The sequence below is a fragment of the Oryctolagus cuniculus genome, chromosome 1 (assembly GCF_964237555.1).
Source record: "Oryctolagus cuniculus chromosome 1, mOryCun1.1, whole genome shotgun sequence".
In the NCBI taxonomy this organism is placed as follows: Eukaryota; Metazoa; Chordata; class Mammalia; order Lagomorpha; family Leporidae; genus Oryctolagus; species Oryctolagus cuniculus.
In genome coordinates this window covers 21,077,543-21,146,512 of record NC_091432.1, presented here as the reverse complement: position 1 = coordinate 21,146,512, position 68,970 = coordinate 21,077,543, and the positions used below count along the sequence as shown (strand labels likewise).

The window sequence follows — 68,970 nt, the reverse complement described above, 5'->3', positions numbered from 1 at the left end:
CGGCCACTAGGGGGCAGGGGCTCCGTCACCATCTGCAGCCACCCGGGGGTCAGCGTTTCAACACGCTGACTGACTTCAGTGGGACACAAAAACTCTGTGATCATCGAACCCGCCCCCAAACCCCAACCAGCTTCCCCCAAAGCCATGGAAACGCAGGTGCCCCTCCACCAGCACCCCCTGCCTGCTGCTGCGACCCCAGTGTGGTCCTTGGGAGGGTCACCTTGCTGGCTGGGCCCTCGCAGTGTGGACTGCACGCCCTGGCGGACGGTGGCTGTGGATGCACCGCGCCATCTGTGTCTCTGGGACTCTCAGGACTTCCACGCGGGGCTCGGGAAATGGGCCGATGGAGGCTCACGTACGGCCAAAGGCCAGCCTCACTTGTGTGTTTCTCTCGTGGTATAACTTTCCTACAAGTGAGTCCATGTTCTGGTTCACCCGGTCCTCCTACCTCCTGCACAAGCGGTCTCTCTGCCTTCCGTGGAGAACGGTCAGGCACAGCCGTCGGGGGCAGCTGAGCATGGCCGTGCACCTGCATAGACGCTGGGTGTGGTGGGAGCCAGGCTGCTGCCTGGCATCTTCTCACTGGAGCATTTTCCCACTTAGGGAGCACATGTCTCCATCAGGGTCTCCCACATGGGTGGCAGGGGCCCAAGCACTTGGGCTATCTTCCATGTCTTTTCCAGGCCATTAGCAAGGGGCTGGATCGGAAGTGGAGCAGCCAACAGTTGAACCAATGCTTATACGGGATGCCAGCATTGCAAGTGGTAGCTTTACCCACTGCACCACAGCGCCGGCCTCAAATGCATTTTTGACAGGTGATATTTGCATCGTGAAATAGGTTCTTGCAGTGCGGAATTTCTCCCCGCCAGGGTTTGTGCCCAGTCATTGGAGCTGGCTTTCTGTCACTAGGCAGAGGGTGCCCTTTGGGTAAACTGTTTTTCAAGTCATGGACACACACTCACAGATGCCCTTCAACTTACAAGGTGCTTGTGGTCCCTTCCTCGCCCCGCCCCTGCAGCTCTCCTTTCCTCTAACTTGCCCCTCCCCCCTCTAGTCCAGCCTCAGGACCTTTGCACAGGCAGCCCCTGTGCCTGGGGCGCTTTTCCTCCAGACAGCCTCAAGCTCTCTCTCCCAAGGCATCTCCTGAGCCAGCTTTCTCTGCTCCACTACACAGAGCAGCTTCCCTCTTCCCAGCCCATCAGAGGCAACCTGCCATTTGGCCCACCTCAGTCTGCCCCATGCATTCCCCCAGCCACCACACTGTCAGCCATCGGCTCTCCCTCCCGGGAAGGCCGGCTCCGAGAGGGCCTTGATGGCTGTTTACTGCCGGGTCTCCGGGGCTGGCACACGGTGCAGTCCACTGCAGACACTCAGTCCGTATCTGTGGGAAGACTGGCATTAGACACACGGGTTGGCATAAAGCATGCACAGATACATTCAGCAGCTTGGTCACTGGGACACAGGGTGGCTCTACTCCCCGGAGCTCAGCGTCCAGAGCTGGGCGCTCTGCTGAGCCCTCCAGCTCTCCCAATGGCTGTGACTCCCTTCCCGTGCGCACAGGAGGGTGAGGCAGTCCAGCCTGCTGTCACGTGACTGCGGCGCCGCCCTCTGCTGCGTGACTTGCCGAGGGGCTGTCCCATGAGAAGAGCCGCCCCAAATACAGCTGACTGTTCCACCTGCGGTCACAGAATGGCACAGGCACGTCCTTGGCTGCCTTCCGTGGTCCTTTGCTGGCAGTGAGAAAGAATCGGCGCCTTTGTGAGGTTTGGGGGATTGGAGCAGCCTCGCAGAAGCTGGGGCATCCTGGGAGAGGGGCTCCCCAGTGACAGAGCAGAGCTGGGGGGCGCCTCTTGGAGCCCCGCTGACCCCTTGTTTCAGACTTCCTGGCTCATCTCAGTGATGGGGCAGGAGCTGTGGGCAGGGCACCTTGGGGAGGCACTAGAGCACGCTTCTCACCCCGCACGTGCAGTACGCAGCCTGGGGTTGGGGTTCTGGGGCTGGGCCATCCTGGTTTGTCCCCCGCATGGCCGCACTCAATCAGATGGTTTCAACCCACTGCGCCTCAGTTGCCTTCTCTGTGAAATGGGCCTGCTCGTCATCCCCACTCCAGAAGGTGGGCCAGTGTGTGGACCTGAGACACAGGTCAGCCCCTCCCTGCCTCAGCAGTGGCTGCGGTGACATCCGTCAGAGCCGGAGCTGCCCCACGCCATTCCAGTCAGCTTGCCCAGAAATAGGCATTGAACTCCGACCCCTGCCTCCCATGACGTCAGCCCACAGACACATGGCCTGGGCTCCTCCGAGTGTTCACACCCACCCCAGGAGGGCTGGGCTTCCCAGGCTGTGAGGGGAGCCCTGGGAAGAAGCAGGCTCGGCCCCAGGGGTCCCCTGCTTTGCGGGTGTGGCCAAGGCAGCCCCCTGGTGGTAGATTCCCAGGGCGCTGACTTCCGGGAACAATGGTGACTGGTGCCTCGCCACACGAGGGCTGCAGGGTGGTTTGAGGTCGTATTTCTGCGAACAGCTGGAGTCTGACTGTTCCACCAACTCCACACTCCTCGCTCAGCAATCCAGGGGCTTCCCAAGAGCCTTCTGATACATTTTGCTGCGTGAACTGGATCCTGTCGTGGAAATAAGCTTACTATGCTTTTGTCACCATTATTAAATGACGAACAATCAGGTCCTCTGGGCCCCCAGGGCATCTGGACCTGCTAGCCACGGCCTGTCCCTGCCGCGTCTCAAGTTCCTTGTCTGAGCTGCCTGCGGGGTTGGGTCTGGAAAACTAGTCCCCTGTCTGCGCTCCTCTGGCCTTCTGCCCAGGGGCACTAACCTGGGACCCTAAGGGGCGGGGACGACGCTTCCTCTCAGATCTTTTGTCTGAGTTCCATCCTGGCCAGTCTTGACTGGCTGCATTGAGCACTGTGGACACCAGGGGGCAGTAAATGCTCACTTTGGAGAGATGCGAGCTTTCTCTGCAACTCTGCATTGCTCCTGGTATCTAACGCATGATGTGTCAGGTAAACAGTTTTTTATGCTGTTTTTTTGGGAAGTAATGACAAGAATGTAAAGTCTGTACATGTTCAGTACAGGCCTAACCATTGTTGGCCTCACCACACAGGGCGCATCAGCCACAATGTAGCGTTTCTTAAATATTTTCCATCTGCCCCGGATGCTCCCACCTGCCGTGGGCCAGAGCTGCACAAAGTCAGCGGGACATTCTGCCTGACTCAGGTTCAAGGTGAGAAAGAGCACTCCCGTTGGGGCAGGCATTGTGGCGCAGCGGGTTAAGCCACCACCTGCCGCACTGGTGTCGCATCTGAGCAGCAGTTCAAGTCCTGGCTGATCTGTGTCCCATCCAGCTCCCTGCTAATGCGCCTGGAAAAGCAGCAAGAGATGGCCCAAGTGCTTGGGCCCCTGCCACCCACCTGGGAGACCCAGATGGTGCTCCAGGCTCTTGGCTTTGGCCTGGCTCAGCCCCGGCTCTTGTAGCTATTTGGGGCGTGAACCGGCAGAAGGAAAATGTGTGTGTGTGTATGTGTGTGTGTGTCTGTCTGTCTCCCTCTCTGTGCAACTCTGCCTTTCAAATAAATAAATCAAAAAAAAAAAAAAAAAAAAAACCTCGTGTGGCCAAGAAGCCATTGTATAATTAAGAGTGCCGTAAAAAAGTTGAGTTGGCAATGTTTTGAATCAGTTGCCAGCACTGAAAAATGGGGGATTTTCACAACACCATTCATTCAGCTGTGTAGCCCCCCCCCCCACCACCGGAGGAATGGGAGCGGAGGTGTTGACACAGCGCCAGCTGGCTGACCTGAGTCACCGTGGCCCCCTGCAGACGCAGTACAAGCCCTGCAGTTGGCCACAGGCCCCACTGCTCCCTATTGCTCACCCAGCCCTGCTTCCCTCATTTCTGAGTGGCGCCTGTCTTCTGCGGGCAGCTGAGTTTGCCAGGCTCAACAGCTGCAGGCAGAATCGACACTCAGGCCACTGGTGTCCAGAGCGGCCACAGGGCACGGCTGTCTCTTCTTCCCCTCCTCCCATGCCCCCACCATGAAAGCCACAGTGTTGTGTGTGTGCAGGGCTCTGCTCTGGGAGGCACGGCTTAGGCTAAAGGCCCTCTCTGTTTTTTTCAGCTGTGTGACTTTGGACATGACCCTTCACCTATGGACGTGACCCTTCACCTTTGGGTGTGACCTTTCACCTTTGGATGTGACCCTTCACCTGTCTGGGTTTGTTTCATCACCGTAAGCTGTGGGCATTTCACACCCAGTGTTTCCTACTTGGGGGCTATCATATGGGGTCAGCACTGTGTTCATGCAGTGTCTTTTACCAGCAGAAAGGAGAGCAAGAGCCAGAGCGAGCGAGAGAGAGCGAGAGCGAGCGAGAGAGAGCAAGAGCGAGCGAGCGAGAGAGAGAGAGAGACCTTCTATTGTTGATTTACTCTCCAAATGGCCGCAATGGCCAGGGCTGGGCTAGGCCAAAGCCAGGAGCCTGGAACTCCTCTGGGACTCCCATGGGTTGCAGGCTCCTGAGTACTTGGGCAGTCCTTCGCTGCATGTGGGATCCAGGCAATGCTGGTCCCTTAAGTGTTTATTGAATCATTTTTATTTATTCGAAAGGCAGAGTGACAGAGAGAAACAGAAGTCTCCTGTCTGCTTAATTACTCTCCAAATGCCTGCAACAGCCAGGGCTGGGCCAGGTCAAAGCCAGGAGCCAGGGAGCTGCCTGGAACGCCGGCATCCCGTACGAGCACTGGTTTCTGTCCTGGCTGCTCCACTTCTGATTTAGCTCCCAGCTAATGGCCTGGGAAAAGCAGCAGAAGATGGCCCAAATGCTTGGGACCCTGCACCCATGGGGGAGACTCGGATGAAACTCCTGGCTCCTGGCTCCTGGCTCTTGGCTCCTGGTTCCCAGCCCCTGGCTTCAGACCAGCCTAGCCCTGGCTGTTGGCTACTGTCTAGGGAATGAAACAGAGGATGGAAGATCTCTCTCTCTCTCTCTTTTTCTCTCTCTCTTTCCCTCTGTAACTTTGACTTTCAAATGAATAAATAAATCTAAAAAAGAAATCAAAAACTGACCTTAAAAAAAAAAGCCAGGAGCCAGGAACTCCATCCAGGTCTCCCATGTGGGTAGCAGGATTTTAAGTACTTGAACAAACATCTGCTTCTTCCCAGAGGCACCAGCAGGAAACTGGATCAGAAGCGGAGTAGACAGGACTCAAACCAGCACTCCAATATGGAATGTGGACATTCTAACCCACTGTGCCACAGTGTCCATCCCGATACTAAATGTTTTTTTAAAATATTTATTTATTGGCCGGCGCCGCGGCTCACTAGGCTAATCCTCCGCCTAGCGGCGCCGGCACACCGGGTTCTAGTCCCGGTCGGGGCGCCGGATTCTGTCCCGGTTGCCCCTCTTCCAGGCCAGCTCTCTGCTGTGGCCAGGGAGTGCAGTGGAGGATGGCCCAGGTGCTTGGGCCCTGCACCCCATGGGAGACCAGGAAAAGCACCTGGCTCCTGGCTCCTGCCATCGGATCAGCGCGGTGCGCCGGCTGCAGCGCGGCGGCCATTGGAGGGTGAACCAATGGCAAAGGAAGACCTTTCTCTCTGTCTCTCTCTCTCACTGTCCACTCTGCCTGTCAAAAAATAATAATAATTAAAAAAGAAAAAATATTTATTTACTTATTTATTTGAAAGGCAGAATGACAGATAGCGAGAGAGAGAAAAAGTTCTTCCATTTGCTGGTTCACTCTGCAAATGGCCACAGCAGCCAGGGCTGGGTCAGGCTGAGGCCGAGAGCCTGGAACTCCATCCAGGTCTCCCACATGGGTGCCAGGGGCTCAAGCACTCACGCCGTCCGCCACTGCTGGCTCAGGTGCATTAGCAGGGAGCTGGATTGGAAGTGGAGAATCCAGGACTTGAACCAGAGCCCATATGGGATGCCAGTGTCTCAGGCGGCGGCCCCCCGTGCAGCGCCACAATGCCAGCCCCTTGAATATTTGTGACAATCCTTTTAATCTTCATCTTTTCAAAGCTAGTTTTTGTTTATTGTTCGTAATGTGCAAGATAACTAGTAAAACAGAACATGACTATCAATTATAAATAAATTAACTTACATACATGCGGGGTGCAGGCTCAGGACCGACCGTTTGGGGTGTCCCGCCTCTTCCACAGTGTGGGATGTGGGACAGAACAGGTGTAAGAGGGTGTCGGGTTTCAGATACCCACATGCTACTGTGGAAATAAAGAAGCTGCTAATTTATGAAGAGCTGCACAAGTAGCAGTCATCAAATTAGTTACATACGGTGCAACCAGGCACCGCGAGACAGCTGGGCTTGCTCCGGAATCATGGCTGCTATCGTGCCTCTTTTCATTGTTGTTTATTTGCTTTTTGTTTGTTTGTTTGTTTGTTTAACTTTGATTTGTAAGGCAGAGAGGTGGAGGGTGGGGTGGGGGGGAGACAGAGTGGGAGACAAAGAGAGAAGAGATCTTCCATTTGCTGGCTCACTCCCCAAATGCCCTTAACACAGGTAGGGCTGGGCCATGCCCAAGCCAGGAGTCGGATTCAGCAGGGCTGGCAGGGAAGGAATGACTTAAGCCATCACCTGTTGCTTCCTGAGGTGCACACTAGCAGGCAGCTGAGTGGGAAAGCAGAGCCTGACCTTGAACTCACGACTCCGGTAAGAGACTCCAGCATCCCTAGCCGCAACTTGAGACCAGTGCCAACCCCCTACCCCTGTTGGCACTGCCATGCAGGTGCCCCCTGGGAGAGAAAGCAGGGGGCAGATCGGGTCTGGGCAGGGGTCCAGCTGCTCTCGGTTGAGATTGGTCTTGGGAATCTGGGCCCTGCTGGGGCCGCACCCAGCTCTAAGGAGCTTAGAGTGCAGCTCCCATTAAGTCCTATAGAGAAGAAAATAACAGGTCAGGGGCCCCACTGAGCCCATTCAAATGCGAGAATTACCTTGCTAAGGAATGAGCCTGCTTGAGAAACTACCATTAACCATTGCCTGGCCTGGTGAGAGGGGACAGGCTGGGGGCTGCGTGCTGCCGCCGTCTTTGTGCCACTCCAGCAGGAAGAGGGACCCTTCGGGGCTCAGCTCCGTGACCCACGTGAGCTTGGAGGTGGCCCACGGGGTGCTCAGACCCGAGGACCGCCCAGCTTGGACCCTTCCCTGTGGTCCAGTTCCCACAACTGCAGGATGAGCTTGCTCCGAAAGCTCCTTTTTCGTTTCTCTGCCGCATTAGCCAGCGACTTTGGGCAAGTTCTGAACTTCTCGGTGCCTCCACTTGCACGTCTGAGAAATGGGCAGCATGGCAGGGTGTAGCTTGTTGGCTGGGCCATCCCTAGGGGGATGAAGCGAGCACCATCTAAGTTTATAACTTGAAGGAACTAGCACAGTGCGAAGTCTATTCTGAGGACTTGGTCCACCACTACCACCTCCAATAAACTTAGCTATGAATTCCATTTCTCCTTGAGTTTTCTTTATATTTCATTCTTTTTTTTTTTTTTTTTTTTTTTTTTTTTTTTTTTGAGAAGCAGAGAGACAGAGACAGGTGGGAGAAGTCTTCTATCTGCTGATTCAGTCCCCAGGTGACTGCACCAGCCAGCACTGGGTCAGGCCAGAGTCAGGAGCTGGGACCTCGCTCTGGGTCTCTGACCTGGGTGGCTGGGACCCAGGTCCTTAGACCATCACCTGCTGCCCGCCTCCCACAGTGCACCTGTTCAGAATCACATCTGGGTCCTCATGAGTGTAGTCTGTAGGTGTCCCAAGCAGCAACCTAACTGCTATGCCGAACGCCCACCCTTATTCTGAAAACTGTCTTAAAAAGGTTTTCAGGGGCCAGCACTGTGGTGTAGTGGGCTAAGCCTCTGCCTGTGGTGCCAGCATCCCATTTGGTCACCGGTTCGAGTCCCAGCTGCTCCTCTTCTGATCCAGTTCCCTGCAAATGTGCTTGGGAAAGCAATAGAAGATGGACCAAGTGGTTGGGCCCCTGCTTTGTGGCCATCTGGGGAGTGAACCAGCAGGTGGAAGATCTCTGTCTCTCCCTCTCTCTGTCTGTAACTCTGCCTCTCAAATAAATAAATATTTTTTTTAAAGTTTTCAATAACCCAAGCACTCAAAACTAACTGTTGGGGCCGGCGCCGTGGCTCACTAGGCTAATCTTCCGCCTTGCGGAGCCGGCACACCGGGTTCTAGTCCAGGTCGGGGCGCCGGATTCTGTCCCGGTTGCCCCTCTTCCAGGCCAGCTCTCTGCTGTGGCCAGGGAGTGCAGTGGAGGATGGCCCAAGTACTTGGGCCCTGCACCCCAGGGGAGACCAGGATAAGTACCTAGCTCCTGCCATCGGATCAGCACGGTGCGCCGGCTTCAGCGCGCTGGCCGCGGCGGCCATTGGAGGGTGAACCAATGGCAAAAGGAAGACCTTTCTCTCTCTCTCTCTCTCTCTCTCACTGTCCACTCTGCCTGTCAAAAATTTAAAAAAAAAAAAACTGTTGCTGAACTTCTTATCCATCTGAGCAGAAATGCCTGTGAGAGGAATATGATATGCCTTTTGCTTTAAGTGGATTCGATTCGGACATTACTCCCCCGCCATCCTGAGGACCCCCGGGGGCAGCCTGTACTGTGCAGAGACCCCTGCCAGGGTGGCTCCTGTCCGCCAGGCTCACTCAGAGCTTTCCCAGCCCTGCAACAAGATTGGAGCCCATGTCAGCTCCTTTGGTGACGGCTGAGACCGCCTCCCCTACCAGGCTGCCAAGGAAGTGATATGTGTTGACTGTGAAGCCCAGGTCATGAAGTGCTCCGTACCTCTACCTTGGTCCCCGATGGCCCCGCAAACCCGGCAGCATGGCAGGGAGGCCCAGGCAACCGGTGGAGAGGCCTCATGGAGAACAGAGCTCACAGCCAACGTCTGGCACCAGCTCACTCATTGTGTGTGTGTGTGTGTGTGTGTGTGCACGCGTGCCATCTTCAGAAAGGATCTTCTGAAACCTGATTGAGGCGGGATAAGCCTCGCTGTGGAGCCCACCCCCACAGCCGGCTTAGGGGCTACATGATTTGGGGGAGGTGTTAAGGAGCCCCGCACACACACACACACACCCCAGAATTATGCACCTTGCCCTAGGTCCAGGCACCAACAAGAATCCGACACCCGCGTTCTTGCCAATAAAGACCTTCAGGTCTCCTGCTCCGCTGCCCTGGTGGGGCGGGGAATCCCATGGCCATCCTCCTCCTAGATCCACCCACACCACCATCACTCTACCTGCAGGCTGCCCTGTTTGCTGTCTTCTCCTAAGGCTTCTGAGAGCGTCTTGTGGCTTCTCCATCCTCACTTCACCTCTGGAATTAATTTCACAAAAGACTCATCTCTCAAGCCTTAGGCACTGTCTCTGCTCTGCCTGGCAAAATGTCCCCGGCCAGGTCCTGGCAAAGCCTAGCTCCAGCTGGAGCAGAGCAGGGAAATGAGACTGATGGCAGCGCCCTCCATGGACCTGGATGGCAGTGGTACCTGTGTCCACCAAGAACCCAACACCCCACCTCAGTCAGGTTTCAGGGATCCAGAAACCTGGAAATCTCTGCCTAACTGGCCCAAGCCCAGTTTCAAGGCTGCGACAAGGGTCCTGCCCAGATTCCTCGCCCAGAGGGTGCATCCTGTCCGTGGCAGGTGCATGCCTTGGGGGAGGGGGACCAAGCAGTGACTGTAAGCAGGCTGTGTGTGCAGAGTCTGAACACGTATGACCTGAGAGGTTCACATGCTTGAGCCCCAGGCCACTTGTGACACGGGACAGAGATAGGGATAGGAAGAGAAGCAGGGAGGGTACACGGAGAGTGCTGGGAGCAGGGACTGTTCCAGCCCTACTGCCATAGTCCCACAGGGAACCCCACAGAGTCCCAGCATTCTGTATTCGAACTCGGTCTTAGTCATTATAAAGCATATTGGCCAGGTAGCAGGAAAGAGAAGTGTTTGATACAACTGCACAGCTTGGGTGTCCTAAGTTAGAGCGGGGCCTGCACCAAAGGCCCGGTGCCCCAGGCCAGGAGCTGCTGCAGCAGGCTGCAGAGGATGGTGCCCGCAAAGGCAGAGACGCTGGGAGCTGCCTGCGGGCTGTCTTCCACGACAGAGCTGCCTTCCTCTCCACCCTGGAGTGGCAGAGACAGGAGTGGGTAGCAGGTGGGACTGATGGGAGGCAGTGTTTGTCTGGGGTCGGGGGTTGGGGGGTCAGAGTGGGGGTGGGGGAAATGGGGCAAACACCTGCACCTGCAGCTGGAGGGCAGGAGACAGGAGCAGAGGCATGGAGAGAGGTATTTTATGCTTTTGGTGTGTGTCTTGGGTAGGGATGGGAGTTGGAATTAGCCCGAGACAGACCGCACAGTGGTTCTCAAAAGTGTGGTTCCTGGGTCAGGGGCATCCCAAATCACCTAGGATCTTGCAGGACAGACAACGTCCCTTCGTGCTGGGCTTCCAGCTTTTCCCTGGCCTGGTGTGGAAATTCTAGACAAAAGACTTTACTGAAGGGAGAGCACCTGTGGACAGGGCTAGCGTCCACGCAGCGGGCCAAAGCCTCCGTGAATGCCACCACATGTCACCTTCCACAGCCGCCTGCAGGACCACTGCTGCTGCTTTTCCCATGTTAGGGACTCAGAATCCCAGGGGAGTCAAGGGCCCTGCCTAAAATCCCCAGGTCACAAAGCTCCCAGGAGCCGCCCAGGTCTCGGGGAGTCTCGGACCACCCCACTTCTCCACCATGTGCTCTGATTCTGAATCTCCCAGAGACCTTGTTGGAACAAATTGTTCCTGAGTTTTTATTCCACAGGTTGGGGAAGAGGGGACAGCCCCCCCCGCCCCCGAAAACACATTCCTAAGGAGTTCCCAGGCCGCGCGGATGCCGGTCCCAGCACCAGGCTCTGAGAACATGCGCTGGGCTGGGGTCCAGCTCCGCTCCCTGCTCCACCCAGGCAAACCTCGGCACAATGGCGTTGTTGTGAGATGCCAGTGAGATAATGGGCATGAGAACGCTGTGTCAGCGGCCTAGGTGGACGGCCTGGTCATTAGCTGGGGAACCTGCCTGAGGCTGGCTCCTTGGAGTGGGGCAGCGCGGACGGTGGGATGCGGGGAGGCAGGTGGATGGGCGGGGGGCACCATAGCTCACTGGAGCCCTCATGCAGCCCACCTTAATTCCAACCACGTCTCAAGGCAGAAAGCCAGCACTGAGGTGCTCGGGCCCAAGGCGCCCCCTCCCCCGCCACCCCCAGCAGCAGTCGGCTCCCCAGCAGCCGGCCACCCTGGGCTACGTCCCCAGGGACGCGTCTGGGCAGGCTGGGGCAGAGTCAGACTTGTGGTTCAGGGCCTGGGGCTGAAAGCCGCTCACCACCGCCTCCAGTGAGAGACTCAGAGCTGGGCGCTTCCCCTCTCTAAGCCTCAGCTTGCCCATCAGCAAAGTGGGTGCAACAGGAGCACCCCATAGGTTGTGGGCATTCCCAGCGCTTGGCACGGGGCCCGGCCCCTGGCAAGAGGTCAATCAGTGGCAGCTGTCAGTATTCTCAGAGAGCGCCTGGCCGCCTCCTGATAGAGGCCTCGACTTGGAACACGAACCGCTCCCACGCCGCTTCCCGGTTGCACCCGGATGCACCGCCCTAGCATGCCAACGTGGGGGCCTAGGCCCGCCCGTCCCGAGCTGGGGCCGCGGGGCCCGAACAGGGCTGGGAAGGCGCCGAGATCCGGGCCAGGAGAGTGTGCGGGGCGGTTCCCACCCGCGAGGGTCAGAGGCGGGCGGGCGCAGCCGGCTAGACTGGCAGGTGGGAGGGGTCGGGGAGGACGAGCGGGGCCGGGGAGGGGCGGGCCGTGGGGTGGGGGGCTCCGAGTGGGCAGAGCTCGGGGACGGGCCGGCAGGGGTGCTGGGCACTGGGCCGAGGAGGCGGGCCCGGGGGCGGGCCTCGGCCGCAGCGCGACCTGGACGGCGTCGACGAGGAGGCTGAGGCCGAGCGGGAAGGGGGCATGGCCTCCCCGCCAGCGGGGCCCCGGGGCGGGACTGGCCCGGGTAGAGTCCACGGTAGGCGGAGCCGGGCCCGGCCGGGGGGGCGGGGCTGGCGGGCTCGCGTAGGGAGGCCGCCGAGGGGGCGTGTCCGGGGCGGGGCCTCTGGGGGCGGGGCCTGGCGAGGCCGTTGAGTTCCCCGACCGCTGCCGGGAGAGGGGGGACCGCAGAGTCGCCGAGCCCAGCGCTGCGCAGTCGGCGGCTGACTGGGGCGCGAGCGGGTTCTCCGGGCTTGCAGCGGGGCAGGAGAAAACAGAGCCAGCAGGTGAGCAAGGGGCCGCGGGAGACCGGCGGGACGAGCAGCGGCAGCCAAGTTTGGTTTTGGCCGCACTTCCCCAGCCGGCTCGGGCAGCTCTCCGGGAACAAGTGACAGGTCGGGGCAGCTGGGGGTGGGGGGTGAGAGGGAGCTTTGCCTCGGCGTGCTGAGAACCTCTGGGGGCTCCGGCTGCGTGGCCCCGGCGCCGCACCTCTCCGGTTCCAGCAGGAGGAAGTTGGAGCAGGTGAGCTCCGCGCTCCGGTCGCACTTGCTCACCGGAGCCTGGAGAGACAGGAGCTGGCAGGTGAGGGCGCGCTGCAGGTCAGCCGCAGGTGCGCGCTCGCGCTGCCCCGGTGCAGCTTCTCCTTGCGAAATGGGACTCAGCCGAGCCAGTGCTTTTAAAGGTCAAACGGATTCGCCGGATAGGGTTCGAACGCGCGAGCCCTGGGGAGGCACAGCCCAAAGCAGGAGCGTTTCGGCTCTCCCCTAGTCTCCCTTAACCGAGAGTTCAACTAGCCAGGCTCCCCCAGCCTCCAGCCAGAAACCCAGTGAACAAGCCGGGAGGAGTGGAAGGAACAGGTCTTATCTAGGTGAGCAGGGGAGAAAAGCGAAAACTCCACCAGATCTTGGGCCAGAGTCAAGCCCAGAGCCCCAGGGCTCTTGCGACATGCCCTGGGTTAGTTTCTTGGGCTGGAAGATTCAGTCTATAGGGGTGGCGGGGGCCTTGCACTGGGCCACGGAGCTGGGCAGCCTAGATCGGTGGTCGGGGGCTTGGGTTTGGGACCAAGCTGACTTAGGATGCCAGTTCCCTCTCCAAGCTCCAGATTCTTCATCTGTGAAATGGGGACAGTGACAGAACCCGACAGCAGGAGTGAGAACTGAAGAGAGCAAGGCCATACAGTGCTTGGCAAGGCACCAGGCACCTAGTGAGGCCTCACTCCGGGGCAGTTCCTCTGCTGTGAGTGAGCTGCATTGACTGGCTTCAGGCTGCAGAGGGAGAGCACCCCCCCCCCCTTTTTGAGGGCTAGAGGCTCCTCCTGACCTGTGAGAGCCAGACACTGCCATGTGCCACCAACGTGATTCTGTAGGGAGGTCGGGGAGTGTGTCTCCAGGCCAAAAGAACCGCTGAGTTTTCTCTGATGTTGTTGAGGCCACAGCCTCAACAGTCAGCAACAAGTTTACTAAGCACCTACTGTATGCTGGATGGAGTGTGCAGAGGTGAGTGAGCCAGGCCTGGCTCTGCCTTCCTCCAAGCTGCCAACAGCAAGGGCTCCCAGCCCCTCCGCGTTCCTGCTGGGGAGGGCCTCTCCCGGCCAGGGGCCAGCTGGGATTTTTGCGTGTCTATATTGACCTGGTGGTTGGAATCCAGCTAGCCCACTGCACCCTGGGCTTGGGGTGGAGGCCCCCACATGGGGCCGTGAGGGCACCTGCTGTCCGAGCAGGACCGGGCACTGGAGGACATTGAGGGCGCTGCGTGTTGGCTCCTGCATCTTCCAGGGAGATGAGCCATGCATTGTGGAAGCAGCCGCGGAGTTCTGTGGGGGCAGAGTCTGCTTGAGGGCTAGGCTAGGAGGAGGAGACTGTGTGTGTGTGTGTGTGCGTGCGTGCGGGCGTGCGTGTGTGTAGGGCTAGGGCAGGTGTTCAGAAGAAGTGAGATTCTTGAGAAACCAGGGCAGGAGGTGAGGGGGCGGGGCTGGGAAAGAACTCTCGCCTGCTGATGTAGGGCCACAGACGCTCTGTGTCCAGGCACAGAAGTGGCTTCGGGGAGCGTGCACATGCGCAAGGTGGCGGCTCTGGTGGTGCCAGTGTGCATCCACAGCAACGTGCCCGACCCCCTCCTAAGCGGCGAGTGTGGCCAGGACACAGGGCTCGCCCGCGTGCACTGGCCCGGATGAGGGCACCTTCAGCGCCTTCAGGACTGGAGAGTTTCGGCAGCCGGGACAGAGGTGGTGTCTCGGACAGGGGAGGTGCCCAGGCAGTCCTCACACACCAGGCAGGGAGGCTGGCTTGCCCAGGGAATTCCCTGGAGTCTGGGGATGCCGCGTGGGAATGGGAGGCGGCATCCACTCATGCAGGCTCTGGGCTGCTGCGGTGAGAACTTTGGGTATGATCTGTACGAAGTGGGAGGCCCTGAGGGTTCTGAGCTGGGGGTGCTGTCATCAAGTGATGTTCTAGGAAAAGCCGTCTGTGCCAGGTGTGCCGGGGTGCTGGACCCAGCGGCCAAGGGATAAAGGCTTTGGGGAATGTCTGACCACGGGGCAAGCAGGGGGATTTGGGTCTCCTGGGGCTCCTCTGGAGTTTCTGCCCTGCAGGGGAAGCCCCTCTGTCTCTGGAGGCCTCAGACTGCCTGGAAGCTCCCTCTGGGGACCCCAGCCCAAGTCCCTGAGGGCCAGGCACCCCTTTCCTGCACACAGGCTGGGCACACCCAAGCCCATCTGGTGCCAGCTGGCTACCCCTCCTCCCCCACGCCTCGGTTTGGCTTTGGCCTTGGCCTCTGCTCCAAACCGTTAGACCCACTTCCTCCGCCCCACGGGAAGCTCAGGGGGTGGTTATGATTTAATCAGGAGCATCAAACAGCCAGAAGTTGGCTCCGTGAGAGGCGGGAAGGGCCAGGCCGCCTTGGCCGGCTTGGCTGGGGCCCCTCTGTGGGACAGGACGGGCCAGGGGCGGGGGGGCCCTGTTTCATCTCAGCAGGAACTGCCCTGCCCACCTGCTTCCCCTGCTCTGAGCCTTAGCTGAGGGCCAGGAGGGGAAGCCCAGTGGTAAACATGGACAGAGAGGGCTGGGATGGGACTGAGAGGGACAGAGAGTGCTGAGTTCCCGCCACATGGAGGTCACCAGACTCAGGCCTCGGTGACAGGCCCGGTTGGTGTCCCCTGGGGGCTGGCTTGCCCCTGACTCACCCGTGGGGTTCCCCCTGGGTGGCGGCTTTCTGCCAGGCCTGATTCACTCCGTGCTGACATGGAGAAGAAGCTGAGGGGAGGAACGAGGCCGGGTCAGTTCCAGCTCTGCTGTTCGCATGCTGTGTGACCTTAGAAAAGTGTCTTCTCCTCTCTGGGCTCACTCCCCTGCCTACTCATGGCCCATTCCTTGCTTGGCTCTCGGGAGGTGCTGAGACCTTGGGTGTGCCCTTTACAAAGTAGAGCGCATGTGTGAACACTTCCCTGTACACCCACAGACACCCCATAGTCTCACCACAGCGTGAAACTGGACAGCCCCCAGCCCAAAGGCACCAGGTCCCACCTCCTCTTCTTACCTCGATCCCCCACGCCCTGACCCCTCTTCTGTCTATCCACTGATTAGCGAGATGGGAGAGCGTGGTGGGGGATCTCGACCCTGCCAGGCTCCCGCCGTCTCTCTCACCCAAGCCTCGGTTTCTGAATCTGTAAGTTGGGGACAGCAATGGCAGCTTTCTCACAGGGCATCACAGGGATGACACAGTGCATGTGGAACACCTGGCACTTCTGTACCTGGTGCACAGTGAATGCTCGGGACGCTAGAGCTGTTGTCATGTTCCGTGCCTGGCCCGTCCCTTCTAGCCTGAGATAGGTGTCTCAGGACATCCCCTGGAGCGCCTGAGACAGGTGTGTGCCCAGATGGACACCCCTGGACACCTGCGTGTTGTGTGCGCCAGCTGTGCCTCTCTAACATGTGTGCGTCCGTGCCCCAGGACGCTGGTTGTCCCCAGCTGAGTGGTGCCCCACCCCCGCTCTTCCCGAGGGTGCCAGGGGCTCCCCAGGGTGGCTGTCAGCTTCCCGAGGGGCAGTCGGCATGAACACAGTGGCAGACTTTCCCAGGCCGCCTGCCTTCCCTTGCCACTGTCTCCTCTGTGCTTGTCTACACCGGGCGTCTTCCCGTTTGGTGTCTTGTTTTGCCATCTACAAAGCGAAGCTCCTGGGTTTCTGTTGGCTGGGTTCCTGGCACAGGGCCTGGCGCAGGGCAGGTGCTTGAGAAACCATGGCTGGATGAGTGACTCTCCTGTGTGCGCGGGGGTGGGGAGGGGGACAGGGCTCAGCTCAGCGCCTGATAGCTGGCGACTCCTTAGCAGTGCTGGTGCCCGGAAGCGAGGTCTGGGGGTCCCCGTCTTGCCCCTCAGGCTTCTCCACACCTGGAAGCCAGGTGTAGCGTGGTGGCGACGGGTGGTCTAGCCTGGGGTTGCTTCAGTAGGGGCTTCTGCTTCCCTGTGATGCCTGGGCTGTCCCCTCCTGGGAGGGGAACAGCCCCGCTTCTGCCAGCCTGAGTCCAATGAGGGGCCTCTGGCCTTGGGTGACCCCTGAGTCGGAGTCAGCAGTTATCCGTGGGAGGGCCGGGGGAACCGAGAACAGCAGGGTGCCCGTCTCACATGCCATCCGGGCAGACTGCTGGGCAGGCAGGCCTGTGTCCTGTCTTGGGTTCCCAGCCCGACTCCTACAGCCGTGTGGAGGGGTGACCCAGCACGGGAGCTGGTCAGGTGGGCCTCGGGGGCCAATGTGGAAAAGCAGGCAGAGCGATGGAGCCTGGCGGTTAGGAGGCCACGTTCAAGCCCTGGCGTTGTGGAGTCACTGCAGCCAGACACTGCCCGTTTATGTAGGGCTTTTGAGCAGCTGTGGAGTTTCGCATCCACAGAGAGTCCTGGAATGAACCCCCCTCGGACACTGAGGGCCAGGGGCGGCTGGACTGACCTCCTAGGGTTGTTTGCCAATGATACATGAGCTACTGTCTGGGTGCAGTTAGTGAGGGCTACACGTGGACCTGCTGGCTTGGGTGGTGTTATTACCGGGAAGCGGGATTTCAGTGTGGGGCTGGTGAACGGCTCGCATCGGGGGACCAAGGGAGGGACCTGGGTCCTGATCTCAGCTCGCTGCTTACATGACTTTGGGGAAAAACCCCTCCTGGACTACGAAGCTATCATGGTTGCCCTGTGATTGCTGCACTCGGTAGGTGAGGCACCTGTGCCGCCCGGGGAGGGGGGCGTGGTGCGGGGGTTTGTCCAGGGAAGGGACTTCTGGGTGCCCGGCCCGTGCTCCTGGGGAGGAGGACTGTGAGGGGGCAGCCTCCAGCCACCGCCATGGGGGTGTTGCGGACACAGAATGGCAGAGCCGTTCCCCCGGGACGCCGTGTTGCAAAGCCTTCACGTGCACACCCAGATCACAATGTGCAGTTATAGGGGCTGGCGTTCGACCCAGCGGTGAAGAAGAAGGTTCTATCCCCAGCTGCAGCTCCCGACTGCGGCTCCTGCAGACCCTGGGAGGTAGCCACGCTGTCTCACGGACTTGGACTCCGCCCCTGCTATGGGAGAGCTAGATGGAGGTCTTAGCCCCTGGCCGTGGCCTTGGGCCGGCCCCAGCCACTGGGGGAACATGTAGGGAGTGACCAGTGGATGGGAGCTCTGTCTGTCTGTCCTTCTTTCTCTGCCCATCAAATAAATAAAAAGTTTAAAAAAAATATAATAATATAGATTCAATTACAAAACTTTTTAATCTTTTTACTTTTCCCTCTTTTGTGATACTTCTTCACGGAGCCCTTATAATTTTATACCCCCAAAAAGAATACACTCACAAAATAAAACTGTAAAAAAAAAAAACCTTACTACATATATTTAAACAATGTATTGTATCAACTTGGGCTCCTGTTCAAGTTTTTATTGTTAATGGATCCTGTTTTTCAAAGGAGCTGTGAGATGTTGATTTGAAGTGCATTGCCATTTGTCAGATCTCAAAAGATTCTGAGAGAGTGTCTTGGCCATGGCCTTGCCACCTGGGAGACCAGAGTTGGGTACAGATGGGGGGAAATCCGACTTCTCTCCGTGGACGCCCCCGAGGGCTGGGTGGCTTCGGAAGGCTTCAAGCAGCACTTGGAACCAACTGGCATTAATAGCCTCATGTGAAAAGCAGGGATAACTGAACTCAGCTCCCAGGCTGCTGGGAGGTTCCGTGAGCTAAACCCAGGTGGAAGATGGAGCTCCGAATGCAAGCACCATTAGGAGAATGCGCTTTTAAACCTAGAACCCAGGGGTCCTGCTGCCTGCCCTGGGACCAGCAGGGTTACCAGTGCTGTCCAGGCAGCACTGGACAGGAGCCAGGCTTCTTGCCCGAGTGGCTCCCAGAGGAACCAATCCGATAAGCTTACTCTGGAGTTGGGGGCGGGAAGTGCCCAAGGGGGAGGAACAAGGCGGGAGGTGTTTCCCCAGTAGAGGTCCCTCAGTGCGGAAACAAATGGAGAGAGGAATATATGTTCCCACTCGTAAGTGACCTACACAGGGCTCTGAGTGCTGCCTGCTATGCAGCAAGCTCTCGATAAACACTCATTTGTCACAGCTGATAACAACCACAATTAGTAATGCCGCTACCGCAGATGGAAAATCGTCTCCCACTCTGTCCTGGGAGGTAGCATCTCAGAGTGCTGCTGCCGGGCCCTGGGTGGCGTGTGGTGTACACAGGAAATGCAGGCTAGTGGAGGGGAGGAGCTGGTTTGAGGTCTTTTTTTTTTTTTTTTAAAGATTTATTTATTTATTTATTTGAAAGGCAGAGTTACAGAGAGGCAGAAGCAGAGAGCGAGAGAGAGGTCTTTCATCTGCTGGTTCACTCCCCAGATGGCCACAGTGACCGGAACTGGACCAATCTAAAGCCAGGAGCCAGGAGCCAGGAACTTCTTCTGGGTCTCCTGCATGGGTGCAGGGGCCCAAGGACTTGGGCCATCCTCTGCTGCTTTCCCAGGCCATAGCAGAGAGCTGGATCAGAAAGGGAGCAGCCGGGACTTGAACCAGTGCCCATATGGGATGCTGGCACTGCAGGCGGCGGCCCCACCTGCTACAGGACAGTGCTGGCCCCTGGTCTGAGGTCTTGAGCAAGTGAGTGGGTGTCCAGGCCTGGGGCCTCTTCGGGTCACCTGTGGTCATGCAGCAAGCCCGCCTCCTTGGCCCCGGCCTCTCAGAAAGTACAGCAGTGGAGTCAGTGGGCCGGGGAGGACCCTTAGTCTCTGCCAGAGCCCCTCCGGCAGCCTCCTCTCTGCCCCACGCCGTCTCCTGGCAGGGTCCAGCAACAGGCTCCTCCTTAGCCAGGAGTCAGCACAAGGCCACCTCAAAACGTGTATGGAAAAAGTGGCCTTAAATTCGCTTTGTGGCAAACCCCTGCCTACCTTCTGTCATACTGAGCATTTCTGTGAGTGTTCTGCAGACCCCTTACGCAGGGTGGCACCTGGGTCTCACACTTGGTGCAGATAGCAGACAGGGAAGCAGCAGGGGGTGTGCCCGCGGCGTGGGCTTCGTCCCGCGTCTCAGGCGTCCGTGTGGACCTCGGGATGGGCCGGCCGGCCCTTGCAGAATTGGCTCACCTGCAGGCAACTCTCTCCACATCTCAGTGCCTTGGCTACCGAGACATCTAAATGAGATAATGTTGGTAGGAGGCTGAGCGGCCAGCCCAGGGGGGAGTGCGCCCCTTAGTGGAAGCCCGGGGATGATAGAGTGATGCTGAGTTGCAAAGGCTGCTGGGGGAACAGCGGGAAAGCCACCACCGGGGGGGACGCCCGCACCCCACGTCAGGGTGCCTGGGTTTGAGTCCCGGCTCTGCTTCCAGTTCCAGCTTTCTGCTAGTGTGCACCCTGGGAGCCCTCACCAGGTGAGGGCGCCAGTCCTTGGATCCCTGCCACCCACACAGGACACCCAGATGGAGTTCCTGGCTCCTGGCTTTGGCCGGGCCCAGCCCTGGCTGTTGTGGGCATTTCGAGAGCGAACCAGTGGATGCTTCTCTCCCTCTCCTTCTCCCTCTTACTCTGACTTTCCAATAAAAATAAATATTTTTTTCCCCAAAAAGCTGCCTGCCATTCCTTTTGGGGGAAGTGGCAGAGAGCCTTGATCCAGAGCTCTGGAGCTTTCCAGAGCTGCCTGGAGCTCCAGGAGTCAGGAGGGGCCTTAGGCCTCTCTGGTCTTCGTCCCCAGTCAGACAGTCCAGCCTGGGCCTGGATGCTCTTGAGAGTTGAAGGCCACGTTGGACACTTGTGTCTAGACTCTGGCAGGAGTGGGGGATATCCTTTATTCTGGATATCGATAACATCATTCTCGGGCCATGCAAAATGATCAACCTAACGATTAGTTTGCTGTCAAGTCACTGGATTTTTTTTTTTTGACAGGCAGAGTGGACAGTGAGAGAGAGAGAGAGAGAGAGAGAGAAAGGTCTTCCTTTTTCTGTTGGTTCACCCCCCAAGTGGCTGCTATAGCTAGCGTGTTGTGGCGGGTGCACCGCGCCGATCTGAAGCCAGGAGCCAAGTGCTTCTCCTGGTCTCCCATGCGGGTGCAGGGCCCAAGCACTTGGGCCATCCTCCACTGCACTCCTGGGCCATAGCAGAGAGCTGGACTGGAAGAGGAGCAACCGGGACAGAATCTGGCGCCCCGACCAGGACTAGAACCCGGAGTGCCAGTGCTGCAAGCAGAGGATTAGCCTAGTGAGCCACGGTGCCGGCCTTCATTGGATTTTTGAATTCCGCCTGGAGTTGCCCCGGCAGGGCCAGACCCAGTGATTTCGTGGCCTTATACGGCCCGTGGGCTACATGTATCCCGCCCATGCAAGTCACGCATCTTGGTGTTGGGAGCAGCTGTGTAGTTCATGGCATCAACCCCGCTACCCAGTGCGATCCCATGGACAGCGCGCAGCCTGTGCCACACACCTTCAGGCTGGAGAGCTCTGGGCAGACCTGGTTCTCGGAAACACGGTCTTGAACTTGGGCAAAGCCACCCTGCCTGAGCGTCCGGCTTGTTGGCAGCACGTGGAGTGTGGACAGCTGGAGGACCCCAGCCTAGCCACTCTGACTTGAGGCACAGATGGCTCTGTCGGCTCTTCTTTCCTGGCCGTTTGAGCTACGTGGCCACACACGCATGCGTGCACCCACGCACACACAGCCACCCCCACACACAGCTCTGCAATGAACGAAGCAAGTTTTTGTAGAAAAAGTGGGAGGGTAAAGAGCCCACACGCGGGAGGAAGTCGCCACTTGGAGATAACCACAGTGAGCAGTTGAGTGTTTTGACCTTTTTTTTTTTTCCTAAGGGGAAAAACAAGTACACACACGCACACGCACACGCACACACACACACACACGATGGGGTTCGTGCCATCTGAGCCACTTCCTGTGCTGCCGCTTTGGACATGCGGGTCGTGGAGGGAGGATTTTCCGTGTGATTCAGCGCGCTTCCCAGCTCCGCGGTGTCGCGCCACGGGAGCCCGCCGTGACCTGGTTAAGTGGCCGCCTGCTGTCTGCTGTCGCACGCCGAGGCTGCTGCCTTTTTCCCTGGGGTCCCCATTGCTGTAGGGACCGCCTTGTCCCTCTGTGTGTGCTACTGAGCTCACGGGGCGGGGGCAGGTGGTCTGTACACTCAGTCTGAGGACCAGGTTTCCGGTAACCACTGGGTCAAGCCCCCCACTCAGCTCCAAGGGCAGGGGCACTGTCTGTCCCTTGTGCTCCTTGGCAAACCCCCGGAGGGCCAGGGCCGGGCGTGTGTGTGTGTGTGTGTGTGTGTGTGTGTGTGTCTGAGACACACGAAAGTGCGCAGCTTTTTCTTTTCATTTCTAGGCTGACTTCTGACCTTTCTCCTCTCTGGGAGCTGTGTGGCATCATTAACTAATCATGCGATCTCTTTACTATTTAATGGCCTGTCCCACGGCGACTCCTCCCTCCCAGCAGCCTCTGGAAAGCCAGGCCCGGAGAGCCGAGTCCTGAGAGCGGGGAGGGCGGGGAGGCGGTTTCCCTGGCGTGGGCAGACCCTGGGGGTGAGGCGGGGGTTCTGAAACGCTGGCCGCCTTGCAGGAGCGTCTGGCAAGGTGCAGGGCACGGGCCCCACCCCCGCAGTTTCTGGTTCTGTTGGGCAGGGGTGCAGCCTGAGAACCTGCATTGTGGACACACGCTTGCTGGCAATGCTGTCGCAGCGGGACGGGGCCCAGGGAGCGCTTGGTGGCACGTGTCGGTCCCCGGTGCTGCTGACAGCCCTGTCCTGGGAGCTCCCCGGGGCTCCCCGCCCCACCGCATCATCCCTGTTTGTGTGCTTGCCTCCAGTGCAGGAAGACAAGATGGTTAGCACTAGCCCCATTTCACAGTGACGAAGACTGAGGCTCCGACAGCTGGCCTGATTCATCCGAGGCCCTGGCTGACTTCCTCCAGGCTGGTCTGCCCACTCACTGAGCCCGCCCCGGGCTCTCCCACCCCGACTCGGGCCCAGCCTCGCTCTGTTTTGCCACTCCCCCCACTCCCCCCTCTTCCCCCCACCAGCGACGTGATCATCTTCCACGGTCTCCGGTTTCCCAGCAGTTTGCGTTCCCCATTACTGCCCTGGCAGGTTTTCCGGGAAGCCGGAAAAGTTTATTCTGCCAAATCTGAGCTCTCCCTGGCAGGCTGCAGGGCAGAGGGAGCCCTCCCGTGCCGAGCGTCCAATGCGTGCAGGCCCTGCTCTGAGCTGTTTGAAGGCGGCCGTGGTGTCAGCCTCCCCCCGCCACCCATCCCCCCCACTGTCTCCCAATTTTACAGATGAGGAAACTGAGAGTCTGGGACCAGAAGCCGCTTGCCCAAGGCCAATCCCAAATCCCCAGGCTTGGTGGGGTCTGGGGTGGCCGTGGGTCTCCCCCCGCCCCCGCCCCTAGCAACACACACACACAGAGCAATTCTTGGGAGTCAGGGCCTTGGGAGACCCGGATCAAGTCCTGCTCCACCACTGCCTGGCTGTGAGACCTTGGCAGGTCGCGCCCCCTCGTGGGACTTCTGGGTCCCTGTTTCCCGTAATGATCCCTTGTGCTTTATGGTGCTGGCAGGGACACTTTCCCATGTCCTTTTCCCCCCATGCTGGCCAGCGCCCTATGCGACAGCAGGAAGGGGTGGGTCCGCCCGCTGGGCTGGCTTCGCTCCCCATCCTGGGCCTGGCCCACCACCGGGGCTGCCTCCCAGGCTCCCAGGGGAGGCTGCACTGGGCTCATTGCTGTGGGCTGGAAGCCTGTAAGATAGGGTGGGCGCAGGCTCCTGCTCAGGGCCCTGGGGGCTGAGGTCCCTGGTGATGGTGGCAGCCCCCACCTCAGCCCCCGACGTGTGGGACTGTGCCTGCTTCCCAAATGCACCAGGCAGCTTTTTCCATCTCAGGGCCCCTGCGGCTCAGTGAGTGTATCATCCGCGCCAGGCTCCTGACCGGGTCTTCCTCATGCACACAGCCTGGCTCCAGCCCCTATGCTCCCTCAGCCGAGCCTCGGCCTCTGGCCAAGCCGACTCGGGGCCCTCTCTCCCTCCCTCTCTGTCTGTCTCTCTCTCTCTTGGGTTCTGTGCAGTGGGTGGACTGGCTAACCAGGTTCGCTGACCCCTGGGCTCAGCCCAGGAGCAGGGGCGGTGCTAGATCTGTGAGTCCGGGCCCCCACAAGGTCGGGCAGAGCTGAGGGTGCCCGGGTCTGTGCTCGCTGTGTGTGGGCCAGCCTCAGCTGTGTGACTGTCCTGCTGGGAACCTGAGCCACTCTTATCTCGGCCTGAGAATACAAACGGCGTGTTCCTCGTGGGGGCTTGGTGGTGACGCTTCTGAGCCTCAGTTTCCCAATCTGTGTGTGTGTGGGGGGGGTGGGGGACGCCTGTGTCCTCCTGATCAGAAGCAGGGAGCTTGGATGGATGGGGCGGGGTGGGAAGCCAGGTGGTCCAAGGGCTCCTCCGGGGGTTGCTCATTTGCATATCCCTTTTCCTTCCCACCGGCCCATAGTCCCTCTTCCCTGTGGACACCTGGAAGCTCCCTAGGCCAGTTTTGGGCGTGGTTTGCTGGGCTGCTCCAGGGTGGCAGCTTCTCTCTGAGCTGATTTCTTCCTTTGAGAAGGGGGTAGGGGGTGGGAGGGTATGAGGCCCTGCCCGACTCTGTCTGAGACCAGGGTGGCCACCTCTCGTCCCTTGCCTGACACCCGGGGTCTGCTGGGGGCACAGACCTCTTCCTAGCTCACCCAGTACCTTCCCGTCTCATTTCCGTCTGTCCATACCCAGCTCCCAGCGCCCCGTGTTCCAGACCTTCTCACAGTGGTCATCATCGCCACACTTCCCCTGATTGTGCTGGGGACATCTTCCCCTCCACCCTCACACCTCTGCCTGCCCACCCCCAGTCCTTGGCCACGCCCCTCACGGCAGGAGTGGGAAGTGATGGGGAGAAAGGAGGCGTGCTGGGGGGTCCCAGGTTCCCACCCGGCTTCAGCAGCTGGAGTGGGGACTGCCCCCACTACCCTGGGGAAGGGGGGTGTTTGGTGAGGGGGGAGAGCTGGCTGGGCTGCCTCCCTCTCTCTTCCCTTCTTCCCCACAGCCCTGAGGGCTCAAGTGCAGGGAATTCTGGGTGCGCACTGGGCCTTGGCCACTGCTGGCTGAGGTCCCCGTCTCTCCTTGCTGCTGCTGCTGCTTTTTGGGGCTATGAGTGGCTGGGCCTGGAGCACCCCAGCCCCCAGTACCCTGCGCAGGAATCTTGGTGTGGGGAGGACGGGGGTCCTTCCAGGCACTCCCCTGCCTCTCCTGGGGTCTAGGGGCAGCTGAGGCTTGGGAGGGGTTGTTACTGATGGCTCCTTGGAGAGGGACAGAGGTGGTGCAGGGCCCGAGGGTGGCCAGGTACTTCAGGAGGCCACAAAGCACAGTGAGGGGTGATGGGGTGAGTGCGTGGGGCAGTTGCTGGGCTGGCTCCCGGCTGGGTCCTTGCACCCCCGGGGCCAGTTTTGCCTCAGCCGCCCCCCCACCACCACAGGGGTCCCAGAGAGGGCCTGAGCTGTGGGGTTGGTGCCCTGAGTGCAGAGGGGTCCGTCCGTCTGTCCCTCTCCCAGTCCTTCCATCCCTTTTGTCTCTTTGCCTCTCCCTCTCCGCTCCACACCTTCCTCTGCCTCTTTTTGCCCCGTCTGCTCCCCACGCCCACCCATCCCCGTCAGTGATCCCTCTGCCTCCTCCCCAGGCAGCCCTGAATCTAGGGCCTCCCCCAAGGCCTGGGCAGGGCTGCAGCCTGGGGCCACCCTGGCGGAGGCTGTCCAGGCTGTGGATCCACTGCAATCCTGGAGAAGCCCATGCGGCCCAGGGAGGGGGCCCCGGTGGCCGCGCCAGCTTCCTCTGTTACCGCTTTCCTACCCTGTCTGCCAAGTGCCTGCACTGATTAAATAGCCACCTCCCTGCCTGGGAGCCGGGGGCCCTCTGGGCGGGAGGCACAAGGCCCAGATCGCTGTAGATGACTATGGAAATGGTTTTTCCTCCCTGGGTTGGGCCGCCTGCCTGGCTGAAGGCTGGGAAGCTTGGAGCTGGGGCCTGTGCCGCCCTGTGAGGTTGCCCTGTGTACCCCAGATGCGCCAAGGGTCTGTGCAGGAGTGTTCAGGGAAGGCTGCCTGAAGGAGGAGGCATTTCAGCTTCCCCAATTCGTCCTTCCAGCACAGTGCCTGGGGTGTGTGTGATGTGACTGAGGGCCTGCCCACTGCCGTTGCCATGTGGGGTCCCTGATTAGACCCCTCCCTCTCTAATCACTGCTGCTCAGGGCCCACACCCAGCTTCTCTTCTGGGAGGAGCCCTGGCCTAGAATTTAACCTTTTGTTAGCCACCTGTCCCCAGCCACCCAGGCTCTGGGACACACGTGTGAGTGCCTTCTCTGGGTGGGGTTCAGAGGCCGGGCTGCAAGCCCCCCTATTCTAGCTTGGGCCTTGGTGGGGTTCATTTGCTCTCTGCCATTTATAACTGTGTTTCTGCAGGCAGTGGGATGTGACAGTGACGCGGGGGCTCGGGGTCACCTCCCAAATCCACATAGAACATGGGCAAGTCCTTTTGCCACCCTGGGCCTTGATGTCTTGACCTGTATAATGGGGTTAGGAGCAGTGCTCGTGTCCTAGGATCATGGGCGGGATACCCCAAGCTATGGGAGGTACTTAGCACGGCCCTGGGCAGGCACTGACTGCAGAGCCGTGAGCTGCCCTTGCTAAATCCACGTGGCACGGGCGGGGCTGGTCCCTGGGGGCGGAGCCAGGGCGGAGTACAGTCACCCAGCCGTCTTAGGACGAGAGCGGTGTGTCACTGCCCCTTTCCAGGTATGTACCCCACCAGAAGGGGGGGGGGCTCTCCCTGTAGACAGGAACAGATTTGACACGTCCACTTTCTGTGTCTCACTCGGGGCCAGCCTGGAGTAGGATTCTGTGAACTGCAGTGGGCAGCAGCTGAGGATGGAAACTCAGCAGGGAACGGCCAGGTGGGAGCCCCCTGGGGGGGGGGTGGCCCCTCAGGCTCCCCCTAGACACAAGGGCTCTTCCTTCCTGGGAGGAAGAGGTATTGTCCTCTTTGAGGTCCCGGCTGGTGTCCTGCTGTTCCAGCCTGCCATCTGGGTAGGAGAGCTGAGATATTAGTGTGTGTGTTAAAGCTACAGGTGCTTGCCCCCCCCACCCCCAATGCCGCCAGGCCTCTGATCCATGAGCTTGGGAACCACTTGGTTCCTACCTGGTTCCAGTGCCCCCTGCCACCTGGGAGGATGCTGGGCGGGCAGGAAGCAATGACCCAGAAGGTGGGGCATTGCCTCCATAGTCAGGGTCCTGAGTGTGCAGCTGAGCTGTGCCGCGGTCCCCCGTGTGGGCAGGGCAAGGTACCCTTTCTGCCAGACCCCCAGCCTACGTTCTTGGTGGTGGTAACCCTCCCGGGGCAGGCTGTAGGAACCCTGCGTCTGCCACACATCTCAGGGGACACCTTCATGTGAGCCTTCCTGCCACATGAGGTCGGGCTCCTTGATTAGTGGCACAGGATGAGCTCTTCCCATAGTCCCCTTGGCCCGAGTCTCACTCACAGTCCAGGGCTTGGCAAGCTGATTCTGCTCTTTTCCTGGGCGAGCTTTGATGGCCTGTTTAAAAAAAAATGCAGAATGGTGAGAGAGAGGGGGAGAGGGGGAGAGGGAAGGAGGGAGGGGGAGAGAGAGAGAGAGACAGAAATCTTCCATCTACTGGTTCACTTCCCAGATGCCCACAAGAGCCAGGAGGGCTGGGCCAGGCTAAAGTTAGGAGCCCAAAATTCCATCCAGGTCTCTATGTGGGTGGCAGGAGCCCAAGCACTTGGGTCATCGCCACTGCCTCCCTCCCAGGATGCATGAGAAGGAAGCTGGATTGGAAGCGAGGACAGGCCGCCTTGTGGTGCCAGCACACCGGGTTTTAGCCCTGGTCGGGGCACCGGATTCTGTCCCAGTTTCCCCTCTTCCAGGCCAGCTCTCTGCTGTGGCCTGGGAGTGCAGTGGAGGATGGCCCAAGTGCTTGGGCCCTGCACCCCATGGGAGACCAGGAGAAGCACCTGGCTCCTGCCTTCAGATCAGTGCAGCGCGCTGGCCGTGGCAGCCATTGGAGGGTGAACCAACGGCAAAGGAAGACCTTTCTCTCTGTCTCTCTCTCTCATTGCCTGTCAAAAAAAACTGGAAGCAGAGGACAGAACTCGAACCTGCCCTACAATATGGGATGTGGGAATCCCAAGCATCAGCTTAACCCACTTGCAGCAACCCCTGGCCCTGATGGCCCATTTTACACACAAGGACACTGAGGCTCGGGGTGGGTAGGTGACTCGGTGAAGGTCACACCGTGCTGAGAAATGGGGTTGGACTTTAGGTCTCCCAGGTCAAAGTACACGGTGTTCTGCCTCCAGCCATGGGCCCTGGAGAAGTCCCTGGAAGGTGACTGATTCCTGAGAGCCCACCTGGGAATCTGTGTCCTATCACTAGGGCCCTGGAATCTTCTGGAAAGCTGCTCAATGCCCCTGTAACTTAATGCTTCCCAGCCCACGTGCCAAATGAGTCGCAAGTTAACCTCCTCGGCCCTCAGGGACAGAGCCCTTACTGGTCTCTTTGGGCAGGCTGAGTCCTGGCTGTCCACCCCAGCCTGCAGAACAAACCTACGCACTTCTCTGCAGGCATCACGATGGGAAACAGGTTAGGAAATGCTGACCGCTCCCGTCCTGCACACTGAGCCTACAGATTCCCCAGGAGGGTAGGCAGCCGTGGTCTCTTAAGCTACAGTGCCTTCATCTGAGAAATGCAGACTGAACTAGGGGATGTCAAAGGCCTTTTGGGCACCGTGGGAGTCTGAGTATGTGAACCTCAGAGCCCGGCACGGGGCTGTATGGGGACCAAGCAGCCTGCTGCGAAGGCCAGAAACCACCAAAAAAGGGAGCCACGGAGAGCGGGAGTTCAGAAGCTATGGCTCAGCCTCAGCTTGAGGGTTTGGCTGCGCGGGGGCCGGGTAGGAAAGTCCAGGTGTCTGCTCTTCTGCGCTGTGCACCTTCCAGTTGGAGCAGCCCCCTCCTCCGTGGGCAGGCCCCTGTAGTCTCTGCTTGGGCTCGGAACCTGCCCTGGGGAGGGCCACATCTGTCAACCTCATCAGTCAAACAAGGAACATCCCGGCCAGGATTGGTGGAGCTGGTCTTTTCCTTCCTAACAGGAAGCCAAGCGTCAGGCCTCAGGGGGCTGGGGCAGGCTGGGGTGGGGGAGGCTGGGGTGGGTGGGCTCCACCGCCCACCTCGCTCACCCGGGCAGCAGATGAGGAGGAAAGTCTCCGCAGGTTTCAGTCCGAACTGAATTTTAAGCGTGGCTCAGCCACTTATGTACGTGGCCCTAGGCAAGCCCCCGAGCCCCTGGGGATCAGTGTGTGCATGTGTCAAATGGGGGTAATCGTCCATCTGAGGAGGGTCACAGAGACTAAATGAGCAGGGGGCCGAGGCTACGAGCGCATCACTCCTCAGCTGCCGTCTGGCTGGAGTTGGCCACCAGCCTGTCTTGCGCTTGTACTCATGGTCTCCTTCCCCCTAGCAGGGGGTCAGTCTCAGCTGCAGGATGCAGGACCCGCAGGAGAGTGGGAACCCATCACCCGGGTCCTTAATGAGCCTTGGAGCCCCACATCTGTAGGACACACAGGGCGACCCTTTGGGCTGTCACACCCCGTGATCCCTGGGAAAGACTTATGTGGGTGTGAGCCGCAGCCAGGACCCCAAAGCTCTCTCCTTGGACAGTCCTATGAGACGGGGGTCCTGCCAGCAGCTCCAAGTTCAAGGCGAGGATGCGGAAGCACAGGGAGGTTGAGTGGCTGCCTTGCTCAAGGTCACGCAGCAAGAAGGAAGGCAGAGCTGGGTCTTAGGGGACACTGGAGTTCCTAGTCCTGCTTTGTAGATTCCCAGTTACAGCTTTGTCTACCCCCCCTCCACCCCCACCCAAACTCTGGTTTTAACAGCAACAACAAGAAGTTAAGAGCAGAGATTAAAAAATAAGATTACGGAGAGGTCAGAAAGCCAGGCCCCCAGAGTCAGCTGGCTGCTCAGGAAACATATCACCTGTCAAACACGCAAACACAGCCGCCTGGGCCCCGCCTCTTTCCCTGGGCGAGCCGGACAAAGTCCAGGAGGCCAGAGGCCAGCCTGCAGGTGCAGCGCCTGCGTTCCGCCGCCTCCCAGGGCGGGACGGCTGTGCCAGGCTTTCTCCTCCACTTTCTGCCTGAGTGGGCGGGCAGGGCTCCCACGGGATCGGTTGCAGACTCACCCAACAGGCTGGAGCGCTGAGCCTCGGGCAGGCTAGTGCGGCCCCACCCGCGCAGAGGGCAGAGCCTGCCCCCCGCCCCCCCGCCACTTCCCCCCGCCCTGCCTTAGGCTGCCCCGGAGCAGCAGTGGTCATTCCACAGCTGGAGGCCGGATCAAGGCCTCAGACGGTGGCTCCATGGAGGCTGTGGTCAGGAAATTGACAGCTTCCGGACGATCATCATCGCCACCATCGTCATCATCATCAACATTTATTTGGCGCTTACTGGGTCCAGGCCCATCACAGGCACCAACTCCTTTAAGCCTCACCATAACCCGTTATTAAGTCCATTTTACAGGTGGGAAAGCTGAGGTTCAGAGGCGAAATGATTGTCCGAGGCCACATCACTGGCAGGATGTGGCAGACAAGGTGTCTTCAGGTGGAGAGAGTGGGAGGAGAGGGCCAGGCCATCAGCAGGGACTGAGCCCTACTGTGTGCCAGTTCACGTCACACGGGTGTGGTGGGCAGGGTCAGGGTCCCCATTCCCTGCTGAGGAAGACGCCCCGGGTCAGGGCCATGGCAGAGCCGGGGGGAGCCGGCTGTGCAGCTCTGAGTCCAGGCTTCTTTACCCCACTCCACCACGTGGGAGGCCAGGGGAACAGGGCGGGTTACAGGTGGAGAGAGAGGGGCTCCAGGCTTGGGCAGGGAGTCTCCCCGTCCTCCAGCTGGTGCTCGGCCTGAACTTGCTGTGCACCTGCAGGCTCTGAGCTCTGAGAGAACTCGGGGGTCTCTGCAAGGTCACGTGCACTGTGCGATTGCTCTGGGGTCACTGACCCCCGAGGAGCAGTGCTGGAACAGAGGTGCAGGGAGCTCCACGCACAGGTGCCAGGCACTTCTGCGCTGTGACACCCAGGCCTGCGCGCATCCCAAGTCTCCTGAGAGCCCCCTGGGGAGCTGAAAAGGCCCCGATTCCCAGGCTGCACCCGGAGCAGCTCCCAGGATCCCTGGCAACAGGGATCCAGCCCCTTTCCAGTGAGTGTGGGGACCACGCTCTAGGCATTTGGGAGCAGGGGACCTGGGCCCCCCAGTGGACTTTCTGGCATCTGTGGTCCCTAAGACAGGAGGGAAGCACCTGCCTGCCACTCTGCGAGTGTCTTTCCAGGGAGGGCATCTACAGCTCCGATCCACTTCTCTGGCTCAAGGGGATTCAAATCCAGTCTTTGGGGGGGCACCATTTTGGGGGACACCACAGTCCCAGCCCTTCTGCCAGCCAGTGGCATCATTACTAGCCAATGATGTCATCACTACCCAGTGACATCATTATTTACCAATGGCATCATTACTGACCAGTGACGTCATGACTATGCAATGACATCATTACTACGCAATGGCATCATTACTGCCCAGTGATGTCAGTACTCTCCAGTGATGTCATTTCTGGCCAGTGACATCATTACTGCTCAGTGATGCCGTTTCTAGCCAGAGAGTTCATTTCTAAGGACCGGAACTGTCCAGCTGCAGGATCAAAGTCAGTCTGTCTTTGTCTCCTCTTGGAAACCCTTCCTGCCGTCTCCAGACCCCGTTTCCTTTGCTTGTTCCTACACGTACACACAGAGCGCTCACTGCACACCAGGTGCTGTACCGGGGTCAGTGAGCCAGGCAGGGCCCCTGCCTTAAGGCACCCACATCTAGGAGGGGGCCCAGGCACGTCAGTGAGCAGGTCAGGTCACTGCAATGGGACCACATGACAGACCCAGAGGTCAAACCTGGCTGTGCTGCAGCGTCCCCTGGGGACCAGGCCACACGCCTGGACATTCTGAGGACTTGGGTAGGGCCAGGGCACTGGGCTTTGTCATGTCTTGACTCCACTGTGCAGCTGGAGTTGAGAACTCAGGCAGGTGCATGGAAGAGTGGCCTGAGCTGTTTCAAGGTGCCCCCCTGCCGTGTGGAGGAGGAGTCTGGTGCGGGCAGGAAGGTGTGCTGGGCTCCATGGAAGCAGGCGTGGAGCCAGGAGGAGTGCTGGATTGGAGAAGAGACCCAGGCACGGCTCTTAGGTGTCTGCCCTGAGCCCCGCGGTGGGTGGAGGGGCTGCTGACTCCCCTTCTCTGCCTTGGGGTCCCCTCCGGCGTGTTCCACGTGAGAGCGGTCTCCTGGGAGCCTATGGAGGACTCCGGGTTGGCGTTCGCTGCTGGCTGTCTCGGGGCCGTGGACAGCGTGGTGTCATCCAGCGTCTCTCGGGACGGAGGCCTGGCGCTCCCCCAGCTGGGACAGCAGAACCTTTGTTCTAAACAATGTGTCTGTCTTCCAGGACCATCCTCTGAGAAGCTGCTCCGGAAAACACTGCTCTGCGCCAAGTCTGCCAGTGGACAGGTGAGGAGGTGGGTCCAGGGGGCGGGCCCCTGTGTGACGTCACCTACCACGTGTCCTATCCAAGCAGGGGTTGAGCCTGCACCTGACTCTGGGGCTGGAGGTGCTGTGGCCCCTGCACCACTTGGGCCCCCCTAGGCTGAGGAGGAATATCTGGGCCCTCGAGTCAGGCCAGCAGGCCCCTGTGCCATCCTCAGATGCAGGCTCACAGGGGGCCCCGTGCAAAGAAGGGGTTCTTGTGGAGGCGCGCCCTCTCCCCACTTCTGCTTCCTGTGCCCAGCGGCTCCAGGGGCGGGGAGGGGAGGGAAGCTTGGTGGCCATCCTGGCATTGTGAGCTGGCTCAAGGTGCTCACCCCACTCGTCCACCACCAGCACCCTCAGAAGAGACCTGAACATAGACTCAGGTGTCTCAGGGGCTGTAGATGGTAGACTCCTGCAGGTGGCTGAGCACTCAAAGTCCCAGCATCCTTAGTGGCAGTCCCACTCCCTCCTCTCTCCATCCATCCATCTGTCCACCCGCCAAGCCACCCATCCACCCACCCAGCCATCTGCCCACACATCCTTCCATCTACCCATCCACCCACATAGCCATCCACTCATGCATACTGCCTTCTCCCCACATGACCATCCATCCCTCCATCCATCCATCCATCCATCCATCCACCCATCCTTCCACCCAGCTATGCTACCCATCCAACAGCCCACTCATCCACCTGCTCATCCGCCCATGCCCACATCTGTTCACCCTTCTATCCAGCTAGTCTTTCATTGACAATGTTCACTGGGGGTCTACTTTGTTCTCATGAGTAGGAAACTCTCTCGTATCACAGGCCACAGGGCAGTGGGCCAGGGGGCACAGCGCTAGTGTGGGTTGTGCTGAGTTATAGTAGCCACCACAGATCGACATCCTACCACTCGCCAGGCCTTTCCCCCACATTATCCAGCTGACTGTCAGGACGAGCCTGTCAAATACCTTCTGTCTTCTTCGTTTAGCAGCTGAGTACAGTGAAGCTCAGAGAGGTCAAGTCCAAGGTCACAGAGCAAGGAGGTGATGAAAACCCAGGCAGTCTGGTGCCAGTGTGGGGAGCTGCTCCACTATCCTGTGGTGGCGGAAGTGCCCCAACCAGCAGGTGTCTTGGGGGCCAAGGGGGCAGAGTCGACAAGGCCAGGAGGTTTCTTGGGAGAGGGGTTGTTGGAGGTGATTCTCGGAAAATGAGTGGACGCTCCTAAACACTGGTGTAATCATCTCAGTGTGTAGACGGACTTGGTACAAAATGATCCATCTGATCAAGTTGAGCTGTAGCTGTTTAGAATCCGCGAATGCACCTGCCACAGAGCACAGCGCACACTCAGCTCCTCCGTCCTCAGCCCACACGGTGCCCCAGGGCTCCTTGGGAGCTCTGCCTGGGGTCCCGCCTGCCTCTCTGCCCCTGTGTGGTCAGCTTCTCTAACTTGCTGAGCAGGGGGCCGTGGTCAGCCGCTCGACATTTGCAGGAAGTGTGTACAAGAGAGCGCAGCTCTGGGGATGCTCTGTTTGCTAGATGCACCTGCCACAGCCGCCCCTCACTTCTTCAAGTGCCCGACAGACTAATAGCAGAGGTAGGAAGCCGCTAACCCCGGGGCCGGGTGTCTGACACAGCAGCTAAGTTGCCTGCAGCACAGTTGGAGCCCCAGCTCCTCTGCTCCCTGCTAATGCACACCCTGGGAGCTGCTGATGTGGCTCAAGTACACGTGGGAGACCCAGATGGAGATCCCGGCCCCTGACCTTGGCCTTGACCTAGCTCTGGCCGTTGGGGACGTTTGAGGACATTCTCTCTCTGTGTCTGTCTCTCTCCCTTTCAAATAAAATGAAAATACATAAACAAGAGTGAAAAAAGTAATTATATATATTATATATATAAATATAATATGTATATTTTAAAAGACGCTCACCCCAGGTCCGGCTTGCTGAGCCCTGACCGTGCCAGGCTCTGACCTCACCTTCTTGGGACCACAGCAGGTGCATCCTCGCAGGGAAGAGAATGAGGCCTAAAAGGTCCCTTCCCCGTGGCCACCTGCTGGCAGAGCAGGAATTTCCAGCACTTGTCCAGGAATCCTCTCGCTAAGTAGCATTGGTTCCTGCTGCTACGATCACCCTTTCAGCCTGACACTCACTGCATCTTACAGACACTTGTCCATGCACCCCTCGACCCCTTCTGCCTCAAAGGGCCCGCCAGTCTCCACAGTTGTCAGCCGGGGGCGTGGCCTTATGCCAATAATGCAACTTAATTTACAGACACAGACGTTTGAATTCCATATAATTTTCATCCATGACAAAAATCTTCTTATTTTTTCCCAGCTATTTAAAAAAGGTAAAATGTGTTTTTAGCTCACAGCTGTAGGAGAAATAGGGCTGTGAGCTGGTCCTCGGGCCCTTGTGTGAGTGACAAGAGCCCAGCTGGGGACAGTGGGTACCCCAGTCTAGACTAGTGGGAAGACCACCTCGGCAGGTGGCAGTGAGGGCTGCCAGGCTCCTGCTTGCTGGCCGAGCTGAGCCCCTTCGAGCCCCAACCTTGAACCCAGCCCCAACCTGGACAGAGCAGCCCAGCCAGCCCTGTGGAGCCCTGGCTTCTCCCTGAGAGGTGGGCACTTGGCAGTGGAAAGATGTGGGGCTCCGACACCCAGCACACAGCCCATGATCTGTGAGACTTGGGCATGTGTGAGCCCCGGCTTCCCTGGGCACAGGAGCAGCCGCCTACAGGCTGGGGTGAGCGTGGAGGAGGAGGGGGAGGTCAGGCACTGGGCCTGGCCGTGGAGATGCTGTTAAGATGACGGCACTGGGATACCTGGGTTTCAGTCTCAGTGCCACTCCCAATTCCAGTTTCCTGCTAATGCCCATCCTGGCCGACAGCAGGTGATGGTTCCAATGGTGGGGTCCTTGCCACTCCCACGAGAGACCCAGACTCAGCCCCCTACTCCCAGCTTTGGCCTGGCCCAGCCTCAGCCATTGTGGGGATTTGGGAAATGAATAAGTGCATGAGAACTTCCGTGTGTGTGTGTGTGTGTGTGTGTGTGTGTGTGTGCACGCGCGCATGCGTATCTACATCTCTCTGGCTCTCAAAGACACATAAACAATTTTAAGAGAGAGTGACGCATGGGAGCGGCTGCCCGCAGCTGACTCCACCCCCTGCACGCCCTCGTTCACACTAGGACTTTTCCCAGCACCCCGATACCCGCGAGGCAGCTCTGGAGACGCCCTCTGTAGAGGCCGTGAGAGCCAGGGCTGGAGAAACCTCTCCCACCTTTCTCTCCGGGGCTGGGCACCAGCGAGGGCTGCACACAGGGCTGCCAGGGGCTCTGGCCACGCTTGGCCCATTCTCAAGATGCTCTCCTGGCCCCTGGGATGCGTGGTGAGATGAAATCGCCATGGGAAGTGTGGCTCATCTGTGGCCACTTGGGCACTGAGCCTGGGACTGCCCCTTGGGACGTGGCCTGTGCCTCGTTCTGGGAGACCATTCAACTGCGTTCCTGGTAGGAAAGAAAAATCCACTGGCCCTGGCTCAGGCAGGTCCAAGGGGGCACCCACTGCGTGACAAGTGTTGGAGCTGGAGGCCAGACCCCCATGTCCCCCAGCCCTTCCTCCGACCTGACCTGACGTGGGTTTCTCAGACCTCCGGGACCTGGCATGAGGGACCCCCGTTTTCTCCTCCTGCAGTCCAGGCAGGGCCCAGCAGGAGGGGTCAAGGCTGGGCTTCCAGAGTCACCCCTGCCTGTGTGAGTCCCAGCCCCTGGCCTCGGGCCCTGGGAGACCCATCCAGTCTCATCCCCTAACATAGCACTCGAATCACCTGGAAAGATTTAGCCACATGCTGCTTCCATGCCTCTTCTAACAGGGAGCTCACCACCGCCCAGACAACCTTTTCCTTCTTCGGGCAGCTTTGCCTTCGGCTGTCCCTCCGTCTGCCCTTGGGAAAGGCACCTGTGGAGCTTGGTGCCCAGCAGTCTGCCAGAGGCCAGCACTGCACCCCTGGGGAGGCCAGCCCTCCCCAGGGCCACCTGCTCGGCACATGTGCAGAGCCCCAGACAAGCTCCCCCTCGGCTAGGAGGTAATGGGAATGCTGATGGTTAGCATGTCTAGAAATGGGCGAGAGGACCCAGCACAGCCCTGCACACAGTGCAGGAGGGAGAAAGGGGGCGCTCGGGCCTCAGGCCCCGTTTCCCCTCTGCTCTGTGGCCCCTTTGCAATCCCTCTCCAGGGCAGCGGGGAAACAGCTGGGCCTGGTGCCTGCCCCCAGCCCCCTAGGCCGGCCCTGCCCATGCAGCTGTCCCGGGTCAGCTGTCCTGGCCCCAGCCACCCTGCACTGACTCCCTCTGCTCCACTGGGTCCGAGGGCTGGCAGTTGTCACTCTGGGATTGTCTGGCCTCAAGGGAGGGGTATGGGCAGCCTGCCTCCAGCTTTGCCTTTAAAAATGAAAAAGTATGTATTTCAGTGTTTGAAAGGCAGAGCAACAGAGAGAGGGGAAGGCTCACTCCCCAAATGTCTACAACAGCCAGGTCTGGGCCAGGCTAAATCTAGGAGCCCAGAACTCCACATGGGTGCCAGGGGCCCGAGTGCTTGGCCCATCTTCTGTTGCCTTCCCAGGCGCATTAGCAGGGAGCTGGATCAGAAGTGGAGCAGCTGGGACTCGAGCTGCGGCTCGTATGGGATGCTGATGTCCCAGGTGGTGGCTTAACTCGGAGCTTGGTTGGGGCTCTGCACATGTGCCAAGCAGGTGGCCCTGGGGAGGGCTGGCCTCCCCAGGGGTGCAGCGCTGGCCTCTGGCAGACCGCTGGGCACCAAGCTCCACAGGTGCCTTTCCCAAGGGCAGACGGAGGGACAGCCGAAGGCAAAGCTGCCCAAAGAAGGAAGGACCCTCTGGCTCCTCTCTCCTTCCCAGAAGCCCCTTGGAATCGTCCAGTGAGGAGGGGCACAGCACGCTTGGCACTGTTTGTGTCATTTCAGAAGCGCATCGCGTGTCACCCAAGGAGATGGTGAACGCTTGGAAATCACCCGTGTGTCCAGCCCTAGGGCCGTGGCTGAGGGCCCCGTGGTCTGCTTGCGCCCGGGGCTTTTACCTATGGTTACTGGGGAGCTGAGGGGGTTTTATGGGCTCCACAAGCCCCTAGCAAGTGTTTGTTAAAAGCTGTCCAGGTGCGTCTTTTCTGGGGAGCCTCTAAGCTCCATGGTGCTGATGTACGCTGCCCAGCAGGCTGGAGTCCCGTGCGACACGACGGGATCCCGGTACAGTTCTGCTGCACAAGGGGGCGTGTCATCAGCGCACAGACATTGCGTGTAGTGGAATGAAGACGGCAGGCAGCTTAACACTCCATACAGGACGAGCCCAGCTTTGTTTAAGACCGTTTTACACACACACACTCATGTGTTATATACACACATGCAGCCCACACCTTTAATATACACACTCACATGTGCTTTACATATACATGTTATCTACACACATGCCCGTTCACATGTTACATAACTCACATGCACAGACACTCACATGCTATATACATGTGTTACACACATATCATATACACATACAACTCACATATATACATACATTGTATGCACATTCACACTTATATACATAACTCACATTACATGCATAAATGTATACACACATGCATGCTCATGTGACACTATGCACACACACATGTTACACACATGCATGTTATATATGCATATCAGTGACACACACTCATGTTTTATCTACACATGCACACACATGTTATATACACACATGCAGCTCACACATTCTATATATGCACTCATGTGCTCTGCATACACATGTTACCTACACACATGCATGTTCACACATTATCCACACATGTACAATACACACATGTTATGCACATGCACACTCATGCTACACAATACATGTTATATATGCATATGCACAGTGACACATTATGCACATGCACACTCATGTTCTTATGCACATTCACAAGTTATACACACATGCAACTCACATATTATATATACTCACATGTGCTTTACATATCACACACATGCATGTTCACATTATATACATGACTCACATGCACAAACATGCACACTCACATATTATATACACATGTTATATACACACATACTCTCATGTTCTGTACACACCTGCAACTCAATATTTACATACACACATACATTTTACAAATACATATTATGTACACATATGTAATTCACACATATACATAACTCATGTTACATACACACATGTACACTCACATGTTATATACAAACATGCACACATGTTACGTACATGTTGTATACACATCAGTGACATATATGCACACTCACATGTTTTATATGCACCTGCACACAAATTATCTACAAATATACAACTCACATTCTAAATATACACTCATACTGCTTCACAATACATGTCATCCACCCACATGCATGCTCACATGTTATTTACATACACACTCATGTTTTACACATGTGTTGTGCATGTTATACACGTGCACACCCACGTGTTACACAACACATGTTATATGCACAGGCACAGCAGCACATGTATATGCACGCTCACATGTTTTACACACACGCACGCCCACATGCACACTCTGACACGACGGTTCCTAACATGCTGGTGGTTTTACGTCTGGGTGAGAGGACGGTTTGTGATTCTCTGTATCTCTTGGGCGCTCCTCGGTGCCTGGTTATTGCCTTTGTCGTAACAAGAAGGGGGCCGCGCCGTCCGTTTTTGAGAAGGCAGAATTGCTCGCGTCAGCAGCCCCCGCAGCCCCTGCGCTGGGGGGACTCTGGGGGTCTCCCCTCTGGGTTCTGTCAGTCAGCCGCCAGCCTCAGCCTCCTGCTTTTCGCCAGAGTCCATCAGGGCCGGTTTCGGAGCCGAGGTTGTGGAAGTGAGCGTCTCGCCTCATAATCTCCCCACCAGCCGCAGCCCCATTGGAGTGGCTGAGCCACCTGCTGACAGCCAGGCGTCAGGTGGCCGATGCCTCTTGTGGGCCATACTTCCTAGGTGCGGGGCGGGTGCCGCTCATCCAGCCTCTGTGGGCCTCAGTGTCCCCTAAAGTGGGGACAGTGTTCGTCCCTACCTCGTGCAGTCACTGCGGGAGCCAGCTGAGCTGACCGGGCTGGGCAGCGGGTGCTCTCGGCCTGGGCTGCGCCCCCCGGCCGCCCTGCACTGACCTACCTGTCTCCTCTCTCGTCCTCAGGGAGCTCCAGGACCAGCAGCATGGGGGCAGCCTGTGTCAAAGTCACCAAATACTTCCTCTTCCTGTTCAACTTGCTCTTCTTTGTAAGTACAGGCCTGTGCCACCCTGCCCGCCCCTCACAGCCTCTTCTCCCCGGAGGGGACGGTGGTGGGGGCTGAGGACAGACTGTGGCCAATGGAATCGGGTGGGGGCGGCTAAGAGATTCCTGGCATTCCTGGCAAAGCACTGGATTCTTCTCTCGGCCTTTCTCCACCCGGGAGCCTCCAGAGCTTGGGAGGCCAAGGCTGCAGGGTGTGGGAAGATGCAGCCCAGGGCTCCCTGAGCTCAGCGGGGCTGGGAGAAGCCCTGGCATCTCTGATCTTGCCCTGGCCACCCCCCCTCCAGGTGAAGAACACCCCGGTTACAGCCCTAGGTCTCTGAGCGCCCCCACAAGGAGAGCAAGGGAGACTCAGCTCCGCTTCTGAGCGGGGACACCGTCCCCTGGGGCTGCCCAGATGCCAGCTCCGTGCGAACACCTGGAGCTGGATTTCCTGGGACCCTGGATTTCCCCTCTGACCTGGTACCCACTGCCGGCTGCTCGGAGTTGCCAGGATGCTGGGGAGGGGTAGGGTGTGCAGTGGCCTAGGGCTGGGGCTGTGGTTTCCCATCTTACAGGTTCACCCCGTGCTGGGAAAACATCAGATTCTGCAATCCAGCGTTTGTCCTGATCCAATTTTGTGTTCTCAAACGCACAGACTCCTAAGAGCGTGCATGGTTTTGAATGGCAGTGTTGGGCTTCCTGGCCATTTGCTGGGATCCCCCTCACTACTCTGCATTTTCCAAGGTTTCTACAGCAGATATGAATTCGGGTGTCGGGGGAGGGGGAGTTTTTTACATTACATGTGACATGGGATTCTAGAAAGTTGGAAAACAGGGAAAAGAATTCTTTGGAAGTCTCTTTCAATTTTAACTCAAGGCACAGATGTAAGTGTGTCCCCGACACATGCACACACGTGCACACAGGTGGAAGCCTTGGGACCACTCTGCCCTACCGCCTGTCCATCCCAGCCCCAGCCCCATCCCAGAGGGCTGTGCTGCAGCCCTGGTGGCACCAGCTCTGCACTCATGGTAGCCATCCTGGAGCCCACCCCAGCCAGGGCCTGGGCACTGGGGCTGCCCGAGTATGGTGGTCAGGTCCTTCCGGGCAGCTCTGACCGTCCGTATTGGTGGCAGGCTCTTGGGTCCTGGGTCCTGGCCCAGCTGACTGGACCTGCAGGGCTGGGTCGGGGTGAGTGCAGGGCTCTGTTCCTTGGATTTCAGGGACTAGAGAGTGGGGTCTGGACAGAGCCCCTTACCCCCACCCCAGCTCCTCAGGAGGAAATCAGGTGTTAACCGTGTGTGTGCTGGGCCCCTAGGGCGAACCCTCTGGAAGTGTGTGTTGGGGGTGGGGTGGCGAAGAGGGGCTTTGGTTTCAGGGGGCTGAGAGGGGTGACGAGGGCAGCAGGGGCCACACGAGTGCATGCGGGCAGCACTCCACAACCACAGTGTCCACAGTGGATTGCAGATTGCATGCGTTACCAAAATGCCTGTGGACTGAACAAGCACCCCGGGGTTTCAAGTGACCCAGGGGTGATTTAAAGCCCAGGGGACGTCAAGGGCAGATCACAGATACGGCACCGGCTTACGAGGAAGGGGCCGATGCAGCCTTGGGACTGGGGAAGTGGGAATCTGTGGCCAGCACCTTGGGGTGTTCAGAGGCCCCTCCCCACCCCGGGGCTGAAGAGCCCTGGTGTGGATGCGGATGGAGCCCACATTCCTGGGGGGAGCGGGCTTCCATCAGGTAATTACTCAGCTGGGTGGGACATGAGTGGCGGTGCTAGGAGTGACGGGTGAGGCCGTGGGGGGAGCAGGTTGGAAGGCACTTGCCTCCTTATTGGCAAGACTGGGGGGAGGGGTCCCTCGGGGTGGGGGAGGAGCAGCGTGGGCCCCTCCAGGGCACAGACCTGCACACTGGGGAGGGTTACCAGATCAGATTTACTGTTTAGAAAAACGGCTCTTGTGGCTGTATGTGCTGGCTCGGCCCACGTGACCACACGTCCAAAGGGCCCCAGCCACGTTCCTAGGGTGCCCGGTGCTGTGGCTGTTCTCGGGGAAGGATGCTGGCCCTGAGTGTCCTGACCGAGCTCCATTTGGGAATGTGGGTCAGGCTGGGGGTGGCTCACATGAAACAGGCTTTTCACCCCCAGCCTTGGTTTGTAAAAATGGGGGTGCGCTGGGGCTGGCGTTGTGATGCAGCGGGTGAAGCTACCACTGGGGACCCCTACGTCCCATATCAGAGTGCCCGGCTGCCCTCCTTGCAATCCAGCTCCCTGCTCACGCCTCCTGGGAGGCAGCAGGCGATGGCCAAGTGCTTGGGCCCCTGTCATCCACGCGGGACACTTGGATTGAGTTCCGGGCTCCTGGCCCAGCCCTAGCTATTGTGGCCCTTTGGGAAGTGAACCAGAGGATGGAAGATCTCAATCTCTCTCTGACTCTCAAATAAACAAACTTTTGAAACAAGAAAGGGAAAGGTTGCCATGGTGCCCTTGACCGTTTTGAGTGGCCACCTGGCCCCGCCTCCTCCCCGGATGTCTCTTGGCCTGGCAGCTGCACCAGCCACACCAAACCGTGAGCCTGCGGTCGTGAGGCTGAACGGGCAGCTTTGGGGAGTCCCTGTCTGGGTTCCCCTTGGAGTGCTGGGCCACTAGCAGGTGGTCCGGGGATTACGCTTGCCCACGGGGGAACACAGGCTGCCCTGCCTCGAACCTGCTTTGGGGAGAGCTTTCTCCTCCCACCCTGCGGGCAGTGCAGGTGGTGAGCCGGGCTAGGGGTTCCGCCCTGGACTGGGAGGTGGACTGGGGTGGACGGGGGTGGCCAGGGTGTCAGAAATCTTTGGGAGCCCAACTCCCAGGTTCTAGAAAACTCCGCTTCCTCCCGGCTAACAGAGAGCGGAACCCGCCCTCAAGTGGACTCCACTGCCCGGTGTCACGCTGTTGCCCTCCTGTCCCTAGAGACTGGTTCAGTGGGCTGGACTCAGGATGGGTCTCGGATATCTCTGTAGCTCACCGGCCACCCGCCCCAGCTTCTGATGGGTGACCGCGGGGCCTCAGTTTCCCCAGGTGTAAAATGGGGACAAGGAGGAGACAAACAAGACGGCAGTGATGGCTCTGGGGAGAGATGGGGTCAAGTCAAGCCCCTGCCGTGGGCTGTAAGGGGTCTGGGACTAAGGTGAGTCATAGCGGGGCCTGAGGCTGAAGGAAGGATCCGGAACGGGGAGCCTTTCGAGCTGTTATTTCCAAGTGCGATGCGTTGTCGTGGAATTTTTACGTTGCTCCTCAAAAAAGAAGTATGGCCGCCAAGCACTGTTGCTCTCGCTGGCTGAGGTTCCTGGTGCCCGCCTGCATTTTGCACCTGTGCCTCCTGCCTCACCCTGGTGCCAGCTCTGGTTTCGGATCAGGGCAGAGCAGGCTGGCCGAGCTCCTCTGGCCATGCACCCAGGGCCATGGGAAGACAGCTGAGACGGGACCCACCAGATGGGCTGTCCACCAGGCAGGCGCAGTCCAAGTGCCTGGGGATGGCCAGCGTCGTGGATGACACAGGGCCACCTCTACCCCACGCCTTGCCCGGACCTCAGGCCCTGGCCCAGCCTTCATCAGCTTGGGGGCTTGTGGATCAGGGCTGGGGCTCCCCCTGGGGAGGGGAGCTCAGGTTGAGCCAGAGTGAGCCCCAGGACCCCACAGGATTTGCCACGGAATAGGGGTGCCTTCCTCTGCCTGGGGCTGCCAGGGAAGGCTCCTGGGGAGGGTGGCCTTGTTGCTGAGATCTGAGGACAAGTTGGACATGGATGTTCAAGTTCAGGGAGGGTCTTCCCCAAAGCTTGGCTTGTTGGGGGAGCTTCCAGGCCCTGAGCTGCACCGGAGCAGAGGGAGGGTGCGGGAAGATCACCCCTGGGCAGGAGGCTGGGCCGGTGGACTCAGCTGGCGCACTCATGGCAGTCGGGGTGGGAGGCAGGGGGGTGGGAGGCAGGAGGGTTGCCCGCGCATGGCCCTGCTGTCTGCACTGTAGGGCTGAAGACCTGGGCAGAGGAAGGGTGGAGGGAGCCCCCTGCATGTCCCCGTGGCCTCCCCTGCCTGGCCTGGGCCGTAAGGGGCAGCTGGGACAGCTTGGCCTCCCAGCTGCCCCTGGGCCTCTGCTCACACCCCCCTCTCCTTGCAGATCCTGGGCGCCGTGATCCTGGGCTTCGGGGTTTGGATCCTGGCCGACAGGAGCAGCTTCATCTCTGTCCTGCGTAAGGACCCCTGTGCCCCCCAGGACCCCGTCCTGCCATGGAGGGGAGGGCGGGGCGACAGGGCCAGCTCAGGGACTGAGCCAGCTGGGTCCCTGGCAGGGGATTCCAGGAGGAATTTTCTCTCCCTCCCCAAACAAAGCTGCTATTGTCCCTTGAGCACTGGGTGCCGAGAGAGGCCGCTTCTCCCTTCCTGGCCCCTAGGCCGCGACCTGGGTTGGGAAAGCCTCGGTGTCGGGTCCCTCTGCCGCGGCTTCCAGGGCGATGCAGGGGCGGGAGGCTGTCAGGTCCTGTGCGGGGATGGGGACCGTGCCAGGCGCCGCGCTCACTGATGCATTATGGGCTGCGTGTTTTGCCTAATCCCACGGCAGCCCTGCAGGCACTGCTGTTCCTTCCCAGCCTCTCATGCTAAGAACCAGAGGCTCAGGGAAGTTTCCGTCTCTTGCTGGAGTTTCTGGCTTGCGGGTGCAGGCCTCGGACCCCAAGAGCTGTGAATCCATCAGAGCAGCATGTGGCAGGGGTGGGCCACACCACGGGAGCCCTTGCCCTCCCTCCTCAAAAGGAGGACCTTTGGAGCCCTGACACGGTGAGAAGTACCTTTCTCCCGGTCTTCGTTTCCTCCAGGAAGCCTTCCAGGCTTGCCACACCCATCTCTCCCCAAGATGGGAGGCGGAGGTAGGGTGTCACTCCCTCTCTCAGTGCACGCTGGCTCACTTCCCCTTCCAGCAGCTGCCCCGAGACAGCTGGCCCACGACAGCTGCTTGATTTGAATAAAACGGAGGGGTCGCACCTGTCACTCTGGCTCCAGGAGACTGGGCCGCCCCTCTGAGACGGAAGCAAGGAGGCCCCGCCCTCCACCCTCTCCCTGCTCCCCCGGGACTCTCAGTCCCTGTGTGCTGAGGGCCTCCTCCTGCTCTGTGCAGCCCCAGGCTCCCAGTACACTCTCTCCCCAGCCCTGATTGGCTGCAGACTCCCCCTTGGCCATGGCCCACACCCAGGGCAGAAGGCAAAGTCTGCAGGCCCAGCCCGCCCGTGGCGGCGTATCTGCCCTCTACACCCTGCCCAGGGCTCCCCGGGGGTGCGGGAGCTCCCTGTGCAGGTCTTAAGCCTCACGCTGGCCAGAGGCACCCGGGCTGCCTTTCCACCTGGGTCCCCTCCAACACCCCCAGGGATCCGACTCCTTTGTGTGGGAGGGGCTTCTGGGGTGATCCCACCAGCAGCAGGGTTCAGGGACACTGCTCACAGCGCGGTCACAGTTTGCGAGGGTAAACTGAGGCTGGGGGAGTGGCTTGCTGAGTCACACGGCAAGCAGGGGTCTGAGCTGGGAGCCACAGCTCCTGACCTGCATCGAATCCCTGAATCCACGGGCCTGGGCATTACTGTCCCATTTTACAGAGCAGGAAACTGAGGCACAGATGTAGCTTGCTGTCCAAGGGCGATAACTTAAAGGGGCGCTGGAATGTGAATGGGGGTGGAGGGCGCAGCCCAGAGCTGTGACCTGGACCCCTTTACCCCGTGACCCATGCTGACGCAGCGCACGGTGAGGGGGTAGAGCACCCTGTCCTGCTCACATCCGGGCTCTGCCACCTGCCAGCTCTGTGATGCTAGCTCTGCAAGGTACCTCCCCTCTCTGCGTCAAAGGTCACGGGGTCATCGTGAGTCAGTCCACACTGAGAGTTCAGCCAGACAGAAGGGACCGCTCGGCAGGCTGCGTCCCAGGTGTCATTGCCGTCATGTCCCCGGAAGCAGGGCTTAGTCCCGTTCTACAGAGAGGAGCGGAGCCTGGTGGCCCACGCTCAGAGCGTGTGGGCAGCAGAGCTGGGCCCCAGCCCCTTTAACCCTGGGCCCCGTGCCCTCTGCCTCTGCTCCCTGCTGGCATGGCAGGAGCCAGGGGTTTTCTACTGTGCGCAGGGGACAGGCCACCCAGGACACACGCTCGCCCCTTCCCTAAGCCTGAGATCCAGAGTGACATCGAAGTCAGGGGCTGAACCCCGGGTCTCTGAGCCCCGGCTCCTCGCAGACAGAGCTGGCGGCTGTGCTCAGACTGTGTGGGACGCGCCTGACAAAGGGCCTGGCCCAGGGCTGGCACCCAGCGGCTGTGCAGGCAGTACCAGCTTTGTTGTTTCTGGGAGCAGTCCCCAGGAAGCCAAACCCAGGAAGTTTCGGCAAAGGGAGCCGATGGCCTCCCCCTGTCCACGCCGCGGGCTGCTGAGAGCCAGGGCGGCCAGGGCCCGAGTGGGGAGCTCCCCTCCCTCCATTCATCCCAGCCGGGCCTCCACCCTGGCTTCCTGGGGGCGCCCTGCCCTGGCACCCTGGGAGTGGGGCGCGTCAGCCAGGATTTTTTCTGAGCTCCAGAACATTCTGTCTGTGACCAGGAAGTAGAGCTGGCTCGCATGGCCGCCTGCCCACCCCCCGCCAGCGTGGGGATCTCAGCCTCTCCGAGCCCCTCCCCTCCCCATCGGGGTTGGGGGTTGCAGTCAGCCAGGCCTGCGCTCTCTCTCCTGGCCTCACTCATTGAAAATGCAGATCCATGGCCTTCTCTCAGCTGGGTCTTTGGAGCTGTGTCCCTAAGACGGTCCTCCAAGGCGTTCCTTCAGGGAACATTGCGCTCCAGCCACCTCCCCATGGGTGCCACGCCTGGCCCCCTGGAGCACCTGTGGCTGGCTGAGCCAAGACATGGAAGGGCGTTCCCTGTGGCGTTCTAGGGGCTGCACACCTCGGGGTACGGCCCTCGGCAGCCAGTGGGCTGCGGACTGGCCTGAGCTTGGGGTCCACCGGGCTTCCGGGGAGGAGCCAGGCACAGGACTTCTGTCCCCGCCCACCAGCAGCCTGGAAAGAGTTTCCTGCCGTAGGTCGGGCCCCTCGCTCCGCCCCCCCGAGTGCCACTGCTCCTCTCTGGACCCGGCTTTCTCGCCTTCTTGCCCCTCTTCCAACACACGGAGCTTATGCCTCTCTCCGGTCTTTGCACCTGCTGTGCCGCCACCTGGAAGGCGTTTTCCCCGCAATCTCCAGTCTCCACTTGGCTGACTCAGAGGAGACCCGCTCCGACCACCTCCCCTAACCGTTCCAGCTCAGGCCAAGCCCCCTGCGGTTGTCTCCAGCGTAACCCACCCTCAGATCTTCATGGCCCTTAACCCGGCCAGAAAATCCAAACAAGGGATGGGCTCTGGGCGCCGTGGGAAAGACCCCGCTGGAGACCCGTGCATGCCACGTCAGAAGCCTGTATGCTAGTGCAGGCTCCACTCACAATGCCAGCTTCCTGTGCACGCGCCCCCTGGGAGGCAGCACGTGATGGCTCAAGAGTGTGGGTCCCCGCCCCCCACTCAGGAGACTCGTATTGAGTTCTGGGCTCCTGCCTTCAGCCTGACCCAGCCCTGTCTGTTGCTGGCATTTGGGGAGTGAACCAGAGGACGGAAGCTCTCTCTGATGCATTCTCTCTGTTTCTCTTTCCGTCTCTCTCTCCCTCTCGTATAAGCAATCAGTCAATGCACTCTGGATGAGCATACTTCCAAACATTTGTTGGAAATTCACATTATAAAAAGAACTGCATGGGTTAAAAAAAAAAAAACTACTACCAAAATAAGCTTATCCTTGATGTCCCATTTCCATGAACTTTCTAAAGTGCCTTGGGTTCTTCCCTTGTTGTCCCCACGTCTCTCCCCCACCCCCCGCCAGATGTCAGGGCTTGTCTGCCTGCCTTCTGCTGCCCCAGGCGTGAGCACAGCGCCCAGTTAGGGCTTTGCTGCCCGGATGCATGAACAAGGCTCGCCCCTGTATCCGTGCATGTGCCCATGTAGCAGTGCCAAGTGCAGGGCCCTGGAGTCTGCTTATTTCTAAACCCCAGCTGCAGCCTTGGCCCTGGTAACCCCGCCCTTGAAATGGCCATGGCTCGCGCCACTTGGAGACGGGGTGGGTCAGGCCCCCAAGGCCCGGAGAGTGGGCAGGAAGTGATGATGTTTACTGTGATCTGGACAAGAAGGAAAGTGATCCGGCACTAGGCGGGAGTGGTCCTGTTGGGGGCCCTAGCAGGGGCTGCCGGCCAGCCGGTGGTTGGTTGAATTAAAAGTACTTGCAGCATTCACTGGGCTTTTGCACTGTTTGGCCAGCAGGGGGCTCAGCAGGACCCAACTGCAGCCCCTGTCTCACTCTGCAAGTGCTAAGGAGATGAGGTCGAGCCTGGGCGTGCGCTCAGCGTATGTCAAGGCTGGGGACGCATCCACAGCGGGCGGGTAGCTTGCAAGGGGCCGAGGGAGCCGGTTCCCGGTCGGGTGGCAGGAGGCTGGTAGGGGCAATCATGGTGGACCCCAGCACCTTGAAGCCGAGGAGGGAGAGGGAGGAGCACACCCGGAGCCTTGGGCCGGGTCTTTGTGCACCTGCTGGGCCTGCAGGCTCTGTCCTAACCGGTTCTGGGCTTACTAACGAGCGGCCGTGCTTCTGCTTCCTTAGAGACGTCCTCCAGCTCGCTCAAGATGGGAGCCTACATCTTCATCGGCGTGGGGGCGGTCACCATGTTCATGGGCTTCCTGGGCTGCCTTGGCGCCATCAACGAGGTCCGCTGCCTGCTGGGGCTGGTGAGTGCCCGCCCCTGCGCAGCCGCTGCCCGCCCGCCCGCCCGCCCACCTCCCCCGTCCAGCCGAGGTCTGGCTGGGGCATTTCTCCCCCGGTCTCACGCCAGGCCTGCTCTGTGTCCCTAGTACTTCGCCTTCCTCCTCCTGATCCTCATCGCCCAGGTGACTGCGGGGGTCCTCTTCTACTTCAACGTGGGCAAGGTAAGCCCCCCGTCTCCCCCAGCACTGCCCCAGACCAGCACGCACACGTAAGGGATTGGCCCTGGGTGTCGGGGTGATCGGGCGGGCATGGCGGAGGTTGTGGGATTGGATTGGAGGGGGCGCATCCTCAGGAGGCAGCTCCCGGAGGCAGGGTCACTGCTGGGCTGAGCCGTGCCCACCGTACTGGGCCACTTGCTCACTGTGTGGCCTCGGCCAAGCTGCCTGCCCTCTCTGTGCCTGCATCGCTGTCGGTACAAGGGAGACGGCGTTGTCCTATGCACTTGGGGAGACCATCTCCGTGAGACACTTAGCACAGGCGCGCGTGGCATGGTAACGGTTCAGGAAATGTTCTTCCATCTTGCTGTTGCTAAGGGACCTTGGGAAGCGTCACATCCAGGGGACCCATGCGTCACTGGGGCCCAGGGAGGAGCCTGTTGTTAAATCGTGAGTCCTGTGTCGGAGGGGAGCTGTCCAGCTTGCGAGAGTAGAAACCCAACAGCCCTTGCTCTGGCTTCCCAGGACGGGGTTTCCAGGGGCGGCTGAGGAAGTGACTATTTGACTGTGAAGACAGAGCACAGGAGGGAAAGGGCCCCGGGGAAGACCGCTGGGTGGGCCACACTCAGCTGCAACTGTCCCCATGATCCTGTCCGGAGCGGCTGTGCGTGCCATAGAATCTTCTAGAAGCTCTAGAGACACTGTCTCATCCACACGACCGCTCTGCTGGTGAAGTTCTGCCTTGGCAGGTGGAGAAGCAGCTGCTCCGGGAGATGAGTGACAGGCGCGTCGATAGTGGTAACCGGAGCCTGTACCCTCCGGGCAGCTGGCCCCGCGCAGCCATCAGCTGCCAGGGACAGGGTGGGTCACTCTCTCAGCTTCGTCCTCCCGCTGGCCCTGCCCAGGTTACCGCCAGGCCGTGGGAGAAGCTCCATCCCACAGATGGCTCCAAGGCCGGAGCCCACCCTTGCCTGCACTCCACTGCACTGCTGTCCGTGGCCCAGCTAAGCCTTGGGGGTCCTGCCTCCCTCCAGGGCCGGCTGCCAGCACCGGCTACCAGTGCCTGCCCACCCAAGGGGCTAGCAGAGCACAGCGGGTGGCCAGACGGGCTCCTGCCTTTGGTCTCAGATCCTGCTTGGAAGGGAGCCGAGCAAACACAGTATCAACAGCGACCCCTAATGGTCGTTGCAAGACAAGGCAGGCCTGGTGCTAACAGCACTCAGCACACAATGCATGTGGTTATTCGTCCGCCAATGCTGTGCGACTCCGGGTACTCATATACCCATTTTCAGATGTGGAAGCTGAGGCCCAGAGAGGCGAAGGAGCCTGCCCCAGTTCTCACAGCTGGTCAGCGGCAGGGCCAGGAAACAAGCATTGTGCTAGCACCTGTCTGAAGCTGCTTTGCTTATGTATCGTCTACACCCAAGATACGCATGGCCCTGCAGGGTTTAAATTGAGCCCTGAGCTTCCTGGCAGGCAAGGCAAAGGGGGAAGTAGAGGACTTGGTAGATGAAGACGCTCATCTGGCTATTGGACAGGAAGCCAGCGGTTAGGGAAGGGAAACTTGTTTCCAGCAAGAGGGTTGCGGGGTCCACTCTTCATGGCTGCCTGCGGCTTCTCGGGCACCCCGTCAGCTGCGAGGGGAGGGGCCTGGCCCTGGGAGCTGAGCCCCCATGACTCAGAAGCTGCTGGCCTCGGTAGGGACCTCTGGCCGCCCACCCCGTCCCCTGTGTGACTCACTGTCCCGCAGCCCCAAAGAATGTGCCACTGTCTGTGCAGGCACCGGCCACGGGCCGGGTCCCAAGCTGGTAACTTGCCACACCTCTCAGCTTTACTGACACTTGCCAATTTAAGAAACTGAGCCGGCGCCGCAGCTCAATAGGCTAATCCTCCACCTAGCAGCACCGGCACCCCGGGTTCTAGTCCTGGTCGGAGCACCGGATTCTGTCCCGGTTGCCCCTCTTCCGGGCCAGCTCTCTGCTGTGGCCCAGGGAGTGCAGTGGAGGATGGCCCAAGTGCTTGGGCCCTGCACCCGCATGGGAGACCAGGAGAAGCACCTGGCTCCTGGCTTCGGATCAGCGCAGTGCGCCAGCTGCAGCGCGCCAGCCACAGCAGCCACTGGGGGGTGAACCAATGGCAAAGGAAGACCTTTCTCTCTGTCTCTCTCTCTCGCTGTCCACTCTGCCTGTTTAAAAAAAAAAAAAAAGAAGAAAAAAAGAAAAGAAAAGAAACTGAGGCCCAGCCGCACACAGTGCCTCTTAGCTGCGGCCACACCAGCTCGGAGGCATCCGAGTGGAGATTTCCATCCTAACCTGTCCCTACTCCACGCTGCTGCACCCCACCCCTACCCCCAGGGACCAGGAGGTCTCCACCTGGCCAAGCCACAGAGCCCCCACCAGCCCCAGGCTGCACAGCTCACTCCCCCTGCCACAGCCAGCCACCGTGGCCCTCTCCGTTTCCAGGGCAGCAGGAAGAAATTTCCAGGCGGTGCAGGGGAAGCCCCCGTGCCACTGGGCTGGGTGATTTAGCGTGTCTTCACCAGCACGCTGTAAATCCTGGGGAGAGACTAAACATTCCCCGGGTGCTGTTTGTCCCTGCAGCTGAGGTCCAGCTGGGAGGCGGGATGCCCCAGGGAAGCCGAAGGGCCCGGCTTTGGCCATGGGCCTGCCGGGCGGGAGGGTAGAGCGAGCTCCTGGGCTCCCCGGAAGGGGGTCTCCCGGCTGCCCTTGAGCTGGACCCTGCCCGCACCCTGGGGGCAAGCGGGGATGCTGGTGGCCTTGGGCGAGGCACGGAGCTGGCAGCTCCACTTCTGTCCACCGAGGAGCGAGGGCCAATGCGAACGGAGGCTGTGACGCCCCTTGATGAGAGCTGCCGGCCGAGGGCCACGCCGGAGCCCCTGCTCTGAGGCCCCTGGGCCTCGATGTCCTGCTTTGGCAAATGCTGGGCCGCTGCCGCCCGTCTGCCCTTCTGAAACCGGCAACACACTGTGCAGCCCAAAATGAACTTCGGCCACGAGAGGGGACCTGAGTGGGAGGGAGGACGACACCATCCAGGCATCTGCAGCGTCACCGAGAGAGTTCAGCGTCATTGCCACCCTTGTCAGCTTCACGGGAGGGGCGGGGGGAAGGAGGCGCGGTAGCGTCTCCTAGGATGTAATGGGCACAGTGCCCTCACGCAAGCCGTACCGCTGACCCAGCCAACAACCTGGGCAGGTGGGGCCGTGGGGGCTCCGTGAGCCTCTGCCTGGGGTGCAAGCAGAAGGCTCTAGGGCTGGGAGCTTGGAGGGAAGGGTGGTGCCAGCGGCTGGGCTGTCCTGCTCCCCAGTGAGCAGCCGGGAGAACTGGGAACTCCTTTCCCCACGCCCCCTCCCACCCAGGAAGCCCAGCGCAGCAGGTGCACGCATGGCCTCGTGCCGCAGGTGGCGAGACGGGCTCCCAGGGACAAAGCGTTCTGTGTGCTGGCCGCTTGCTGCACGGGAACTCCCTGGTCTGCTGGCTTGGTCCCCACGGGCGGGCCGTGGGAGGGACAGCTGAGCCTGGGACAGGGACAAGGGACTTTTCTCTGTCCTTCTGGGAAGGGAGTGGGAGGCGCCCAGGCTGCCCGTCTGGAAAGGGATTGGGGAGAAGCGGACGGAGTTCCTGCCGGGGAACCGGCTCTGTGGGACCCGGCTCTGCGGGACCCGGCACCTGCCTCAAAGCCTCCCCCGGGGGGGCCTGGCAGGGCTGCGGGGGGCCGTGCTGTGGGAGTCTAGGGGGTGCAGCCAGGCTCTCAGAAGAGACTTGGGGTCTGCACCCCATGCCCTGCCATTGGCAGTGGTTCCCCCTGGTTCCCATCTGGAAGGGGGCCACAGTCTCCCAGCAAAACCTTTGGCGTGGTCGCCTGTAGAGGGCCTGGGGGGAGGAGGGCAGGACGTGGATCCGTCACATGGCATCTGGGGACCCCGTTCTCGGGGGGGGGGGTCAGGACGCCATCTCCAGGAGCAGAGGGGCTCACCTGGCAGGCTCTCCTGGGGGAAGAGGTGGGACCCAGGCTCCGACACCTGGGTGCTCCCTCTGGGGAGAGGGGTGCCCTGAGCAGTGCCAGCCAGGATTGGTGGGTTGGGGGAGGGGACAGGAATGCCTGTGGGAAGGTAGAAGCCCCCTGGGCACCTTTTCAAGCCAGCCCCTTGTATCAAGGGCCCCCAGCCCTGCCAGGTGCCACTACGTGAGGTACTGAGCTACCCACTGCAGGGAGCACTCAAGCAGAGCCTGGAAAAGTCTGATGCGCCAGAGGCAAAGATGTCTTCAAATTCTGAGTGTGAAAGCACAGCTCTGGGGTGGGGCTCAGTGCAGTTGCCTGGGGGGCCTGGCCCGGCCTCTGGGCAGGTGGGGCAGCGGGAGGCTTGGTGGACCTGCACCGATCTGGGTGGCAGCTGGGCCCTGCGGTCGCTGGCTGTGTGACCTGGGGAAGCTGCGACAGCTCTCTGAGCCCCAGTTTCTCTCCAGGGGAATGGGGGGGGGCGTGTGTGGCGGAGGCAGGGCCTGGCCCCGTGGTGCCGTGGGAAGATGGGGGTGCGTGATGCTACCTTTGGGGGGCCCAGTGCTGAGGGGCGATCGGCCACGGTAGGGTGAAGAGCACGGGCAGAGGTCTGGGCACCCGCACCTGCGGTGGCCAGGGACATTCTGGAAATCACGCATTTTTGAACAAGGCCCCTGGAATTTCACTTTGCACCGGGCTGGGCGGAGCTCCCTGTTGGTGGTGACAGCTCTCAGCTGGAAGGGGCTGGAGCTGACGCAGGGCGGGAGGCGGGGGGCTCTGTGCATCCTCAGCCGGGGCACCCACCCCACCCACCCCACCATCCCTGCACTGGCTGCATTCTGGGGCCGTGCCTCAGGTCCTCGTCCCACAGCCATGGCGTTAGCAGAACGAGAGGGCCACAGCCCACCCCTGAGCCACTCACTGCACCAGGGTGTGGACGGCGCTAACCGACATCTCGCCTGGGGTGATGGAGGGTGGTGACCGCCAATGGAAGGAGCTGCCATTTCAGAAAGATAGAACCAGTGACCTCCCCAGCCCACAGTGGCTTCCCCCGTACAGGCGCCCTGGGCCTCAGCGCCATCCGGGCCAAAGCAGCCCCCATGGCCATGGTCCCAGGGCCCCGGAGGAGGAGGAGGAGGAGGATGTGGGGTTTCCATGGAAACCACCGGTGGAAACCACCCAGCCTCCATCACCACCTCATTTCGGGGGCCTGGGAGGGGAACAGGGAAGTGTGGGCTGCGGTGTCAGCCACGCCGGCCCAAAATAGAGCCTGGGACAGGGGCAGCAAGGGAGCGGGGTGGGCAGGAAGGAAGTGGGAGAGGTGGCTCTGCACCCCGCTGCTTGGGGGACCCCTCCTTGGCACACCCCAGGGACTGTCCGCTCGGGGTGGAGCCGAAATGGTTGGTAGGAGAAAAGACCCAAGACCTCCAGATGACGGGCAAACCGCTTAGCTCCCCTGGGCCCCACTGCAGAATTGGGGGACCTGCTTCAGGCTGCAGCCGTGTGCTCTAAATGCCCATGCAGCACAGCGGGGAGAAGCTTGGGTCCAAGCCTCAGCTCATCCCCTCGTTGGCTGTGTGGCCTTAGACAAATTGATAAACCTCTCTGGGCTTGTATTTTTCTGCATCTCTGGAATGAGGGATCAGGCTCAGCACCCGGGCCAGAGAATTCAATGGGGGCCGTGCATCAAAACGTGCCCGCCACAGCACCGGGTAGACAGCAGGCACTCCACTGGAGCTGGCCGAATCCAGATGGATGCAGCTGGCCAGGTGGAGCCGAGCCGGGCCTCGCTCTCTGAAGCCAGGCTGATGGCTCAGGGAGGCCCCGCACTGGGCGCCGGGGGCCGGCTGCGGACTTGCTTCCCTTTACACAGCATCCTTGCTCCTAAACCACTGCCCAGGGTGCCAGGGCGAGGCCTTGGGCCTGAGGCCTCCGAGAACCCCACGCCTGCCTCCTGTGTCCCTGGGGGCGGTGAGAGGCTGGGGCAGGTTCCCGGTTAAAGGGGCACATGGCTGCTGGGTGCGGATCGCAGCAGGTCAGGAGTGGCTGGCACTGACCGCGTCGGGCGCCCCGCAGGCGCCAGGGGGAGGGTGGAGAACGAACCGTGGATGCTCGTGAGCTGGGAGCCTGCCCCCAGGGTTGTGTGCGGGGAAGAGGGGGCAGGACAGGGTGCGGCACAGTGTGGGAAGGCGTGAGCCGAGCGGCACCCTGACCCCGGCCCGTGGCCGCCCCGCTGCAGCTGAAGCAGGAGATGGGTGGCATCGTGACCGAGATCATCCGGAACTACAACGCCAGCGGCGAGGACAGCCTGCAGGAGGCCTGGGACTACGTGCAGGCTCAGGTACAGGCGCCGGCCGTGGGGGCGGGGCGCCCTGCTCCCTGCATCCGTGAGAGTCGGGCTCTGTTCTCCGTGCCCCACGCCAGCTCCCCTCCCCCAGCCCACACCACAGTCCTGTGCTCCGGGGACCTGGCTAGGGGGCAGCTGCAGGGCTCCTGGTGCTTCCGTTTGTGGCCCCTGGAAAGCAGGGCAGTGCTCCGTGTCCTGGAAGAGCCCAGGAGCGCTGGCTCATTTTGCCCCAGGTGGAAGAGAGCCGATGGGTGGGTGCCCCGCGCCCTGCTAACCGGTGAGCTCCTCCCAGACAGCTGGGTAGCGAGAAATGAAACGTGGGTTAAGAGACTGCCTGGAGCCCCAGCATCCGTCAGCGTGCCTGGCACGCCCCCTGCTGGCCACTGGCCGCCGGGCTGGCCTCGCTGCACGTGGCTGGCACGCCCCCTGCTGGCCACTGGGGCTGGGATGTAACGCTAGGAAGCCATCCACCCGGGGAGCCCTGCTGGGCACCTGGGCTGGCAGCTCCCCCGCGCCGCCCCGTCCCCTTCCCCCAGGGACCCGAGCGAAGCAGCTGGTGCCACAGGCGGGTGGCATACCCGTGCCAGGCGCTCTGCCTGCCTCACCCCATTCAGTCTTGCAGGGCCATTACAAGGGCTACAGACGGGGTCATTGCACAGATAAGAAAACAGAGGCCATGAGCCGGCGCCGTGGCTCAATAGGCTAATCCTCCACCTTGCGGCGCCGGCACACCGGGTTCTAGTCCCGGTTGGGGCGCCGGATTCTGTCCCGGTTGCCCCTCTTCCAGGCCAGCTCTCTGCTATGGCCAGGGAGTGCAGTGGAGGATGGCCCAGGTGCTTGGGCCCTGCACCCCATGGGAGACCAGGAAAAGCACCTGGCTCCTGGCTCCTGCCAGGATCAGCGCGGTGCGCCGGCTGCAGCGGCGGCCATTGGAGGGTGAACCAACGGCAAAGGAAGACCTTTCTCTCTGCGTCTCTCTCTCTCACTATCCACTCTGCCTGTCAAAAAAAAAAAAAAAAAAAAAAAAAAAAAAAAAAAAAAAAAGAAAACAGAGGCCAGTGCCTCGAGCCAGGCTGCTCGGGCGGCAGGTGGATTCAGAGCCCCGAATCCTAGACCCTCTAAACCCTCCCGGGGGGGGGGGGCTGCCCTGGGGCGGGCAGAGGGTGAAGCAGCCTGTCCCCGCCCTGCGCAGGTGCGGTGCTGCGGCTGGGTCAGTTTCTACAACTGGACAGACAACGCCGAGCTCATGAATCACACCGAAGTCACCTACCCCTGCTCCTGCGAGGACAAGGGGGGCGAGGACGACGGGCTGCCGGTGGGACAGGGCTTCTGCCAGGCCGACGGCAACAGCACCCAGAGCGGCAACAGCCCGGAGGACTGGCCCGTGTACCAGGCGGTGCGTGCGGGGTTCCTCCCTTGGGGTGTTCGGGGCCGCCATCGGCCTGGGCGAGGGTGGCCCCGTGGCGGAGAGAGGGTGACGCGGCCGTGTTCTCCCCGGCAGGGCTGCATGGAGAAGGTGCAGGCGTGGCTGCAGGAGAACCTGGGCGTCATCCTTGGCGTGTGTGTGGGCGTCGCCGTCATCGAGGTTGGCCCCTCCCCCACTGCTTCCCACCACCACCCCCCCGCTGAGCGGCCTGTGCGGCCTCAGATGAGGCGCTGTCCCTCTCTGGGCCTCCCCCGGCTGCCTGCGTCACACAGTGGTCGTGTCCGGTTTAATCCAGATCATAACCCGGGTGCGAGGCTAGGGGGCGGCGGGGCTCTGGGGCGCCGGGCGGGTGGGCGGCCGGGTCGCCGGGCTGATTCTCCGCCTCTCGCGACAGCTCCTGGGGATGCTGCTGTCCGTGTGCCTGTGCCGGCACATCCACTCCGAGGACTACAGCAAGGTCCCCAAGTACTGAGGCGGCTGGGTCACCACCTCCAGGCTGGGACGGCGCCTTCAGGACTCCCCGGGGCTCTCCCCGGCCCCCTCCCCCAAGCCCCCTCCCCCCTCACTGCTAAGGCCTCTCCTGCCCTGGCTGGAGGTTGGGGACTGCCTGGGACCTGGTCCTCTCCCTCCGCCTCTCTGCTGCTGGCTGTGGCTCCGGCTGTCCTGTGGTCCCTCTTCTCACTGCCTGCCAGGGTCCTCTTGGCCGTTCAGCAGAGAGGCCCCCTGCAGCGCCCCTGTGCAGGTGGCCTGGATGTCCACCTGCTCCCGGGAGGTGGCTGTCACCCAGGGAAAGGGTGGGGGAGGGTGGGGAAGCCCCCACCCCACCCCACCCGGGGGTCAGGGGACTGCCCACTGGCCAAGTGGTCCTGGCTCCCACTCCGACACTTGTACCTTTGGTTTTTCACTTTGTTATTGAAGGGAGGGGCGGGGGTGGGCTTAACCTGAGATCCAGTGGCAGATCCCCTTCCCCAGGCCACACTGTGCGGGCCGGGCCCCAAGGGACCTGGCCTGGGCAGCTTCTGCACACGGTGCGCCCTCAGGGGGCGTGGCCCAGAGCTGCCCAGGGCAAGAGGGAAGTCTGCCTTCTCCCGGTTGGTTTGGTGAGCTGTCCTCTGCCCCACCCCTACCCCCGCCCCAGGAGGGGCCGTGGGGGCGGGGCCGTGAGTGCGGGGCCGTGAGTGCACAGTTCTGTTAACCGTCCTCAAGTCTTGCAGACTGACTATTAAAGCGGATTTGTAACAATCCAGCCTGAGACACAGGGGACCTGCTGCCCGGAGGAGAGGGTGAGAGCAGTGGGGGGAGGGACGGCCTTGGCCCAGGGTCTCACCGGCCGCCTCCAGGCTGCTACACGCAGAGCACTGTGGTCGGGCTCTGGCCCGCCTGCCGCCCCGGTGCCTGGGCTTTGTCTGTTTGGGTGTTGGGACAGGTGCAGAGCATAGCGCTCAGCCAGCTGCTTCTGGCCCTGGGGCGCAGGTGACCCCAGAAGGCGTGCAGAAAGTGGGCTGGCAAGGTTAGGGTGGGCAGTGAGGCCCCAGGATGAACTTGACCTACCTTTGTAGAGCATCTGGCTTTTGCACAGATGTGGGGGGAGCCAACATGTTCATACTAAAGCCACAGGCTGGAGTGAGGTGTGCAGAACCCGGGGGCCTCCGAGGAAGCTCTGTGCACAGCAGGTATGGCTGGGCCCCGTCGTGCCCCCTGCCCAGGGTCCTAAAATCTGGGAGGTTTCTTGCTCCGCTCGATCCTCCTCTCTCCCCTGTCCGGGTCCCTGGAGGAAGAGGAGCAGGAGGGAAGGGCGCTGTAGGGACTTTTGCCTCCTGGGTGTGGCCAGGCTGGCTGGACGGCGGACGAGGGTGTTTCAGAAGGGACCACCAGAGGGCGCTGTTGCCCTGGTCTAGGAGCCTGGCAGAGCTCCGGCGTTAGGCTCGGGCAGGCACCCTGGCAGCCCCACTTGGAGCTGGCGTAAAAGTGCAGATTCCAGGGCTCGGGATTCCGACACAGCAGATCTGGAATGGGGAGGAGGCGGGCACTGCTCAGCCCCGAGGCTCTTCCTGAATCCCACGGCTCGGCTTCTCAGGCAGCTGGCACCCGGAGCCACAGACTGGCTCCTTGGAGAGCTCTGGGGTGCAGCTGGGGCCTGGCCGAGGACCTTCCACTCAGCAAGGAGGTCACCCCGCTCTCCCCACCTGAACCTACTTCACTTCTTCCCAGAGACTTGCAGGGGGAGCGGGAGGGCGGCTGACCCCCAGGCACAGCCCGCTGGGGCCAGGCCGGGGTGGGTCAGGGGCTGGGGCCAGGCTGGGACTCCCACTGTGGTTCGTCTATAACCTGCCTTACCCCACAAAGGAAATATATGGGTTAACACATAGAGCACAATGGGGCAAAGCGAATGTGTGAGCACATGTAGGCTTGCGGGCCACTGCAATGTGCCAGGCGCCCCGGGACCCAGAGCCGGGCTGCACCAGGTGTTTCCCTGTGCCTCGCTCATCCCACGGTGCTCCCAGCTGCAGAGACAATGGAGGTGGTACAGAGGCCAGGCTCAGTAACTGTCGTGGCCCTGTGCGTAAGCATTGCTGCTCACTGCGGGTGTGCACACACACACACACATGCAGACTGGGATGCCCCATCCGTCCCAGCGTGGGGGAACCCCCACGTCCCTCTTCTCTGTCTGAGCTGCAGGTGGTCGTGGTGGGCAAGGTCTCCCAGGTTCAAGGTCAAAGGCTCAGGGTCTCCCAGGGAGTGAGATCCCTGGGCTGAGAGCAGCAGGGTGTGGGGAGACACTGATGACACGAGCTTCCAGCCATCAGGGCTGTTCCCCGGGCTGGGGCTGCCGCCACCTCCTGCCCCTGCCCCAGGACAAAGTCCTGCCTCGGGCAAATGTCTGGCTGTTTGCTGGGGTCCTCAAACCCCTGGATTAAAGGTTCATCCATTTATTCATTCATTCATTCACCCGGTGCAGAACTGATAGGCCTGTGCCAGGCCCAGTTCTAACCTCTTAGGAACCCAGCCCTGGGGGCCGGCATCATGGTGAATGGGTTAGGCCACTGCCCATGTGGACGCGGGTTCAAATCCCGGCTGCACCACTTTTGGTCCAGCTCCCTGCTAATGCGCCTGGGAAAGCATCGGAGGATGGCCCAAGTGCTTGGGCCCCTACACCCACGTGGGAGACCCAGAGGAAGCTCCTGGCTCCTGGCTTGGCCTGGCCCAGCCCTGGCTGCTGCAGCCCTCTGGGGAGCACACCAGCGGATGGGAGATCATCTCTCTGTCTCTCTCTCTAACTCAGCCTTTCAAATAAATGAATCTTTTTTTTTAAAATGTGTTGGTCTCACAAACTTCAAAAGGAAGACCCTAGCACTGACCAGGCCCAAGCCCCTGCCCACGTGATGCAGGTGTGGCACTGAGCGTTGGGGATCTCGCATACCAGCCTGGACACACACGGCACAGCCACGCACATCAACCCTCCCCCCCACCGCCAATACACAGGGCCCACAGCGCTGACCCCCGATGGCTGCCAGCTCAGCCCACACCCAGCTGTGCCGGGAGACCCCTGGGGCCCAGCTGAGGCCCCATCCTGTGGAAGGAAGTGGAAGAATGAGCAGCAAGTGAGCAAACAGGAAAGGGGGCGGGGCAGCCATCACTCAGGCCCCTCCCCCTCCAGCAGTCCCCCCCACCCCCGGGGGAGCCCTTTCCCAGCTGAAATCAAAGCAGGGCCTGCTCACCTGGGTCTGGGGCCACTGCCGCACCTGCGCCGTCTCATCTGCACCCCGTGGGAACCCTGTGATGTCACCTGTCGCCTGGGCCCTAGGGACGGCTCTCCCAGGCCAGGAATGAGCCCCCCAGGGCAGGCCAGAGTCTGGGTGCAGCCTGGCACAGGGGGGCCCTCAGCAGACACTCCCCCATCCTTGGCTCTCCCACTGATGTCATTTCCCCGGCACCTGCCTTCCGGAATGCCAGGCCCAGAGCCAAGACCCCTCCCCTCCCCCCAAGGTTGCCTCGATGCCTCAAACAGCAGCCTCTGGGGCAGGAAGGGGCTTCCGGCAGGATGCGGGGGTGGGGGGTGGCTGGGCAGGAACCAGAGGGCAGAGGGACTGGTGGGGAGGTAATGATGGTGGGGGGCTGCAAGAGGGCTTCTGGGGGTGGGGCCACTGTGATGCCGGCAGCGGGTCCTCTCGGTGCTGGCTCAGAGGTTGCAGGCCCTCAGGATGTGGGGTCTGAAGTTCTTCCAGTGGGGGAGGCTGCCCAGGAGCCCACCTGGGGGTCAGTGGGGTCTGGTGGGGTGGGAGGAGAGACCCAAACCCTACGGAGCCTCCAGAGGAGCAACAGAGAGGAAGGGGAGGCCAGCGCAGGTGGGTCCCCGGCCAGGCCGCCAGGAAAGACGGGCCGGGCACAGCTCACAGCAGGCAAAGAGGGGGCGGCGCCGAGGAGAGGCTGCTGGGAGCCTCTGCCCCGGGGCGTTGTGGGCCCCAGCAGGCCTGGGACAGGTGCATCTTCCTGCCACTCAGCCCCCTTCCCGGTCAGCATCGTCGTTTAGTGCGAGCCCTGACCCTGCGCCTCCCAGCAGGGCACACGTGACTGTTCCCCCCCCCCCCCCAACCTGTATGGCTGTAGAGTCCACACCAAGCCAGGAGGAGTCATTCACACTGCAGTCTGAATGAACGGTTCCCGCAGGAGTTGCAGTAAGCAACCTGGGCAACTGCACGCGGCCGCTTCCTGTCCACAGCCACACAGTTCATGGAGGAAAACTGTAGCCCCTAAGGCCTGAGTCTCTGTGTTCAGTGTCCTTTCCACCAGGCCTCAAGACCAAGGAGGAACACAGACCCTGGGTCAGAAAAGGAGTGCAGGCGGTGGGCCCTTCCTGAGGGGCACAGCGGAATGAAACCCAGCCTTCTGCCCACTGAGCCGTGCAGTAGCTGTTTCCTGGGTACCCACTCCGTGCCAGCTGCAGTGGAAAAAATTGGGGTTCACCACAGGGACCCCAGGAAGGGAGTGCAAACGTAAACCAGAAAACAGCCTGCGTTGGGCGGACAGAGAGGGCAGCCGGCACGGTCAAGGCCCTCTGCACCTGCCGGACATGCACAGAATGGAACAGAAGAGGCTGATCTTCCCCTGGGGCCCTGCGGTGGCTGCGTCCACCCCAGGACAGGCTGTCTGGCCCAGAGTTCAAGAGGAATACACATGAGCCAATCAAACTGCGAATGCAAATGAGACCCAGCAGCCCCTGGCCCAGAGGGACCCAGCTGGGCCTCGGCCTCCAGCCTCTTCCATGTGGGCAGGAGCGCGTGCCCAGGCGACCCGGAAGCGCTGTGTGTCTTGTGATGGTCTAAAACACCGCGTCAGGGGGTTTTAATGAGCTTATTTGTGGATGGCTGGGGCTGAGGGCTTGCCAGGTGCACTGTGTGGATTTCCTGACTCTGAGAACCAGGGGGACATGGACCCCACCCTGTGGTGCACATGGAGGCTGTGTGTGGCTGACCCTGTGTGCGGCCTGGCTTCCACCTCCTAAGGTGGCTGGCCACCTCTGACCGGTGGATGGAAGACAGAGTAGTGATGCCATCTGGGATATGGTCAGAGAGGATGGACAGTGGGAGGGGGACAGGATGGGGGATGCAGCAGTGGCTCCATCTGGACAGTGACAGGCTTTCTTGATGGTGCCACATGGCAGAGCAGGCAGCAGAGGTGGGAGTCCCTGCACTGGGAATCGAGAGACCTGGTTCCTGTCCCAGGTGTCCCCTCATTGGTAGCACTGTCATCAGCTGCTCCCAAAAATGCTCACACGTACCTCTCTGTGTGTACCACTGCTTCCTGTAAGGTGACCACGGAGCTAGCTCCTCCCAGAAGCTTGGTTAGTCAGCTGCATTGCCTTGGCCAGTAGAATGTGGGGGAAACAATTCTGAACGTCAAGAGGTTCTTCGTTAAATCTTTTTAAGCATTTATTTGAACGGCAAACAGAGAGAGGGAAAAAGAGATAAATGGTAGATATAGATAGATGATAGATAGATATGGATCAATAGATACAGATTTACAGACGTAGATGGATCTTCCATCCATCAGTCCATTTCCCAAATGTCCACAATAGCCTGGAACCCAGGCGTTCAGATATGGGAGTTGGGTGTCTTAACTGCCGCACCGAACACCTACCCCAGCCTCATGTCTTCCCTCTCCAAACCTGTGAGAGGCCCAGAGCAGCCTGCAGGAGGATGAGCGGCGAGCAGGCCAGTTACCTGCAGGTCCCAGAGAGCAGCCGAACCACCTTAAGACGCAGGAGCACTCAGCTCAGCGCAGCCAAACACAGTCGCAAGGGAAGCTCAGATGAACCACCCCGCTGAGCCCAGCCTAAGCTGCCGGCACACAGCCAGGACCTCCTTAAACAGGGGTTTTTTGGGACCTGCGAATGGGGGTCATTTATTACACAGCTATAGCTAACAGGCACAAGGATGCCCTCTACTGTTTTGCCAACAACCAACGGTCAGCCAGGCCCGGCTCTCACCTCATTTAATCTGCACAGCATCTTGGAGAATTTGCATTTGGATTCCCACTTTGCAGACAAGAACAGAGAGGCTCGGGGAAGGCTTGGCTGTGCTCCAAGGAGGCTGAGCAGCAAAGGGCGCAGACGAAGAGGGCACCTTGGCTGCCTTCCTCGTCTCGGCCTCTGAGCCTCCCTCCCAGACAAGCCTCAATATTGGCAGCGCTTGGGAGAGTGTAATGTATTCAGCGCACGGGCACTGACATCATCAGCAATGCTCTCAGCCTTCCGCTCCCCGAGAATTATGTTGTGTCTCACCTGCCCTCTCCCACCTCCAGCCGCGCCTCCGGTCCCCTTGGGCATTGCAAAGAAAGACAAAGGGCACACCTGTCGGGATAATTGATTTCCTGTTCATTCCACCGCCTGTTCAACCAGCAAATGCTTCCCGAGGGACTCCCGTGTGCCCATTCCGAAGTGCGCTCTCGCTTGCTCGCTCTCTCACGACGCCTCGCTCTGGATCCTGCAGGTGTGCTGGGCCCTTCCTCAGCCCCTCGGGTCCTGACAGCAACGCTGGGGTGGTTAGGAGCATCCCCACTTCACAGGCGAGAAGGCTGAGGCTCCACACAGGTAAAGCCACCACCTCCAGGCTGCCCCACCAGTGCATGGCCGTAGGCGTGGCTGAATTCAGGTCGGGCTCTTCTTCCTCCATTCCCACAGCTGTGGCTTTTTTCAAAACACAAATTTTGATTTGCAGCCATGTCATCGCTGCTACTATGATGTTTCTTTCTCTCTCTCTCTCTCTCTCTCTCTCTCTCTCTCTTTTATTTTCCCACAAGTTTATTAAGCTGCCATTTATGAATAAAAATTGTAGGTCCAGGTGTTCACAGTCCATAATGAACTTTTGAAAAGGAGGGTTTTGTGATTTCTCCTGGGCCCTGGGCACGGCAGGGCGGGGCTGGGAGGAGATGGAGAGGTCCCCCCACTCCAACAGCTGCCGGCAGCCCCCGGCACCACGCTCAGGCCTGGGTAATGCTGCCAGTGGCAGCTGGCCCACGAGGAGATGGCTTGCGCCCGAGAAAGAGCCCCGGGCTCCAGCCTGCTCCCTGGTGTCGCTCACTGATGGTCTTGGCCATCCTTCAGCCCCAGCCACCCCTCTGCTTAGCTGCTGGACAGCCGCCATCGCCAGCACCAGGACCTGGGCACTGTGCCCACCCCTCCCCGGCTGAGCTGCCCACAAGTGGGAGTATTGGGGGGAGCCAGGCTGTCTTCTCCCCCAAAGGCCACCTGGGGAGGGGGCTTTGCCACTGGACTCCCAACGGTCCCAGAGCCCAGTTCCCACCAGGAGGGGAGGCAGAACCTACCCAGGTCCCTGGCCAATGGGGATGTGGCTGCAAGGGCCTGGCTGGTGACCCAGGAACTCTCTCCAGCAGTGCGTGGGAGCAGGAGGGACAGGCTGCCGGACTTGAGGTCTTGTAGGTGGTGAGGGGTCCCCGTACCCAGTAACCACACGAGGCTGCCTTCCTTAGCAGCCACTGGGAGCCCTTCCTGGCTGAGAAACCTTAGCCAAGTCACGCTGGTTCTCTGGACCTACACTGAGCAGGAAATCTAAGCCACGCCCTGGGCAGAGAGTGAGGACAGACATTGAGTTAGTGCTCAGCCCAACACACAGAGCGATTCCCCACGGCAACCCCACGACAGCCGAGTTCTTAGTGCCCATTCCACAGAGGGGAAAACTGAGGAAGCTTCCTGGGCTTGCTTGTGTTGCTCACCTGGGGTCACACAGCAGGCAAGTGAGGGGCCGTGGGAGGTCTGGGCTCAGCCTCCAAGGACAGCCTTGTGGATGCTGAGTAACGTTTGCAAAGTGTGAACGCCTTGCAGAGTCATTAGCTGCTGGGCAGGTGGTGTGTCCACACTGGCTGGGCAGATGGTGTGTCCACACTGGCGGGGCAGGTGGTGTGTCCACAATGGCTGGATAGATGGTGTGTCCACACTGGCTGGATAGATGGTGTGTCCACACTGGCTTGCCCACTGAGCTGGACTAGGCTGCTGGTCCCCAAACTTCCCCAGCACCAGGGCTCCTCTGTTGCAACCCTAGCTATGTGGGGCTCTTTCACCCCCTGGGGCCGACTCCCTCCCCCCCCTCCCGTTTTCTCTCCCACTGAAGCCCTGCTCCTGCTTTGGGCTCGCCCTCAGGGAGCACCCCTCTCGCCTCCTCTAAGCACTCAGCGCCCTCTGCTGGCCCCAGGGCCAGCGGCTTCCAATGCTCACCTGGCTCTGTTTGCAACTGAGAGTAAACCAAGGATTTTGGATGTCCCGACAGGGCTCAGGAAGCTCCTGGGGCTGCCAGGGGCTTCCATCCAGAAAGGGGGAAACACTTCCTCCCGCCAGTGAGCGGGGAAGCAGCAGGTGTCTGAGGCCGTGCTAAGACACCCCGTGGGACGCTCATGTTCCACACTGGAGGGCCTGGGTTCAATTCCCGGCTCTCTACAATCCCAGCTCCCTGCTGACGCAGCAGGCGATGGCTCCAGTACCTGGGGCCCTGCCTCCCACGTCCGAGACCCGTGATTGAGTTCCTGGCTCCTGGCTTCAGCGCTGGCTCTTGTGGGCATTTGGGGAGTGAACCAGTGGATGGAACATATGGCGCGCGCTCTCTCTCTCTCCTTGCCTCTCAAATAAGACTCAAAAACAATTACAGCAAAGTTACTGAGAGACTGCTATCTCCCAAAGCTGCTGTCCACGTCCATGTCCATGTCCACCCGCGAGTCCAGCTCCGCCAGTGGCTGGGGCCGGTGTTCTGGGTGTGGCTCTGCACCCCGCTCCCGGTGCTAGCTGGGAGCTCCTCCAGGCCAGGCCCTGGCCGGCTCCGCCCCTCCCGCACCTGGTGCGGGGCTGGTGGTATTTAATGAGCCTCAGCAGCTGCTGATTTGTTACCTTCCTCCCACCTGACCCAGCCGGTGCAGGAGCATGCCACCGGGTTCAGAGGTGGGCGGGGCCCAGCTCGGCCCTCCTGGCCTCGCCGAGTGTCAGTCACAGGAATCAGCCCGCCCCCTGGGCGGTGCCGAGACCCAGCGGCCAGGCGCTCCAGTGGTGGTGCATTGATGGGGACGGCTGGCTGCCCTGCTGCCGGTCAGACGGACACACAGCCCGACCATCGCGCCCAGCCCGACTCAGCTGATGACACTTTCCAGAGTTCCTGCCCTGCACTCCAAGACGGTCTCTGCTCTCCCGGAGGCGCCCTGCCTGGGAGGCCTGGTCTGGGTGCTCCTGGCAGGGTGCCCGTCCCTGATGGCAGACTTGGCAGCTGCCCCATGGCTGGCTCTGCCGCCGCCCCTCGCCCTCCCCCAGCTCCCAAGGTGGGAACTTCGGGCTCTGCCAAAAGCATTACTAAGAGCCCGGTGACGTCATCCTCGGTCCCGCCCCACCGGGGCCTGCTTACCCTTCACCCTTGGCTGCCCCCCGTGAAGATGACAGGTCCTGGGTGGGGGAGGGGCCGCCTGTCCCCTGGGACAGAGGCAAAGCTCCTGCACACTCCGACTGTGTTGCCCCCGGGCACGTGGACAGCCCACCTGGCCTGATCTCGCCCCACCCCCAGCCTGGCCTGGTCCCCATTTGTCCCCCCCCACCCCCAACCGCGAGGCTTCAGCAACTGTGGCAGAAGCTCAGTGAAGCTGCCCACGCTCGCCACGGGCTCCACAGCTGCCTTCTGGGGCCACGCCCCCAGCCCTGCCGCAGGTGGAATTCTGGGCACTCTCCTTGTTCTGGTAAGGGACTCACCTTGGTCAAGGCCAGCCCCTCTCTTCCCCCCTCTCCTCAGAGGCCTTGTGCCTCCCAAATACCCCGCTGAAGGTTTTACTCAGGAACAACCTTGAAACAGGACCGGCCCCTTAATCCCCGCCCCCTGGCTGTGGGTCTGGAACTGGACTTGGCCTTGTGGGGGGCGGGGCCTACCAGCTGCTTACAAGAGGAAGACCAGACCGGCCCAGCACCTTCACAGGTGTCTCACCTGTGTCCCCGGGAACACTGGTCCTCCGAGGCTGTCCACGGGGACACACCTCCACACTCACCGGAAACCACGTGAGGGCTCTTTGAAGAAGTCATCAAAAATGCGTGCTAGGGAAAACCCGGGCATGGATTTCAATCTTTTCTTTTTGGCCCCCAAATCAACTTAATTCCATTTTCCATGAAGTTTTTGAAGTCCCCTCCTGCCACGGGAGCACGGACTGAGGCCCCCTCAGGAAGCTGGGGTGTCACGGGACCCCACCCTTCCTGCGGGCACACGGCAGCTCCATGGCACAGAGGGGAGGCGAGGAACTGTGTCCACCTTGAGCGTCACAGCACATGGGAGAGGGAGCGATCTACAGCAGACTGCACGGACGAGAGCAGGCGGAAACACGAGGCAGCCGACTCAGACCAGGAAGACACAGAACCCGGAACAAAGGCCACGGGAGAATCCACGGGAGAATAGGAGAGACTGGGACACACAAATATGCGGGCAGGGGCCGGTAAAAAGAAGTGACTAAGATAAGAATTCTAGAAACAGCAAGCTGAAACGGAACCGATAGGAGACGGAGCTGCAGAAATCCTCCCAGATCCGGTTCCAAGAGAAAAAAGAGGTGGAGAATGCAGAGAACAGAGATGTGGAAGGTGAAGAGCTCACATCACATCAGCACGCGGGGCAGGCAGGGCTGCTGGGAATGGCCGCATGCTTAGGGGAGAGAGAGTGAGAGTTGGAGATAGAGAGAGAGACAGCGCCTTACCTTCCATCCACTGGTTCACTCCCCAAACAGCCGATCGGAAGCCAGGAGCCAGAGCTTCTTCCAGGTCTCTCATGCAGGTGCAGGGACCCAAGGACTTGGGCCATCTTCTACTGCTTTCCCAGGCCATAGCAGAGAGCTGGATCATAAGTGGAGCAGCTGGGACTTAATTCGGTGCCCCTATGGGACGCAGGCAGTGCAGGCAGCAGCTTTGCCCGCTACGCCATGGTGCTGGTCCCAGTAACTGAGAGGTTTTAAGAATTGTTGAAAGACATCAAAACTTAGGCTCAGAAAAACTGATCATTCCTAAGCACTGAGAGTAACAAGAAATCCACCCTCTGCTTGTCGATCACAGTGAGCAACAGAACTAAGACAGAGAGAGAGAGATCGTGAAAGCAACCAGAGAGACCAAACAGAGAGGAAGAACATCAACTAAAAAAATCACGCGCAAGCGACCTATAGGCAGCTCGCGGGCCTCTGAACAGCAACAATTCAGTCCAGAATATAGCGGGATGATGCTCTGAGTATATCCGAAATTTTATGTTCTGAAATAAAAGTTATTAACCTCGAATTCTGTCTCTCTAGTAAAGCCACACTTCAAGAACAAAGATGTAATAAAACCTAGAGTGCTTTTGTCACAACAGACCTCACTAAAGGACTCTAAAGAATGTTCTTTATCGGTGCAAGGTCAAGAGCCAGATGAGGATGGCTATTGCCACCAGCTGTGCGAGGAGGCACCGGAGGTTCTGGCCAGGACAATTAGGGAAGGAAGGAACTGAAATGCATCCAGATCACAAAGGAAGACTTGAGACTGCTTAGAACTGTTTGCAGATGGCAAGTTCATGTACATAGAGAATCCTGAGGAGTCAACCAAACACCTGTTGCAACCGATAAATAAGTTCAGCAAGGTTGTAGGCTACCGTTAGTGTACAACCACAATGATATGCCTGTATACTGGCAATAAGTAATCCGCCAAGTGGCTGTAGGGAAAGGATCCCATTTACCATTGCATCGACACAAGCAAAATACTTAGGAAAGCATCCTAAAACAGGCAAAACTAGCACCAAAAAGCCGTATCTTTTGTTCACAGATTGGAAGAGTTCATTTTCAGATGGAAATACACTCCACATTGATTTTACAAATTCAAGACAATTCCTATCAAAATCCCAGCTGCCTGTTTTGCCGAAATTGACGAGCAGATCCCAAAATTTATATGAAAATTTAAGGGACCGAGAGTAGCGAAAGCAAAACTTGAACAAGCACAGAGTTGGAGGACTTCATACCTCTTCATTTTTCAAACCTACCACAAGGCTGACGCAATCAAGACAGGGTGTGTTGACCTACAGGTCAATGAAACAGAATTTAGAACCTGGAAATAAACGCGTACATTTATGGGAAAGGGAGCCAAGACCATTGAGTGGGAGTGAATATTCTTTTCAACAAATGGCACTAGAACAGCTGAATATCCACATGCAAGAGAATGAAATTGGATACTTTCCTTACACCACGCACTAAAATTAGCTTACAATGGATCAGGAACCTCAATGAAAGAGCTGAAAACCCTCACGCTCTTCTGAGAAAACACAGGGACACAGGTGTCCGT

At 60.0% G+C, this 68,970-nt stretch overlaps 1 protein-coding gene across 3 annotated transcripts; it reads left to right on the top strand.

Moving 5' to 3' along the window:
- Positions 1–12,117: 12,117 nt before the first annotated feature.
- On the top strand, positions 12,118–59,465 carry CD82 (CD82 molecule). Of its 3 annotated transcripts, none has more exons than XM_070071327.1 (10): positions 12,118–12,284; positions 32,039–32,100; positions 39,295–39,377; positions 43,528–43,600; positions 48,044–48,168; positions 48,292–48,366; positions 54,617–54,718; positions 55,917–56,120; positions 56,226–56,309; positions 56,545–59,465. In XM_070071327.1, the coding sequence occupies exons 3-10, from the start codon at positions 39,315–39,317 to the stop codon at positions 56,620–56,622; spliced, it is 804 nt and encodes a 267-aa protein (XP_069927428.1). In that variant the 5' UTR covers positions 12,118–12,284; positions 32,039–32,100; positions 39,295–39,314; the 3' UTR covers positions 56,623–59,465. The 3 variants fall into 3 exon arrangements, with proteins under 3 accessions (XP_069927428.1, XP_069927430.1, XP_069927429.1); XM_070071329.1 differs by having other exon boundaries at positions 12,147–12,284; positions 32,039–32,108; XM_070071328.1 differs by lacking the exon at positions 12,118–12,284 and adding an exon at positions 26,249–26,290.
- Positions 59,466–68,970: the final 9,505 nt, after the last annotated feature.

Excerpts from the sequence above, each read along its gene's own strand:
- CD82 (XM_070071327.1), top strand. The coding sequence starts at position 39,315 with ATGGGGGCAGCCTGTGTCAAAGTCACCAAATACTTCCTCTTCCTGTTC. Across the intron at positions 48,169-48,291 it reads TCCGCTGCCTGCTGGGGCTG|TACTTCGCCTTCCTCCTCCT; the intron begins GTGAGTGCCCGC and ends CTGTGTCCCTAG. Across the intron at positions 48,367-54,616 it reads TCTACTTCAACGTGGGCAAG|CTGAAGCAGGAGATGGGTGG; the intron begins GTAAGCCCCCCG and ends GCCCCGCTGCAG.